This window comes from Silene latifolia, chromosome 6, assembly GCF_048544455.1.
Source record: "Silene latifolia isolate original U9 population chromosome 6, ASM4854445v1, whole genome shotgun sequence".
Lineage (NCBI taxonomy): Eukaryota > Viridiplantae > Streptophyta > Magnoliopsida > Caryophyllales > Caryophyllaceae > Silene > Silene latifolia.
Genome location: NC_133531.1, coordinates 78,206,262 through 78,278,350, shown reverse-complemented (window position 1 = coordinate 78,278,350; position 72,089 = coordinate 78,206,262). Strand labels below are relative to the sequence as shown.

The window sequence follows — 72,089 nt, the reverse complement described above, 5'->3', positions numbered from 1 at the left end:
TATTTTGGAGAAACTAATGATTATTGGCATCGGTTGACCACCAAAATCAAATGGGACCAATTATTGGAACCAAAGGCACAGAACCAAAATTCTGAAAGTATGCCAAACGATGACACGGTAAACTCAAGAGAGTCAAAACCATAGTACAATATGCGACAACCATGTTCACCATCAATCTAACCACTAAAGCAGGAGAATTTTGACTATTATGAACAAACGAAGAATTGTGGAAGAGAAGGTGCCAGAAAAAGACTGATGATTTGAGTAGTAGGAAAAAGTAGGGGAAAGGGGGCACATTCAATAAACTAAATAGAAGCAAAGCAAACATACTTTAATCACGACTGAAACAGAGTTACAGTGGCAATATACCCATTCTTCATAACCTGCACATAAGAGTTGAAGGAACTATTAAGCATCATAGGAATAAGCAAACACCGCCAAATTTATAATTTGAAGACACAGTAACCAACCTCGAAGGCAACATTTTGATAACCATACACAAAAGTAGATCCAAATGGGTTATTCGTAGAACCCTGAGTTTGAATAGCTGCGCGGCCACAATCCCCGAGGATGTCCTAAAGGTGACAAAACTCATAATTCAGAGCTCATAAAGTTGTAAGAGAGCTCAAACTACTCAACAACAAGAGGAAGAGTGTGCATCAAAAAACTACTAATGATAACATCCAACAATAGAGTGAGCCTCAGCAAATTGATTTTTTTTTACAGTAAGAGCAGAGACTAGAGAAAAAGCAAAAGAGAAACAATGACACGCTATTACTTATTAGTGTGATTAGATTCTCACCCCAAATAATGATTTCTAAATTGTATAAAGTAACAAAAAGAAGAAAAAACGTGCTCTTCCAAAACCAGGCATTTGTCTATTTGAAATGGAGCCATTCAAAGGATAAGATGTGATCCCTTCAAGGCTCCAATTACTTATTCAACTGTACACATTACCTTCACCTGTTCCCATTTGCTACTTGGAGTGATGCAGTTTTTCCCACTGCTTGCGTCCGGAAAGGATCCCTCAACTGCATACACCACAACATAGGCCATATTAAATGAACTTGTTTTTAAAAAAACACTTGAAAAAAAAATATATAGCAAGTCCAGTACTTACAGTCAGAAGAGTGAATGACAAAATTGCACTTTATGTAAGAGTTAAAATCAGGATGCCCAGGATAATTTGTATGCAAAACAAACTTCTTTATCTTATGTGTCTGAAATGTGACAACATATCCAAGAAGCGTAAGCCAAATTAGATTATATAATAACATAAGAGCAAATATGAGGTTGGCTTTTGTGAATACAAACCTGCCCATCAAATAATATATCCAAACCTCGAGTGAAGTAATTGTAGAAGTAATCTCCACAAAGGGTGGTTCGAGGACGTGGATCAGAGGCTGAGTGTATCACCATTTGGTCAACCTGTAAAAGCATCGTGTGCACTAAGTTCAAATCATTTGGAGATCACAAACAAAGTGAAGTTTAAAGCTCTAGCTTGCTTGTAATAGATCACTTGAAGCCAAAAAGGAAACAAATGGCAGAAATAAATTGTTCCATCTAAGTAAATAGATGGAACATGAGCAAGAATCTCTGAATATCCTAGAGGCTTATTTTCCATCATAGCAATAGTGATTTTTTATCTTCAAGTCTCTTGGATGGTAAATTGGTAAGTGAATCTTTCTCTCCCTTATGAAACACCTTTCTATACAAGAATGGAAAACGAAGACCATCTTACTTAGTACTAAATATATTCCAAAGACCAGATAACACGAGCTGATTAATACCTGCTTCTGATGTATCCCACACGGACGACCTAATTCAGTCCAAACATCCTGCAAATCACCACAAGATTAAACATTGTGAACACGTAGATATTCAGACAACACCACACAAGGACAGGATTAGATAGCTCCACACAGTCCAGTTAGATAAAAAAGGGGGTAAATTAAAATTTACTACATAGACCTTTTTCAAAATTAGTATCATTTACAATATTTTTCCAAATTTATTACTCCCTCCATTCAAATCCAAACACCACATTTTCTTGTTGAAGGTCAAAGTTTCCAAAAGCTAACCATAAATTGTTGAAAAAATAACAAATATTAAAATATGACACTTTATGTATTTACATTTGTTATAAAAAAGTCTTTCACAAAATAATATTTCAATAAAAAAAAATTAACATATGGATGGAGAAAATCATGGTCAAACTAGCATCTTGAAGACCACGTAAAAGCAAATGTGGTGTTTGGATTTGAATGGAGGAAGAAAGTATCTATTAAGGCATTTTTATGAAAATTTGCTACCAAAATACATTTATGGTGAAAATTATTTTCCGGCCAGTTTGCAACATAAACACTCATCAAGAGCATCACTATCACCAAAGAAGTCCTCATGCTAAAGGGATTGGGTAGCAAAATGGACAAAAAATATTTACTTCTTTCTCACCGAAATCTGTGTTTTGGTACCAATTTTGATCAAAATGCATAAAAAAGCGGTAATTTTGAAAACTATTTTAAACGGTAGTAAGTTTGAAAAATGTCTACATGAACAATAGTTAATTTTAATTTTTCCTAAAAAATCTTAAAAAGGTAAAAGTAGAGACCATGGAGAAATGAGTATTTTGAAGGCTAATCAAATAGCAACGTGCACTTCATTGAAAAGAGATCAATAGGACTAGAGGTATACCAAATTACCAACAATGGCCATCCAGGTAGCTAGTTAAGAAAAAGACTAAATAGCGCAAACAAAAGGTAGTGCAACAGCATAAAAGTAACTTGTAAACAGGGTGGAGGCGGGGCGGGGAAAATGAAAAAGGGTGAGAAAGAGCAGACCTGTGGCGAGGCACCAAAGGGTATATTCTGCCCACCAATTGAAAACCATAATTCTTCTCCCAACTGATACAAACATTAGACAAATCAGTTGGAGACTAACAGCCCATGCAAAGCCAAGTTTAAACTCAGGGTATCAGTCAGCTTCTCAAAATGACAATAAGATGTGGTCTGAAAAGTATTCGTTGTGTGGTTGAATGTCCAATGCCAAAATAACAGGTGGCACCAAAAAACAAATGCTAACAAAATATACACATAAGATAAAGTCAGAAACTAACCTTAACATGAACCTGTTCCATGTATAGGCTGCCAGCAGGTGGAGGAGGAACAGAAGCCTTGTCCATTAAGGGTCCAACGCCTACCTTCTTACCCAAAGAGCTATCGTATATGCACACACGACAGGTAACAGGAGTTGTACCATCCGGAAACTCCAGAGGCAATGCAGCTGAAAAAAGACAGTGAAATTTTAAAGACAAACTATAGTGGAAAAACCACTAGATATTCAAAGATGCCATACAGGAAGGTATACTACCTTCACCGTCATTACAGCAGTCTGTATACTGGGTGGGAATAGGAAAAGCAAACGATAGTCCCTGAATGTTCCACCACGAAGAAAATTTGAAAGATAAATCAAGGAATATTCTCCAGGAAAAAATACTAAATCAAGAAATATAAAGGGTTTGGGGAGCAAGAGACATCATAGCCAGTAAACCTACCGGATAAAACAGATAATAAACACTTCTATCTTTGTCGTAAGTTCCTGGATAAGTGGGACCAAAAAGCTGATATACAGCTATAAAAGTAGCAAGCGTTGTTGGACCCCTGAAGTAGAGAAGGATGTCAGTTGAAGAAATACTGTCGGTATGTCAGTAATGAAAACTGCTGTGAACTTACCCAATCAAAGATGTGGCATATCGCATCTGAAGCCTTTTGATATCATAAACTTCAATAAGGCGTAGCTTCTGTGAACAAAACATAGAAGTTCAAGTGAGCAACATACACTTACGTAATACTCAGAAAAAATAATGTCAGCAATGATACAAAATTAAGCCAGAATAAGTACATAACATAGATAAACAGATATATTCAATAGATCTAAGATATAACTAATAAAAATCAACCTGGGACCAGGGATCAAACCGCAGATGAAAGCCATGATCAGGAAAGCTAATCACAATGTCAAGCTTTAAGGGTTCCTGCAATTACAATGAACTCAGTGGGATAAGGATTACATATTACACATAAAACATAATTCGCCAAATGAATAACTCACTACAGATAAAAATTACCACAAACACTCATTTTTTAAAGCTCCGTGCTAAGTCTCCATGGCTATTACTCTATAACATTTTACGTTCTTGATTTAATATGACTACTTTAGAAACTAAACCAACTCTCCATCAGTTCCTACGGGGCGGGATTCCAATCTGAAATCTGGCCAAACAATAGCATACCTTCCCTAAATCAACCATCAACTCCCACAACTAACCTGCCACTGCTGCCAGAAACTCAATACCACTGCTGATCAATCAGAATGAACACCCTTTCCATTTTAGTTTGTCAATCAATAAACAACTCCCATTCTTTCCTCTTTTAGTTTGTCAATCAATGATCATTATAGTTTCCGGCCTCAAATCTTTCATCCACAATTTCTTTCCTATAGCCAAACTAAGAAGTTTAATAGCGGACATAGCAACAACTGATTTCAATTGCTAAAAATCAAATAACGTGTGGATACAATTACTACAGATTTAATTATTAACCACAACTCGCGGTTGAATCATCAACAAATAAAACCTCAAAAATAGAAACTACAATAACTAAAATTAGCAAAAACAAAATCGAAACAAACCTCGTCGAAATACTTGACATGAACTACATCATATATATTCGGTTGCTGCTCAATTTGCGCAAACGCTTCGCAAATCGGCATCCCTAATTTACAATCAAAGCAACAATCAAATTAATCAACAAAACCTAGAAAATCAATCAAGAAGAATTAAACAACAGAAAATCAAATTAAAATACCGATGGTGAAAGGACCAATGCCGAGACCAGGTCGAAGATCGAGTACAATAGCTCCCATGGCGGTGCCTTCGCAACGACGACGACCTCTTTGTTGTTGTTGTTGTTGCAACATTTTCTTGTTATGAATTTAATATTATTTTATTTTATTCAATTTTGTGGATAGGATAAAGAGAGAAATGAGGGATTTTATTCGTTTCTGTTGTTGGAGCTGATAAAATTTGATGATTATGATGATGATGAAGGTGATCGATGGTTGATTATTTTGTTTGTTGTACAACTGTTTACGCCATTGTTTGTCTCTCGCCCTTTTTTAACATTTTTTAATTTTTTTTTTAAATGTGAGGTACGACTAGGACTCTAGGAGTGTACTCCCTCCATTCAACTCCACTTTAAATTAGGAGTGTTATTTACAAAAATGATAAAACCCCACCTTTATGTTTTTTAATATTTTTAACCTCTTTTTTCTCTTTCCATGATATAGTTCATTGTTGCACCCAAAAGTTTGTAAATTTGGAAAGCCGCCCATGTTTCGCATGCCACGAAGCCACTTTTTTTTCTTATTTGCAAAAATGATTTAAAGAGGTTAATGTAAAATGAACACATGTTTTATTCAACTAGTCACACGCGGAGTCTCAAAGATCATGTCCGTTAATTTTAAAATATTAAGCTTGCCTATAACTTATAACTGTTTTTTTTATAACAGTCCATCTTGCTTCAGACCGCCTTATTTCAGACCGCAAAAAGACCTCTCACAAGTGTGAAGCACATGGGTGGTGGGACACCCCCATGTGTTTTCCCACTCACACCCTAAATGAGTTTTTTGTGAGAAGAAATGGTATCCGTCTGACAATTTCAGACGGATATGGCGGTCTGAAATAAGAATTTGTGTTTTTATAATACTCGTATTTGTTTACGTAACGATTACCTTAGTAGAAACTCTAAGGTAACAAGTGAGAATAATGGCTACTTGTTTTGTTTAGCAAAGACATTATTATTAGATAATTGACTATAGATGTTTGTTCGTTCGTTTTCTAATTAGCCGTATATATCTTATGTATAGCAATCCACACATTGCAAAATGCATCTTATGTGTCTAAACCCGATGATAATAAAACCTTTTTCTTGGTAAAGTTGTAAGATGTAAAAAGAAATTGAGGGTTCAGGGTAAACGAGGAGTGATCTAACTCACTTGAAACGAATTCCTTTTATCAAATGTCGTGCGCATATACTTAAAACCAACTTTAAATTCGGAGAACACTGTATGTCAAATGGGTTTGTTTGCTACACGAATTTACTTATTGAATTACAAACAGTTTAACCAATGTTCATTTTTTTAGAGAACAATTTCGTGAATATCTAAAACAAGTAAAGATGATTCCTTTCAAAAAAAAAAAAGTAAAAATGATCTGTTAAAGTGTGCGTACAAGCAGCAGTATATGGTAACATCTCAAAAATTCCACCAATAAAGCAATCTGGACTCCATCTTCAATGTCAACCCCATGTCCATCTTCACTGATCCAACCATGCTTCATGACAAACGGAGCAAGCTATCAATGAAATCGACCTTGCTTGAGCCATCCCAGCAACAGCGACCCAGCACCACAATCGAGCACCAACATCAAGCTGCCACGGCTAGAACACCCTTGCTCGTCCTTTGCTCACCTGTTACTGCGCCACTTTTGGACACCAAGCAACAACTCCGTGTTGAACCCAACACCAACATCATCACATTCACGAAGCCTTTACCCTGAAGCAGTCAATACATGTATGAAATTAACACTTCAATCGTTTTCTCATCAGTATAAGAGACATCGAGTTAAAGATATTAACTCTGCACATAAGTTTAGTGATGAGATATCCAAAAGGTCACCTAATCACATTGAAAAGCAAGGATGAAAAGATTGATATCCATAGAACTCGAATTCACGTTTCACTTAGGGGTTGCTACTTGACAAGCTTCACTAAGTTCCTAAAAATAAGACAAAGTACCAACACATTTCAATTAAGTATAAGTTGTCTAGATCACTTTTTTTTTTTTTTTCTTTTTTTTTTTGATTGTCAAAAAAAAAAGTATAAGTTGTCTAGATCACTTAACCAGCAAAACCAAAACTCAACCCATATACATACCACATTTATTATATTGACCAAATTCGAGCAACTATAGAGCAACTGCGACTTATAAAATTTAGAGCAAGTTTAGAGCAGCTATGGCTTAATAAATCTAACATGAACTACTTCATATTAGTGGTTATTGTAGGTTTCCAAGGAAAAGAAAAGACAATCAGACAACGCCAAACAGTGTTGAGTCTATAACCTAAGGATGCAATACTTCTTGTCCTAAACACTGATAACCTCTTCCCCGGCGTCCTCGCCCCCATTCTCACCCTCTCCTCCATCATTCTCATTCTCCTTCCCCTCCGCTGCCTTCTTTTTTTTCTTCTCCTCCCCTCTTCCTTCTCCTCCCATTCCCTCCTCCTCCTCCTCCCGTTCCCCCTATGCATCCTCCTTGTTCCTCCCCTTCCCCTCAATTACATTCCACTTTCATTGGACTAACATACTTTCTAAAAGACTCGGGAGTAAAAAAAATCCATTGATTATTTGTGTTAAGAAGTTCATCACGACTTATTAAACTACTGTCAAGGTCATCATAGCAATCACTCTGGACTATAATCCGTAAAAACTATAGGTTTCAAAAAATTCACGGAGTCCCCATCCGTAAAAACTATAGGTTTCAAAATTTTCAAAATCCGAAATTAGGCAAAATACACAACACAAATTCTTATACGTGTTTTCGGACTCCGTAAACAATTCATGAATTGACCTATTTTTGAATGACTATAACAGTTATATACTCACCAACATCAAGAGGCTCAAATACAACCATCTTATTAGATGAACCCATGGTCCCAGGCAACACAGACTGAGTTGAAATGCCAGGGATCTCATTGTCAACGCTAAACAATATCATTTTCCCAACTCCTGCAGTGACAAGAGAGTCCACATAAGAATGAATATGCAGCAATCTTACCCAAAACACCACTTCAATTTAATCCCCCCTTGGTAATTCTAGAAATAAGAGAACAGGCTAATAATTCAAGGAGATCATATGCAACTTTTAATGTGATATCTTTCTTAATCAGTAGTCAATTATCACCCAACCGAATCAAAAATTAATATGGCATTAAAAAGGAAATCAAACAGATCAAAGTAAAGGAGTATATCACTATATTTATTCCTATCTGAATTTGTAACACCCGCGAATTTTCCATTTTGACAATTAAAATTTATTTAACCGTTTAATTAATTTATTCACTACTACAAATACAGGCAACCACAACGGCCCTTTAACAACGATTATTCACGAAAATCACAATAGACGTTGTAGAATGTATGGCGCGAATTTTACTAAAATCAATTACAACGGGTATGGTTATAAAACCGTTGTTATTAGTTTTAACAACGGGTCAAACATGCACAACCGTTGTTAATAATTTGGCGCAAAATTGGCGCAAAGTTAGTGAAAAGTAATCACAACGGTTATTTTTGAAACCCGTTGTTAAAACATATTTGATAACGGGTGTTTTTTAAAACCGTTGTTAAAACTTATTTGACGACGGTTGTTGTTTTACAACCGTTGTCAATACCTTCCATACTATAAACCACACAAAAACAAGTCTGCTGTGACCCAAAAAACACAACCCTTAATACACAAACACAAACACAAACACAGCAGACAAACAAACATAAAACACACACTTTCTCTTTCTCTCTTTCTCTCTTTCTCATCGTCGCTTTATCTTCTCGCCGTCACATTGTTGATTTCATCGTCTCTTACGTTCGTATTTATCGGGTAAATCTCGCCAAATCACTTTGTTAGTTTCATCGTCATTATTTTCTTTTTCTATTTATTTCTTTTGCATGTATGTGTTTTTATCGACCATTATGTTATTTGAATCTAGTTAGTTAGTAAAACAATGAAGAAGCAAGATGAAGAAGCAAGATAAACATAATTAATATATATATATATATATATATATATATATATATTATATAAATACATAAATTAAAAAAATAAATACATAAATTAAAAAAAAATTACATATATAAAAATGCAATTCTTATATTTTCATAGAGGATCTTATTCCGCTCTATCGTATCCGTCCTCTCCTCCTTGGCTATTTGGAGGTTAGTTCGTGATTCTTTATATATCGTCATATAGCCGCAAATCTCTTTGCTCCGTCAAGCCATCTTCTTTGGCGTGCTTCGGTGCGGATCGAGCATCCGCAAGGTAGCTCCTGAAACTTTCCTCAATATGGAGGAACCGGCGGATGAAGTTGTTGTTCTCGATCATGGTAAGAGTCTTAAGGATGAAATCATTCATTTTGTTGGAGTTTTTGGAGTTTGTTTTGAAAGATTAAGTAGAGTTTGTTTTAGCGGTTAGGGTTTGGAGATGAATATATTGAGATAATGGAAATGTTAGTTGAGATAATGCAATGTATTTATACTAAGCAATGTGTGGGTTGAGTTGCTTTTTAATTAATATATATGTTAGGAAGTTGTGCCATAATCATCATCATATCTCTCAATAATGCTGCTTTAAATCTTATTACTAACCCTTCTCATTCCATATTATCCGTTCATATGTACAAAGGATGTCGGTAATAATGCATGCATCGGAATTCTAACGGGCCGTAATTATGCATGCATCTAGTAATATTTAATTTAATTTTTTTTTATTTTTTAAGAACAAACAACAACGGTTATTTACAAACAACCCGTTGTCTTTAGTTATAAAAACGGTTTTGTATATTAAAACCCGTTGTTATAACTTTCCCCCCAAAATTGAGTCACACTTTCCACAACGGGTTTTTATACTTAAAACCGTTGTTAATAGTTTTAACAACGGGTTGCTTAAGAAAACCAACCGTTGTTATAACCTTTTACAACGGACGCTTTAACAACGTCCGCTTTTTTATATAACAACGGTTTTTGACCGTTGTTATAGCCTGTATCTGTAGTAGTGATTCTATATTTTTAAATTATTTAATTTAATTAATTCATTTAAAACATAATTTTTATTAAGCTATAACTTTAAAGCTTAATTTATATAAAAATACGTATTTCAGTCGGGCAGTAATAATAGTGAGAATGATAATAATAATAATAATAATATCTCCGTCTTAAGTTATAGACACATTTCCGTCTAGCTATAGACCGTCACATTTCCACTTGTGAGACTAATCTTTCTCGACCTATCCTATATTGACAACACACTCACCTACCCTCTTACACTCTACCTTTATATATATTATTATAATTCATATATTATTATTATTATTATTATTATTATTATTATTATTATTATTATTATTATTATTATTATTATTATTATTATTATTATTATTATTATTATTATTATTATTATTATTATTATTATTATTATTATTAATTCCCTCAACCCCCACCAACCCGTCTTTCTCTTTTCTCTTTTTCTGGAAATCAGATGCAACAACAACAACATACAACGAACCTTCAACTCCATTTTCGCCGTCCTTCTTACTCCGACTCCGTCCCCCCCCCCCCCCTTCATTTCCTTTCTTTTTTTCGAATTCACCAGCTGCAACAACAACGACAGACGAACAGAGCCAAACCCCATTTTTCGCCGAGTTTGAAGACTCAGATCCCGCCTCCATTCTCAACCAAATTCGATAAACTTTACACCAAACTCTTCCTCTTTCCGTCCTCCTTCCTTCTATGTAAGAAAGAGACTGACTTTCTTCACGTTTCAGATCTGCCGCCCCTTTTCAGTTCGAAATTCCTCTTTAATTTTGTGTATTTTGTGTGTAGATGTTAACTCGGACAACTCGGAGTAGCTTTGAGTTGGAAGTGTGAAGAGCAAAGAGGTAACGGTGATAGGTTACTCGACAAATGTCGAGATTTTCGTCTTATGGGTCGTTTTGTATGCTCTTTTTCTGATAAAGATTGGTTTTTTACTAGTCTCATGTGTATGGTAAGCTTCCGTCTTATATTAGTGTCTGAAATGGGCTGTTTTGGGACGGTTTGGTCCTCTATTTTGGGCAATCGGAGTAAGGGTAGTGAGGACTGTTTGGGTGCCGTTTTGGAGCCGAGATAGACGGGTTTGAGCTGAAATGGGACTGCTGTGTTTTGGTTTTAAAATCGTGACAATGGATGTCCAACTGTAGCCTGTTGTATAGTCGGTACCATCTTTGGGATACGGTGTATTTTTTTTCAGCTGACATGTTAACGGCTTCTCTCGTGTTATTTGACCTTATTATGAGCTTCCTGTAGATAGGAAGTTAGTGAGGAGGTTAGGCTGTACAATTGAAATTTTCTATATTAGTTGAGAAAGGAGCATTGGTATAAGTGTTTTGATTTAGCCTTCCTCGAGTTCATTCATCTCAAAACCTTTCGCTGTAAGTTGTATATAGATTAGATCTTCTTCCTTGACGGTAACCTGATAAATGGCAGTTTTGTATGATTAGGGAAGGTAGTGTGACAGCGAGATTATCCGGTACGAGTAACTGAATGAGTTTGAAGTGAACTAGTTTGTTGCCCTTTTTGTTGGCGATACACATGAACAGTCAAACTTCATGCTAGATTTGGGTCAGTTGTGTTTCTGATTTGCTATCCTTGATCAAGTTGGGGTAAGGTCAATACAGCTTATAATTAGCTTGGTATCCCAGTAGTAACATCTCAAACCTTCAGGTCATTGTGGTTTAGTTACATGATCCCAGCTTGTTGGTAACTTATTGGGGAGTTTGAGACCATCTCTCTCTTGCTATATCTCATGTTTTAGCGAATTCATCTAATCTGGCTTGGAGTTTTTAACCAAAAGGTTTTGGAACTGTTTTGGTACCACCTGGTACGATTTTGTGTAGTGTATGGGTTGTCCTTGAGACGTTCTTGTAGGGCATTCGGGACTGTTTTTAGACGGTATTTGGAAGCCATTTTGGCTGATATTAGCGGTGTTGTTTTGTGTTTAAACTAATGAACCTTCGTCTCATGTATAAAAAAAAAATGCGTGCTTTTAATTACCTTGTCATTTCATGTTAGGGTCGTAATTTGGCTAGGTCATGCTCTATGTTTTAAATCTCGTCTCGTGTTTTATATCACGTGATTCGTTAAATATCCGTTCATTTTTATGTTCTTCTCACATGATTTATAATTATGAAATACATTTATTAATTATCTCCTTTGTCCATGAAATGACATGTTTCCATTTTAATATGAGACCAATTTAATTATTCATGGCTTATGAGTAGTAAATGGTTTATCTTACATTATAGACATTTATAATTGAATGCTTGCTTTGCTTATTATAAATGGTCTATTTCCGTTTGTTTACATTTTTATTCAAGTGACAAACATTGAAGTAATGGGTTACCTATTCATGTTCATGAATATAATTTGGCATGAAATGTCTCACTTGGATTATCAACGGTTCATTACATGTAGTAGTCTCTTTCCAAGTTGATTCGTATCGCTTGGTTGAGTCGTATTCTTGATAATGCCTTTATGCTATACCGTATTGCTTGACTTATCTTTACGCCTCTTTCGGACTGTCCTGCCGATTGTGGGTTTAGCTCATATCTTCCGCCTCTTTCGGACTGTCCTGCCGATTGTGGGTTCTCGATTTTCGATTTAGGGTTCGGGTCTTGGATGCGGACTGTCCTGCCGCATGTCGAATCGGGAACTGTGCTGTCCCGAGAGTCTAGCCAGATTTAGACTAGGACTGCGTCTTGGGAGTACCATTGTCGTCCTACTAGGGGAATTATATATTGATATATGAGTAGTAAAGGTCTTGCTTGGTTATAGATATTGGTATTTGTCTTTCTTGTGTTGTTTGTCTTGGTCCTATCGGATACTAGGGGTGAGCTATAAGCCCTCTAGTTGCGATATGATTGTCGGGATTGATGCTCCCATCCGTTCTTATGGTGAGATGCAAGCCATGAGTATGAATGTGACATTAGTGGCCACGTCCCGTGAATTGTTTGCTAAGTGGTTTTCCAAGTAATGGCTACAGTTTCTATTTTTGTAATTTGCATTGATTGATCCCTACTTAACCGCTTCACATAATTCAGATTCTAGTCTCATATCTATGTTGTGATTCCTTGAAATGTGTGTTTTTGCATAAATGACCGTATCCTTGTCTTTCATATTATTTAATTGTCTCACATTAATAGTTGAATCTTTATTATGCTAATGTTGGTCTATCTGGTTCCATCTCATTTAACTGCCATGTTTTACATATAAACTTGATATTCTTATCTTTTGTAAGTATCTGATACGACTTACTTGTTTTAGTTCTTTGTTATGTTCGTTTCGACATTTTGTGGCTGGGAGAACCTTGAGTTACTCCCCACTGACTGTGGCGTTCATGTTTACATGAATGACAGGGTATTAGTTGGTGCATCTATGGGGTGAAGACATGTGTGAGCTAGCGAGCACTTTGGCCTTGTAGTCGGATTATAAGGATTGCTTAGACTCACCTTTTATTGTATTGTCATTCGAGGGATATATTTTCCCTCACCTTGACTATCACGTTTGTATAATTTAAACTTTATTTCCGCATTCTTTATTTATGTTTTGGATTTTAACGAACCCGCGCTTTAAATTTTTAAAAGTTTCAAAAATATCCTAATTTCCGCTTGAATTTATAAGTTATATTTTCCGCTTTATCGCGGGGTGTCACAGAATTGACCAATTATACAGTGAGGCTATCTTAGTGTGCGAGATTAAAAATTAGTGTTATACTTGAAGGTAAGTTAATTTAAACTTCGCTAGTATGTTAATAATAATTCGACCACACAATGACAGTCTCACTCTAATTACCAACAGCAAAAGTTTATGTAGCAGAATGGGACAGCATCCCAGGAGCCTGAGACCTGCAAAGAACCATAATTTAATTATACACCCAATCTTATTACATTAAGCAAAGAGATTGAGGAAACACATTATAACAGACGTCGGTTAGATCAGTTGAGAAACTAATGAATCATGGTACTCATGATTTTTGTTTAAAACTCATCGTTATTGACTTGACTTGCTAACACCAAACTTATAGCTTTATTTAGAGGAAAGAAAAAGGTTTGGGTATCAATCAAATGACTTTAATACTACCAAATAAAGCAATGTGGGAAAGCATTACATAAATCCAAATAAAAGACTTCAATTCAGAGAACCAGCAATATATTGAGATTGGAAAAAGCATATAAAAAGAGAAATAAATAATTGAAATGAGTAAGAGGACAAAATTAACATGGTAAACTGAATTTGATATAGGGAAAAATGAGGAGACAAACATGCCTTGGGAAGATGGTAAAACAAAAGCAAGAAGAGGGCTTTTTACAAGGTCTTGCAGAGGTGACTTGGTAAATATAGTTTGGTCAAGTACCGGAGGGGAGATTAGTGTGGCACTATTATAACTAGTGTTTTTAGATGTCCATGCATTTTAAGAGACAACGACGGATTCCTACAAAACTGCTTAATGTATCAAACACTTTAAACATTAATGGATAAATTGTTAAGAAGATGGATGACTACCGTCACAGAACTAAGAACAAACTTGACATAAAAGATACACGTATAAATATGTGGGGTCCTCGACATATTAGAGCTCAACTTATTAACCCTAAAACTAAATGATGAATAAGGATTTAGGTCGGACTCGTAAGTGAAACGGTTTCTCTAAGACTCCCTGAGAAAAAAATATACACTTGACTTGGTTATCCGAGGACAGACGATCCAAACTTCCCACGGTCATCTTTAAGAGACAATCTCGATGGCAACAACGGCGTAGTGCCATTTGAGGCTACCATTTGTTCAAACAAGCTTTTTATAATTGAAATACCTTATGCATCAGATAGACATACAAAGCATGGCTAAAGTAGACTTCTAAAGAGAGTTATCCTCATAATTACAATCAAGAGATTTATACGTAAAGCCGATCTAACTGGAAACCATGTAAAATTGACTCAAAGAGGTTTCCACCACTTCAAGATCAGCAAGATTTCATGTTCCATTATTCCAAATTTTGCACGGGCAGTGGTTAAATTGAATCAAATCTTTCAGACTCGTTAACTTGGAAGAATTTACGATCATACTGTCTTCAAATCTAAGAAAATAAAAAGATTTATGATCTTGAAATTTATCAGAAGCGTCAGTTACTGGCGTTTCTCATAAAACAACCTTCATTAAAAATCAAAAATGACTCTGAAAAGAACCATTTAGTTGTGATATAATGAAAATCATATATAAGCATTAATGGTAATAGCTATTATCTCAATGATTACGTGATCAAATTTGTGTCGCTCCTCCCTACCTAACTTCAGGAGCAGTTTAACTAAATTTTTTACCTAAACTATTAAGCTTACACTATAAAAGGTTCAATATTGTACATAAACAATCAAGCTTGCACCATAAAAGTCATCAGTTCACATGAAATCACAAATTCCGCACAAATACTGAAACCTACAGGTATAATGACAAATATACTCTTGGATAACAGTAAAAATGCAGAAGCTAACACTCATCTATCATAAAAATCGCACATTTGTTATACAAATCGCATGACAGCTCCAGTTCTTTTTTCAAAAAATGCAACACCAACAATGACAAGAAATTTATCCTCATCAAATCTTTAAAACATAAACAAATGAGTGCGAATTTCTGATTTGTCTAGCACATCAAAATGAGAATGAAGTCCTCAATATGACACACTGTCAAAATTCTTAGTAACAATTAAATCCACGGGTAAAACAAAGCAATAATACTCTACACCCATTTTATGCTAGATGCAGAGAATTAAGACCTCGTCCAACATACAAGGCTGCATCCACTGTTATCATAATCCAAGTGCCATTCCACCACCATCCTAAAACTGAACCATTTGAATCCCTTAATGCACCACTACTATCAAACCCTAGATCTAATCTTGAAAGAGTATTATTGAGAATCCATTTTACTTTTCAAGAAAAATGGTACTATAGGTAACAAAAAGGGTACAAATCATGATTAAAGATAAAAAGGGTAAATTTAATATGTAAATAGGTGCGAAATTAAAGAGTCATCCTATGCCAAACCATATAAGGTTATGAAAAACAAATAAATGGGCACGAAAAGTTGGTTTTTCAATAACTTGGTGAGTGACAGTTTTGATCTTGAATAATGATTTGACTCCTTCAAATCAAACAGAAAATCTATTTCCCAAATAAATTACTCCTTTACAAATCAAAATCCCACTTAAATTACACCCATAAACATGTTTTTCACTTGATAGTATACTAACCAATTCCATACACTTAAACTGATTCTCAATTTCATTAGCTAAACTTGAATTACCCACCCAACTGTTGGAGTTTTGTCCTCCACAATAATGCATGATAATATTATTAAATCTCATTAAGGAATATGCATGGGATATTCATTGGCAATACTAGTCAGCTGATCAACGTATATCGGTAACGGTTGGCCAACTAGGGTTTGACGTTACTGTCGTGAGATGGCGGTGTTCACATGATCCCTTTCGGTCACACCTAAAGGAACGAGCCCCAACACGAAAGCTAATTAATTGTATGAGATACAGTTTAAATTAGTCCCTTGATAAAATGACTAAAAGGTTAGTCGATCAAATTGATTTAGAGAGATATCGAGTTGTGAACTCGAGGTGCAGAAATTATTATTTAATTATGCGATAATTGAATAAATAATTATTTGAGACGGGAATTAATGATTAAGCAGTTAATTATTAAATTAGTACTAATTGACTAATGTGATTAGTATTGGTACGTAAAGTATATGTGTGGCGGTACACGTATATTTACGGAGTGTTTTAGACGATATTAATCAGGAAGTATTTAAACATAATACGATGTTTAAATAAAATTTACACGTATTTGTGCGACAAATATTAGAACTAAAATGGACCCGTAAATGGGACAATTGGACCGTGTAAATGGAGTGTAGTGGATGATTATAATCATTTCACTTTGCTTGTTATTCTTCCATAATATTGTCATATGATCATGTGCATGTGATAAATATTGGACAAAAATTATAACAAGTTGACTCCCTCACTCCACCTCACTCCACCCGCCACTTTCCCCCTTTATACACTCCAATTGTTGTTCATTTTTACGCTACTTCACTTGTACACTTTTGCATGTGAAAAATAATTGGTCTATCTCTCTAAAAATCATAAGCATCATTTTTACTAAGATTGTTAGTAAAACAAAATAAATACTAAGAGTGTTAGTATTATTTACATAATATTCAAGGGTTATATGGTTAATTTATAGTTAAAATTAATCATATGAGTTGGAGGTTTGTTCTTGGGTGCAACTTAAAGGAGCTCTTCTAATTTGAAAATTGGATGATCTTGGCATTCTTAATAGCTCAAGAACAACCAAGATGGGTGATCTTGGTTGTGCCCAAATACTACCATTTCTCAATGTAAGGAAAATTGTTTTCCTCTTCTTTTATTCTAATATGCTTTTATATTGCATGCATGTTACATAGATCACCAAAATGATAAATTATGAGATAATTTAATTTTTATTAGAGAGTCTAATATGGATCTATAATCTTTCAAGTGGTATCAGAGCTTAGGCTTGTAATTTGCATGTTGATTTTAAGCATATTAATGAATTATGAGAAAATTTATAAAAACTCAAAAAATGTGTTATAAGAGGTTTTAGCACGAAATTTTTGGGGCATGCATACCTACTGATTGCAAAAGATTTGTGGTTAAGTTTGGTGATTTATGAAGTTATTTTGCTATTTTTAATGATTTTTGATAGAAAACCGAGTCAAAATGTCGTATTTTAGTTAAAAATTGACTAAAAATAGTTAAAAGTTGATTCGGGCCATGGAATTTTTATGGTATTTCATGCATGTTTTCTACTAATTGTATGCAAAAGGTTGAAGGTTGGTTCGAATTTTTTGCATGTTTATTGATTTTATGAGATAAAAGTCGATAAAAGTGAAATAATTTAATCATAATTTCGAAACAATTGATTCTGCCCTTGATAAAGTTATGTACATTTAAAAATATTATTTAAATGTTAAAAATGAAATTTAAAATGTGTTTTCACCTTGTTTTGATGTTTATTGGTTTTAGTGGTTAAAAACCGATAAATATCGATCTTTTTCTTCATAAATTTTATCCGGATTTTTGAGGTCTTCATGAGATTCATTTTTGCTTGATTGAAGCAAAGAGGAATGTGAAAGTGAGTGGGAGTTAAGAAGAATCAACCCTAGATGTATGCGATTGAACAAAGTTGAAAGAGACATCTACTCAATGGATAGGCTAGTTCCACTATCTTGGTATGAGATACCAAGGGGTTGTTTGGTTACCCATTAAATAACACAGGAATTCCAATTCATGTGAATTGCAAAATGGGTAACTTGTTTGGTCACCCCAATTCACATGAAATAGAATTACCTTGGAACTCTAATTCCTCCATAATGAAGGAGGTTGCTTACCTAGGTCCCCCTAGGTAAGTGGGAATGCCTACATGAATTGCATTTCCTTTATGCAACCAAACAACTTTTCCTAATTCACATGAATTCTAAAATCATGTGATTTATCACTTCCTAGGCAATGCAACTTCCTACATGCAACCAAACGACCCCTCAAGTATGGATCATTTCTTTGTAAAGAAGTTTACATGAATTGATAAAACGTAAGACGTCTAGCATAGGTCATTTTTTATCGAAATGGTGCTAGAGTAGCAATGATTTCGATGGGGACAAATGTACCTAAATTTGGTTTTAAAAGAATGTAATCATCTATGTTTATACATAGAAGGCATCACTTATGTGATTTAAAACAAAAGGTTATACCTACTCCTATGATAACTTGGTGGTTGGTTTAGACCACTCAAGTTAGAGGAATTTTACATTCTTCACGAAAACTAAATATTATACTATCTAGTAGATTTTAAAGTCTCTAATCTTGTGAACCCTATTGATCAAACCTCAAGTAAATTTGTTTCAAACGAGTAAACGAAAAGCACATTGAACAACCATTTGATTGTGAGTCTTATGGTATGTGTGCATGTATTATGTTTTTCTTTTGCAGAAAAGAAACACAATAGTGAGGTGATTGACCATATACATACAGATGCTTAAGGCCGATAGTTGGTTATATATATATACTTCGTTACTTTTACCGTAATGTTAAGTAGATATGAAAACCTCATATCTATTTAATAAGACATAAAAGTGATTTTTGAAACGTGGAATATTTTCAAAATGAAGTAGTAAACCAAAAGCACTTCAAGATCAAGATGTTGATCGGAAGTTTCAAAGTAATTACTTTGAATATTAAATGGGTAATATCAAGTAATGACCTTGATAATCACTAAGAAGATTGTGAACCAGTTCACATAATACCTTCTCCTTGGGACACCATAGAGTATGGTGTAGTCAAGTATATAAACCGAACTTTATGAAATATAGTTTGAGGTTTTTCCCAAATTTTGTAAGCTATTTTCTCACTAAAAGTTTAAAACCCGACTATAATAGCCTAAATGACTCCATATGAGATATGGATAGGGAGAGTCTCTAACTTGTCTTTTTATACATTTGGGATCATAAATGTTTATGTTCAGAACCAATTTGTGTATTTGTGAGGGTTATCCAAAATTGAACCACTTGGTTTTTACTCCTCCAAAACGAGAACACAGAGTTTGTGGCCCGTAATGCTGTCTTTCTAGAAAGAATTTTATTTTCTGGAAGACAGAGTGGGAGAAATTTTGAACTTACAGAAGTCCAAGACCCACAAACTGAGTACAATGCAAGAAGACGTTCTTTATTGAGGCTCAGTGGTGAGTACAATCCAAGAAGACGTTCTTTATTGTGGCTCAGTGATTATAAGGAGATAATTTTGCGATAATATTGCGTTACTTTAGTGACGAATCTTAAACCCTCATCAAAGGCTTTTCTATATTATGAACTCTATGTGATGGCGTGTCACCATGCAATTCGAATTGATCTCCTTGCACACGATGCGATAAGGAAGGAAACACGAGATGTTTTCGAGACTTGATTTAAGGTGAATACTTTGGTTGGTTACCTTTATCTTGTCGTAAAGGTTACATAAGATGTTTAAAATTTGGGCTTGTTATAGAGAGTTTGTGACAACCCAAATGCCTTTATCAATTCGTATGGTCTTAGCAATATAGCCTCTCATGAGGATGAGTTTAGGCAAAAGGATAACGAAACTTTCTCCTTGAATGTATCTTATGAAGGGAGAAGTTTTGTTGATATTGTCAATGCTAAGAAGCCTAGCATGTTTGAAAGATCCCTTTTGTGATCTATATACGTCAAAGAGTTGGAACTTTGGGTTCAATCGTGTAGTCTATCAAAATGGTATTACTCGAGTGTCGAGGTACCATGATGATACATGGAGTTTAGTGGGAGCTAAAGTGAGTTTCTTAGTCTAAAATATGTGCTTGACATATTAGTGACTAGAATTGTAGTTATGGTGATATTTCTTAGTCTAAAATATGTGATTGACATATTATTGACTAGAAATGTAGCTAAGGTGATTTTTCTTAGTCTAAAATATGTGTTTGACATATTAGTGACTAGAAATATTCTCGGGTGAATACTTGAGAGTAGCATGGCGCATATTAAATATCTGGATCTAATGAGATAGATCTATATGGATATTAGCATTATAGTCAAGAGACTTATGTGATAAGATTCTTGACTCGTTCAAGTTGTTGAACAATTAATATGATCTCTTGTGCTTCCGCTGCAGGATCTATTAAATATGCTAAAAGCTTCTTTCATCGGGACTTATCATGTTGAGAATATGAAAGTCATTACCAATCATTTTCTAGTGAGTGTCACTAGATGATTATCAAGAGCATCCTTGAGTACTTGAGAAGCACTGAGGATTTACTCTTGTTTGGAGGAATTTATGAATTTTGTATAAAAGGATTACACGGAAACATTCTAATGCTTATAAGATGTTATGGGCCTCGTTAAGGAATGGTTAGCATGTAAGAGTGCTATGTGCATAAATAATAATATGTATAAGAAGTTATACATATGTGTATAAGAAGTTATACATGTATAAAGCAAACATGTATGAGGAGTCATACATAAAAGATGTCATATGAAGGATGTGTATGTATAAGTGTTATACGTACAAATCATGAACGAAAGCTAAGTACATTACAACATCCGATGTTGTATAAGAGACAGTTGATATCCGGATTTTAATGGGACTAGAGTAGTTCTGTTAGCCGAATATCGTTTCCCAAGAGACTGTGAAAACAGTGGGAGTGTTTGACTGGCTTTAGAACCAGAGTCTAAAAACTTGTTTAGACATGTACTTAGAAAGGCTCTATGTGATGAAAAGATTGCATAGAACAAGGGAAAATAGCAATGGAAATTAGAGTGATGCAACTGTTGCTAATCCTCTAACCAAAGCCGTTGGCATAAGGTAGACATGATGGTTATGTTATCTCAATGTGATTGAGCAGTATACCTTAATTGCCAGAGATCGTTATGTAAATATTGGATAGAGTATTGATATTTACATAAGTGATGATCGCATTCATTGTTTGAGTCTCTTAAGAACTCAATTATTCAGTTTGACTGAAAACATGAATACCTTGTTTATCTGAATAAGTTGTGGAGATAATGTTGAACACTATTCAAGTGAACATTGTATTTTGTCCCTAGTCACTTAATGAGGTGACGTCTCGGAGTGACTAGATTGTAAGTCGATTGATGGTTGTTCAACACCATAAGGTCATACGTGATGACTAGTCGATTACATAGGCAGAGTGTGTGACACTTTGCCGGACAGTGACCATTTAGAGAGTCCCTAAGTTTTATTATAGACGCCTGGTCGTGGCAGGGATCTCTAAGATGTTCTAATGAGTCGATTCTTTTGATTGGAGACTATTATATGAGCAAGTGTAGTTTTCGAGTGACTTTGGTTTTTGTCCTAGGTCGTGCCGTGAAAGAAGGCCAAAAGGGCATTTACTAGGTCATGGTGATCTGTATTGTGCAATAGGATAGATAGCGCATACAGGAATTGTCCACCCACGTTGGGTAAACTATATCTCAAGGCCACTCGAGGAGTTAATGACTACAAATGCGTGGCCACGCTCGGAAGTAATCTGTGAGAGATTTTGATAGAGTCAAATAGTGTCGGCCTAATTAGGTAATTTTAGTTGAATTAACTTGTCATAAAGCCGGTTTTGAATGTTAATCGTGGTATTTTCCGGTGATTCCACTTTTGTTGTAATTTGGATCATGTGAACTTGTTGTTGGTATTTACATCTCAAGGTAATTCAAGTACTTCATATTGGTAAGTTGAGATGAATGGATCATTTTGTACAAACCGACTCACAAGTCAATGTTGGGAAATGTGTCCTCAACAATAGTGCGATCACATGTGTTCCGGGCGTAATTCCAGAGCAGTTATTTGTTACCACCCGTGCTTGTAGAATGACGTCGTTGATTGAATCCTCCTTTCGGTCTCCTGAAACAATGAACAAACTGAGGGCTCGGCTTTGCACCGAGCGAACTCACTCCGACGCTCAAGTCAGTAAACTTAAAGGGATAAGTTGTTGTTACTTGGCGAAGTATATTTTGTAGAGAGATAAGGAAGATATTACCAGATGAATAGTGATTCTTAGGTTAAATTGTGGATCCTTTCCTCAATGAGAGTTGAGGAGTATTTATAGACTTTCACCTTTTGTCACGTAGTGGCCAAGTGGCCAAGTGGTTAGCGGTGGAAAGACCGATCTACCCTCGGCCGAGGACCCATGGCAGGCCGGCGGGCCCCGTGACTCGCCGCCGAGGGGTCTTGGATATGAGTTCGCGGATATGTGCCCCGGCTAGTTGTCCTAGCCGAGGCACAAGAGACAAAGCCGACAGTCACAGGCTGCGTCGATTAAGTTTGTCTAAGTCGTTGACTTGTTGTGGATATCTTTGACCTTGCTCAATATGTTGACTCGGTCAGAGGGTGCAGAATATGCCCCATCAATTTGCCCCCAGCGTAGTCTATGCCGTGGTATGGGCTCCGATGTATGTTGAGCGTATATTCTGCGCAAGTAAAAATTTTCTTTCTCGGCCTCTTCTACCTCGGCTTGTTTCGCTTAGGCCGTACCATATCCCCCTCCACATGGATGTGTAAAGGGCATCCGATGTGGAAAAGAGAGTGACGTTGGCCGAGACCAGGGTTTAGAGTGCTTGGTTGTTTTTGATTGCCCCGGCCGTGCTGCTACCTAGCTTGGTTGATCATGTGGCGGGGAGAACAGATACTTAGGAATTTGTTGAGGAAGATGAATAGGCAGAGATATGAAGGGGCGTGTTGAAGACGCTGGTCACTGTTTGCATTGATTGACGTTCAACTGTTGCAACGATTGACATTCCGTGGTTGCATGTCCGACACGTGTCTGCTCGCCGATTGGTCGACGTTTCATGGGTCGTGCCCCCGATTGTCCTCCTTCATGGGCTTTTCCCTATAAATAGGGCAGTTAGTCCCTGAAATTGGCCACCAATTTCATTTTCTCAAAAATTTTCTTCTTTCTAGCCCTCTTTGACGAAACTTCTCTCTAGCTTTCAGAATCGTTACTCCGGCGTAGCACTTTTCTTCAAGGTAAACAAACAAATTTTTCTCAATCTCTTATTTTGTTAAGTAATTTTTGCTACCATGTCTTCTGCTGATGCCGGACCTAGTAACCGTGCGCCGGGGGGTTCCCCGTCGCGTCTTGATGAGGAGGAGATACTAGACGCCATCCCGATAAGGTCTGGGGGCCCTAGGTCTCCTTCTCCCGAAGTTGATCCGAAAGCTTTGGAGGGTTGGGAGGATGATGATGATGTTGATGATGACGATGATGATGCTGAAAGGGCTCGTCCTAATGAGGGGAGGCAGTACATCATGGATCACGGCGACGCCTGTAAGGTCTGCCCTGACCGAGCTTGGACCCATAAGTTCGCCAGTTGTTCCGGCGAAACACTTTTCGAGGGCCATTTCTACTTCGGCAGGGGGTACAAAATTGTTATCCCTGAGGAGGGTCAGGCCGTCTGTTGCCCTCCCCCGGGTTGCACCGGCGTATACATCCGGCACCTGGAGTACGGGCTCCGGTTTCCGCTGAATGAATACGTTATGGCCATCATTAGAGCCATGAATGTCGCCGTGGCCCAACTGCACCCGTTGGCTATTAGGACCATAGTCGGCTTTGTCTGGCTCTGTCTCTTCAAGGGGGAGGTCCCAACGGTTAATTTATTCCGTCGGCTTCACCACCTTCGGCCGTCGTTTCCTGGTCGTGTCGGATGGTACAGCGTGCAAATGGAGCCGGGTTACGTCTCCGTTGATAAGCTTTCCTCCTGCAAGGACTGGAAAGATCGGTGGGTGTACGTTGAGGTGTCGGATGACTATCCGCCGCCTTTGGTCCTTCAGACTAAGTTAATCTGCGGTGCGAGACTTAGGCGGAGCATGACAAATGGGTCACCCGGAATAAGCTTAAGATGGACGCCAGCAAGGTCCCTCTTAATGCGGATGAGAAGCTGGCGATGAGGCTTTTTGAGGCGGAGAAGAATGGGGTGCCGAAGAGATGGATTCCCCCGACACAGATCATTCTTCAAGATGAGCTGCTCTGCCATGTCGGCCTCATACCGGCCCTAGCACAGGGTGAGTGGGGTCGGTGTGAGGCCCATCTCTGCTCTCAATGTTTCTTTTTCTTGAACTTCGATTTATTTCTTCTACTTAACTCTTGCTTTGTTTCCTTTGCGAGACCACTTTGGACCGGACTGCGAGGATATCCTCCGGAGAATGGGGCTTGCCAAGGACAAGGACAAGACCGTTGCTGATTTGCATCCTAAGGCTCTAGCCCGTGATCGCAACGCCGCCGAATGATCTCATGGATCGGCAGGTGAAAGGCTTGAATGTGGAGGCGGCCCGGGCGAAGGTTGCTAGTAACATACCGCGCCGAACGCGAAAACAAATTCTTCGGCGGCGACGGCGCGACATCGCTTCCACCTCCCATCCCTTCAGTCCGAGAAGAGACGGTGGTGATCGTTGACATTACCAATGGGGGGACTCCGATGCGGAGGGATCTCCCCTTGTCCGTAAGAGGAAAGAGCCCGCCCGCCGCTATCGCTTCTCTGCCGCTGCAAGGAAATGCGTCTTCCGACCAAGAAGGCCAAGCATGGTACAGATCTATCCTGTGGCTCGAGACTTAGCTTCGGTTCATTAGGCGTTCCCGATGACAGGCTCTCCGGTATGTCCATGTATGTTGACACGGATGCTTTAATTGAATTTTTGTAGATCAACCACGCCGTCTACCGGTCACACTATTGAACGGCGTGCGAGAAGAAAACTGCACAGGCAAGTGGTCAAGATGCCACCGTTGTCACCTCCTTCCCGAAGCCTACCCCCCTCCAAATTAAGTCGGAGGGCCTAAGTTTGGCCAGGTTGTTGTCGAAGTGGGTTGATACAGCCGGTGCTCTTATTGTGGAGCAAGAGAAGGCCATTCTTTCTCGCCCCACGAGCTCGAGCGGCTCGAGCTCGAACTCGACGCCGCGAACAAAGAAGCCGAGAGGGCCAAGGCCGAGGCCGAGGAGGCGTCCGTCTTGAGAGAAAACTCGGGAGGACGCTGAAAAGGAAGTCCTTCTTTGAGAGAGCCAAGGCCGAGGCCGCGGGTGAAGCCGCTAAGTCGCCGGAGGGGCGTGACCACGTTCAGAAGCACGCCGACCTTTACCGTACGCAGAGGGACGAATGGAGGGGCATGTTTCAGGCCCAGGGGAAGGTGGTTCGGAATAAGGATGCTATCATCGCCCAAAGGGAGGAGGATATTGAGACGCTCCAAACCGTTATCCTCCCTAACATGTGCGCCCAATAACGGACCTGGCCGAAGAAGCCGCGGGGAAGTGATTGGGAGCTCTTCCCTCTTGATGGCTCCTTTACGGGACAAATTTGACGAGCTGTTTGATGACAAGCTCGAAGCTAAGGAGAAAGCCGCGGAGGAGAAGGCCAAGGAGGAGGTAAGGGTGAAGAAGGAGGAAGAGGTGGCCGCGGAGAAGGCACCCTTCTTGAGAAGACTAAGGCGGCCAAAGAGGAAGCCGAGAGGATGAAGGCAAAAAGGCCGCCGAGGCCGAGGTCCGCCAAGAAATCCGAGGCCGAGGCCGCTGAGAAAGCCGAGACGCCAAGACAGCTTCTTCGGGTCGCCCATCAAAGACGATGCTTTCTAACGCTGCGATGGCAAGCGAAGAACGAGCATAGGGGAGACGGGGTCGTCACCAGAGCTCACCCGCGTCTCGGATAGCTTCCCTGTCGGGGCCAATTATTAAGCCTTTCCTCCCTGCCATCTTTTGGCGCTTCAAATGATATGTGTAACCTTTTGCTTTTCTTTTCCTTGTATTTTGTACAACTTTGGTAGGTTGTGTTTTGGCTTATCCCTACGGGACTACGTCGTCCCGTATTCTCCTCACTTGTAACCTGTTATCATTTTTAATAAGAGTTTGCTTATTTTGCCTCCGGCTTGGCCGAGGTATTTTCTTGTCTTAAATGCCTGAGTTGTCTTCTTACGTTATTAATTGAGCGCTTCTTTTGTTTCTACCTCGGCCGGGCAGCGCTTTAGAATGCGTATCTCAACCGTGTTTAACGTTTTTTCTTGAACATGTTAGCATGTTGGTCGCTTCCTCTTTCACTCTCGGTCTAGCCGAGGCGTCGGAATTGCGCTTCCCAACCGCCGTTGTGAACATGTTAGCGTATCGACCGTTGTGTCCTCCTGCCAGGCCTTGGTTGGCCGAGGCGACTAGAGGTTCTGGCGCGACAAACAGAGTGTTAGCGTATCGACCATTGTGTCCCATGCCAGGCCTTCGGTGGGCCGAGGCGACTAGGGGTTACTGGCGCGACAACAGATGTTAGCGTATCGACCGTTGTGTCCCCGCCCGCCAGCCTTCGGTGGGCGAGGCGACTAGGGGTTACGGCGAGACAGCGTATGTTGGCGTATCGACCGTTGTGTCCCCTGCCAGGCCTACGGTGGGCCGAGGCGACTAGGGGTTACGGCGCGACAGCGTATGTTGGCGTATCGACCGTTGTGTCCCCTGCTAGGCCTTCGGTGGGCCGAGGCGACTAGGGGTTACGGCGCGACAGCGTATGTTGGTGTATCGACCGTTGTGTCCCCTGCCAGGCCTTCGGTGGGCCGAGGCGACTAGGGGTTACGACGCGACAGCGTTCGTATCCGTCAACTTCGCTTGTAGTGATTGCCGTGGCGTCTACTTCCTGGTAGTGACTGCCGTGACGTCTACTTCTTGATAGTGACTGCCGTGGCGTCTACCTCTTGGAGTGACTACCGTGGCGTCTACCTCTTGGGGTGACTGCCGTGGCGTCTACTTCTTGGGGTGACTGCCGTGGCGTCTACTTCTTTATAGTGACTATGGGGGGAAATGAACACTTTGATGGAAAACTTGGACGATTCTTCATTAGATATAAACATGCGTCGGGGTGCCCACAGTTGTCTTGGGCACCTCCGCCGCTATACAAAGTATTTCCTGAGATTGTCAGTGTTCCAATGGCTCATCAAAGGCACACCCTCCATGTCTGTCAGCCGGTATGTACCCGGCCTCATTTCTTCAACCACTTTGTAGGGACCTTCCCAGTTAGCCGTCAGTTGCATCCATGAGGTCGCCCTCCTGTTGTAAGGATGGGCTTTTCCCCTTCTCTGACTTCTTTGCCACTTTGAGGGATTGCATGTTGCACCCTCTGGAAGATATCTGAATGTTGACCACCTCGTCCTTCTCGTCCTTGGAGACGAGCTTATGCGCCTCCCCCCGGTCCGAGACATACATTAGTGTCAGGGCCCGGATGGACATTACTGCGTCGGCCTCGCTCAGAGTGACTCGGCCTATAAGAACGTTGTAGGCGGACGAGCCGTCAATGACCACGAACTCAGCTAGGATATTCTTAGCCGCATTCCCCTCGCCGAACATCACTGGCAGTCTGATTGACCCCAGGGGTACCAGGCCGACCCCGGAAAAACTGTACAACGGATTGGTGCAGGGGCTCAAATCTTCAACCTTCAGACCGAGGTTGAGAAAGCACTCCCTGAACATGATGTTCGTGTAGGCGCCTGTGTCAATCAGGCACCTCTTGACCAGGTGGTTGGATATGTCCAAGTGGACTACGAGTGGGTCGCTGTGAGGGGCGATGACTCCCTCGTAGTCCTTCCTTCCAATAGTCATATCGGGGATGTTGGAAGCGGGGATCGCTTTTTTTGGGCACAAAGTTGATGGCCTGATACGACTCGTTCGGTGCCGTTTGTGCCCATGAGCGGACCCACCGTTCTCGTTGCCCCGATGACAACATGGATTACTCTATCCGTTCAAGACGGATTTTTATTCGAGCCGTCGGCATCAGTCTTTTGGCCTTTGGCGACATATTTGCCGAGGCTCCCCTTCCGGATCGGCTCTTCAATGGCATTCTTCGATGCCGGCGATTGTCGGTAAGGTGACCGGTGTGGCCGTGGTACTCACGATCGGCTCGTGTCACCGTCCCCCTTCGGCTTGGGGCCTTTCCCACTTCGCCCTCGTTCTTGCTCGGGCAAAGACCTCGGCGGCGGATACGACCGAGGGGGTGTGATCTTTGTACCGCTTTTGGTAGTACGGTCCCGAACTCCCCGCGCCCGCCGAGTTCATTTCTGGCGGACTGTCGACCGTGACCTATTATTGTCACGGCGTCCTTCATCCGGGTTGTCCTCCCGGCGCTCTTTCTCTCTGAGTGCCCGGCCTCGCTGGGGCCTACCCAGGTTTTGTGATAGTCCTCTACTTTTATGGCTTGATCGGCCATCTTCCTGGCGGACTCCAGGTTCAGGCCTCCGCATTTGATGAGCTCATTCTTTAAGTCCCCTCTTGGGAGGCCTTTCATCAGTGCGAAGGCCGCCAACTCATTGTTCAGCTCACGAATCTGCTGAACCTTGGCGTCGAACCTCTTCACATAACTTCGGAGAGACTCGCCTCCCTCCTGCCTGATAGTCAGGAGGTCCGATGTCTCGACGGCCCTCCTCTTATTGCAAGAATACTGGGCTAAAAATGTGTCCCTTAGGTCGGCTTAACAGTATATCGACCCATCGGGTAGCCCCTTGTACCAACTTTGTGCCATCCCATGCAGGGTTGTTGGGAAGACTCGGCACCAAACCTCATCAGGTTGCTCCCAAACCGACATGTAAGACTCGAAAGCCTCGGTGTGGTCGGTTGGGTCGCCTTCTCCTTTGTATGATATGGGTGGCAACTTTAGCTTAGTTGGCACCGGGGTCTCTAGGACGTAGGCGCTGAGGGGCTGTCTGACCACGTGTCGAACGACACGCGGCGATCGGCTCCTCGCATCCCTAGCCCGGCTCCTCTCCCCGTGGCGGGAAGGGTTTCTTCTCCGACTCTGGTGAGTCGGGCTTCTTCTCCGACTCGGTGAGTCGGACTTCTTTCACTCCTCAGGGCGTGCCTCGTCGGTCTTTGCGGCGGCGCCGTCCTCCCGCGAGTGCGGGAAGGACTCGGTCTACCACTAGCACTGGGCTCCCCGTCTTGACATGGTCGGCTTCCCCTAGTGCTCCGTCCGGGTTTCTCGAGTCACATTTTGGGCCCTGGTCTCTGGATGGTTCCGCCGCTCTTGTCGGTGTGACAATGTGAGCCGGCGTACTACCAATTAGGTCCGGGAGTAGCTTGATTTTTTTGCATCAACCACATGTCCCATGATGGTGACCGGTCGTGCGGCGTGGCGTATCTGTATTATTGGCATCCCGTACTCCGGTTGAATTACCCGGCGGTGGAGGGTCGCGTAACTCCCACTGTGGACGGTATCATCTTGGTAGAATTCGGTTTCGTCAGTCACGAATACCTCTTGTTGTTTCGAGATCTTCTTAGCTTTTTGGGTGGGTTTTTGTTTTGGTGTTTTTTTTTTTTTTTTTTTTGTTTGGAACGAATGTGACTAGCTTCTAGTATCGTTTCCCCACAGACGGCGCCAATTGTTCCGGGTGTAATTCCAGAGCAGTTATTTGTTACCACCCGTGCTTGTAGAATGACGTCTTTGATTGAATCCTCCTTTCGGTCTCCTGAAACAATGAACAAACTGAGGGCTCGACTTTGCACCGAGCGAACTCACTCCGACGCTCAAGTCAGTAAACTTAAAGGGATAAGTTGTTGTTACTTGGCGAAGTGTATTTTGTAGAGAGATAAGGAAGATATTACCAGATGAATAGTGATTCTTAGGTTAAATTGTGGATCCTTTCCTCAATGAGAGTTGAGGAGTATTTATAGACTTTCACCTTTTGTCACGTAGTGGCCAAGTGGCCAAGTGGCTAGCAGGTGGAAAGACTGATCTACCCTCGGCCGAGGGACCCATGGCAGGCCGGCGGGCCCTGTTGACTCGCCGCCGAGGGGTCTTGGATATGAGTTCGCGGATATGTGCCCCGGCTGGCTAGTTGTCCTAGCCGAGGCACAAGAGACAGCCGACGAAGTCGCGCTGCTGCGTCGGTTAGGCTATCTAAGTCGTTGACTTGTTGTGGATATCTTTGACCTTGCTCAATATGTTGACTCGGTCAGAGGGTGCAGAATATGCCCCATCAACATGATTTAAATATCATTATTAAAATCTCATTTTAAAGAATACAATTGAGAAGTAATTTTTACTGTCAACTGGTCAACATATATCGGTAATGATTGGCTGACTAGAGTTTGACATTACTGTCGTGCGACGGTGGTGATCGATTGACCCTAGGTCATACCTATAGGGCAACACTCTTAATTGATCATTTAATTAATCGTATAATGTTACGAGTTAATTAAATTACTTGAAAAATTGACGGATGATTTTGGAAGTAAAATTTACGTATCACATTGAAATGTGATTAAATGAGATACGGTCTGAGTAATCGAATTGTATCATTACTCGGATGAAATTATTGTTTAAAGAAACAATTGAAATTGAATGAATTATTATAAATACAATCTGTTGTGATTTATAAATGGTAAAATATTTTGGTACAAGTAATTGTGAATTACTAAGTCGATTTTTGTATGTGACGTATTTTTAATAATACGTTGATTTTTAATATGTTAAAAATGCACAACAAATTTATGTAACATATGACATGTGACATAAGTCAAAATTGACAAAAATAATATGGATCCCATATTATGAGTGTACCGAAATTAAGAGGGAATTAGGCTAGAAATTGTGTTGTTTAAATAAGTGGAAAACACAATCATTTATATTATAGGCTAGCCATGCAACCCTAGTTTGCATTGTGAAGGCAAACAAGAGCATGCATTCGGTCTTTTTCTTCCCCCTTTCTTCCCTCCTACCCGGTTTCACCATAGAAAAGGCAAAAGGATTTTTGTCTTATTTTTGATATACACTACATGCATGAGTGTGTAAAATTATTCATTCATTCCAACTTATCAAAAATAAAGATTTTAGAAAGAGAAAATCACCTTCCATTCTCCTCTCTCTCAACCGGTTTTGAGAGCAAAACCCAAATATTTTGGGTCATTTTTCTACAAGAATTAATATTATCTAGTACCTATAATATTAATTTTAATTAAGAGTACGCCTTGGGTATAATTCCTTGGGAGAGATCCTACACTTGGGTCTTTGTTCATCCAAAAGGAAAGCTCAAGAACAAAAGAGAAGGAGATCTCTTTTGTGCCCATAAGAACCGAAATTACAATGTAAGGATGATTTCTTCTTTATTTTGCTAATTAGTTTGCATGCATAAGACCTTTATTAATTTTACGACAAATTAATTTATAACATATATATGAATATGTAAGTATATAGATCTACTTTTCCTTCAATCGGTATCATGAGCCATGGTTGTTTGCATGCAAATCGGTTAAAAGTTTTTCCGAGTTATAAAGATTAACATATAAAACTTGTAAAATTTGTGTTATTATGATATATCACGAAATTAATTCATGCATGTTAAAATTTCTGGTCCTAAAATGTTTTAGGATATTTTTGGTTAAATTTACGGATTTTTATTGTTCATATTATACAATAATGACATTTAAATGTGATTTTATGATTAAAAATGTCATTTTCGGTCTAAAATTAGCTATACTTCGAATTTTCCAGTGATTTTTGGATATGTTGTCACATATATTATTTTGAGATAACCTGTAAATTTTCATAATTTTTGGACTTGTTATACTCGAAAAATGGATTTTTCATTATTAAATTCGGATTTAGGTGAAAAATAGGTTAATATGAGTTAAATTTCGAATTTGGTCATAGAAATTTAATATGTTGTCACATGCAATTTTACAAGATGTGTGTAAAATAATGGGCTATAGTGAAGTCTTTTTGCATGATTTATGGATTTTTGAAGAAAAATAGCATAAATAGTGACATTATTAGTGAAAAATTAATAAAACATAATCTATGACTAAGGGAAAACGTCAAATGTTGCATTTTATTATCTTTTTCAGATCTAAAATTGAAAAGTTGATGAATAAAATTTTTCTCATGTTTTTATGATTATTTTATTAAAAACCGATAAACGCAACATTGTTTTTCCTAAAAATTTCAAATTTTTGACCTAAGGTTTTGAACATTATGAGTGTCATGGTATTTTTCCAGAATGTTCATGAGTTTAAATTTCAAATTTTGAATTTATTTGAAATTTTGTGATTTATTTGAAGTTTATAGCTTATTTTTGTAATTTTTAGTCCATTAATGAACAATTTTATAAATATGAGTTAATTATGGTCAAATTATTAGTGAAGACTAAATTTTGAGTCCTAAGAGGTTAGGGTAATTAACTTAAGCATAAATATGAATTTATGTAATTTTTGTGATTATAAAATGTTGAAATCACGCAAATCCGTAAAAACCGAGTAATATACGATATTGGCTAATTAAAGGCGATTTAGCATAAAATTGAGCATGCTCATACATATTATAATGCTGCATTTTCTTTATGATTGTCATAATTTTAATTTATGTAATTTTGAATTATGTAATTTTACTTAGTATGGCCTTAGATTTTAATTGGTATTTCCCGAAATGTATGGGAATATCGATTCGGTTGTAATTTTATTGTGATCTCGTATCACCGTTTTGTAATTTAATAGATTTATTTTATTTTAGTTACAAATGTATAATAGGAAATTATGTAATTTATTATGTGATTTTATTCATTCCGGAGTTCCCAAAGACGGATTTCTTCAAGAATGGCGATACATAAAGACGGTGTTACCTCGAGATGCGTGTCACAACCGAAGTTCAAGGGACCAATGGAGTTGGTTTCCGAATATGTAATAGTTAAATAGTTTTTCTATTTTAGGAAAGGCCATACTAGGATTTATTTATTTTTATGCTTGCATTTTATTTTATGTCGCATGCATCGCTAAATCGCCATAACTAAAACATGCATCTTCTTTTATCGAGTTTATCGACCGTGTCAATTAAAATTATCGTAGTTCACCGCTTTAGTTCACTTAAAACGTGATAGATAATAAATTGACATGACCTCTCGCTAAAACAATTAATTGAGACATAGCCTTACCAAATAGTAGAAACCATGAAAACCTATTTCGCGAGGGAGTACACTCGGCTACCCCGGGGTACAAACCTTGTTACGTAGGGGAAGTGGGTGATAAATGTCTATCCACCGAATTCATGTTGATGAGGGTTTCATCGGCTACCCCGTGCCTAAGTTAATGTGGGTTTGGATAATGGACACATTTATTCGAAATTTGGATTGAACTCAACAAAAGTTATTGATGAGGGTTTCATCGGCTACCCCGTGCCCTTGTTGATGTGTTTTGGGCTATAGATAAACATTAGAGTAATTTTATCGACCAAGAGTTCTAAAAGTAGAATCGATTAAAAGTTAATCCACCGAGTTATATTGATAAAGGTTTCATCGGCTACCCCGTGCCTAAGTTGATATGAATTTGGGTCTTGGAATCATTTATTATAGTTGGGTAGAGGTCACTATATAAATGTTCATATCTTGTTAATATTTTAAAAGTATGATTTAAAAAGGACAAATGTTAATATTTCCTTTTCCTCCACATTTGTAGTTCTTTACAATGAATCCAACAAATGCTACCGCACCGATAACTATTGAGTCTTACCACAATGTTTTTGACGACATTTGCTCCAACAATGATTTCGACACCACTAGAGAACTTCATTTTGGGATAGGTTCGGATGGAAACCTTAACTTCATCACTTCTTCTAAACCACCTACTACTACTAGACCTCGTGTGAGTCCGTCTCAGGAAGACTACCTCATACAATCTATAAGGTCTTTGTCTCTGGAAGATAAAGATGCCAAAGCTAGTGGGAGCTCAAGCAATCAAGTTCTTGCTTCAAAGGGCAAAAGGTTCAAAAAGAAGGGAAAGAAAATCAAAAACTTCAAGCAAGTTAATGATGAGTGCCATTATTGCTACGACATGGGACATTGGCTCAGGAATTGTCCCGTATATTTGCGAAATATAAGGGAAGGAATCATCGTTCCAAAAGGTAAAATTCCTAAAGAAATTTATGTTATTGATATAAATTATACTTCCACTACGACATGGGTACTAGATACCGGTTGTGGTTCTCACCTTTGTAATCATTTACAGGGTTTAAGAGATGTGGAGAGGCTTAGCAAGGGAGATGTGGATCTACGCCTTGGAAATGGAGCTCGGGTAGCGGCCGAATCCAAAGGAACTTATGTTTTAGCTTTGCCTAATGGATTTGAGTTGTATTTACATAATTGTTTTTATGTGCCTACACTCTCTAAAAACATTATTTCAATCGCTATGCTAGACATGGATGGTTTTTGTTTTGTCATTAAGAACAATCGTTGTACTATTTCTAGGAACGACTTGGTTATAGGCCAAGCTTCCTCTATCAATGGCATTTACATTTTAGAGACCTCAAATCCAACTAATGATATCTATAACATTCAATCAAAGAAACTCAAATCAAGTGACCCAAGTGAAGCGTTCATTTGGCATTGTCGATTAGGTCACATAAACGAGAATCGCATCAAAAGATTAATTTCAACTAATGTGATTACACCATTTGATTATCAATCATATGGTACATGCGAATATTGCCTACTTGGTAAAATGACTCGTAATCCTTTTAGTGGTAAAGGGACACGAGCTAGTGAGCTATTGGGACTCATACACACCGATGTATGTGGACCAATGAGTATCACCGCTCGTGGTAATTATGACTACTTTATAACCTTCACCGATGACTTGAGTAGATATGGGTATATCTATTTAATGAAACATAAGAGTGAAGCATTTGAGAAATTCAAGGAATTTCAAAATGAAGTAGAGAACCAATTGAACAAAAGGATTAAGGCACTACGATCCGATCGTGGTGGTGAATACCTTAGCCTTGAATTTGATTCACACTTGAAAAGTCGTGGTATCATATCACAACTTACTCCACCCGGAACACCACAACTTAATGGTGTAGTCGAGAGGAGAAATCGAACCCTACTTGATATGGTTCGATCCATGATGAGTCAAACCGAGTTACCGAACTCGTTTTGGGGATTTGCAATCCAAACTGCGATTCTATCTTTAAATAATAGTCCCACTAAAGCCACCAAAAAGACTCCATTTGAAACATGGAAAGGAAGAGTTCCTAATCTATCCTACATGAAAATTTGGGGATGTGATGCTTACGTCAAGACTAAACCCAACAATAAGCTTGCCCCAAGATCCGAAAAATGCATCTTTGTAGGTTATCCCTTGACCTCTCGAGGTTACTACTTCTACAAACCGAGGTAGAGACGCAAGAAGATGTTCCTTCGTCGTCTAACGCGGTTGTCCCTCCCCCACTTAGAAGAACGAGTCGAGTAATTCGCCATCCCGATCGATATGTGGGACTTATCGAGGAAGATGGAACACTCGATGTGTTGCTTATGGAAAGTGACGAGCCCGCCACCTACAAGGCCGCAATCTCTAGTCCAAATTCCTCCTTATGGCTTGAAGCCATGAAGTCCGAAATGGATTCTATGCATGAAAACCAAGTTTGGGACCTGGTAGATTTGCCTAAAGGGGCAAGACCCCTTCAATGCAAATGGATATTCAAAGTCAAGAATGGCATAGAAGGACATGACGATGTCTACAAAGCTAGGCTAGTGGCAAAAGGATTTACCCAAGTCCAAGGTCTCCATTATGATGAGACCTTCGCCCCCGTAGCCATGCTAAGATCCATACGGATTTTGTTAGCGATCGCCGCATTTCATGATTATGAAATATGGCAAATGGATGTCAAAACCGCTTTTCTAAATGGGCATTTAGAAGAGGAGGTGTACATGATACAACCCGAAGGTTTTGTTGATTCTAAAAATCCTAACAAAGTGTGCAAGCTTAAGAGATCCATTTATGGTCTTAAGTAAGCATCTAGAAGTTGGAATCATCGATTCAATCATGTTATAAAGGAAAATGGTTTCACTCGAAGTGTTGAGGAACCATGTTTATACATGAAATTTAGTGGGAGCAATGTTGTGTTCCTAATCTTGTATGTCGATGACATACTACTCATTGGAAATGATATTCCAATGTTGTCTTCTGTTAAGAAGTGGTTAGGTAACCACTTCCAAATGAAGGATTTAGGAGAGGCACAACGCATATTAGGTATCCGGATCCATAGAGATAGATCCAAGAGGATATTGGCACTAAGTCAAGAGTCTTATGTTGATAAGATTCTTCGACGGTTCAGCATGGACAAATCCAAAAGGGGTTTGGTACCTATGGTAACCGGGACGATATTGAGCAAGACTCAATCTCCCTCCGAACCCCATGATGTTGAACGCATGAAGTTGATCCCTTATGCTTCCGCTGTTGGATCAATCATGTATGCCATGATATGCACACGTCCTGATGTCTTGTATGCCTTGAGCATGACGAGTAGATATCAAGGAAATCCAGGTGAGAGTCACTGGATTGCTGTCAAGAACATCCTTAAGTACTTGAGAAGAACTAAGGATTCTATCCTAGTGTTTGGAGGAGACACTGAGTTGCGTGTTAATGGATACACGGACTCAAGTTTTCAAACAGAGATAGAGATGACTTGAAATCACAAGTCGGTTTCGTTTTCATACTCAATGGTGGTGCCGTAGTGGAGAAGCTTCAAGGAAGTCAGAATCATGATTCTACAACGGAGGTGAGTACATCGCAAAGATCGAAGGCTGCTAAGGAAGTCATTTGGATCGAGCAATTCACGGAAGGTCTAAAAGTAGTACCTACCGCCAATGATCTCATCACTCTCTATTGTGATAATAGTGGGACGATCTTCCAAGCTAAAGAGCCAAGTCTAGTAATAGATCTAGACATGTACTTAGAAAATATCATGTAATAAGAGATTTCATTGAAGGAAAGGAAATTGCGATTTGTAAGGTTGGGACGGATGACAACATAGCCGATCCGCTCACCAAGCCTTTATCGCAGGCTAAGCATGATGGACATGTTACGTCCATGGGACTTAAACGTGTACCAAGTTTTTGTTAGATTTTGAAATGAAATAAAAGTGTTGTTTTTGTTCATGTTCATAATCACATTTGTCTTTTATCTTTAGTTCATACATTGTTACATCCAAACGGGTTGTAGTGACAATTGAACCCCGTTAAAGTGAACACGGATTAACATAGTATTTGCCCATAGTCACTTGTATGAGGTGACGTCTCGAAGTGACTAGAGTGTGATGCGATTGATGGCAAGTTCAAGTGCCATAGAGTCATGTGAGATGACTAGTCGATCACATAGGCGGATTGTTAGGAACATTTTGTCGGGCCTTATGACCGCTTATAGAGTTCGCAATTTATATAGCCCGGTCGTGGCGGCATACTACTATAGTATTCAAATGAGTCGATTCTTTTGACTAAAGACTATTCGGCTAAGATGGCACAGTTTCAGATTAACTTTGATTTGTGTTACTACGACTTTCGTAAATGGGGTCGAATGGGCATATTTTGGGTTATGATGGCTGTGGCTAGTCGAAGGGAATGAGTGCGATAGGAATTGTCCACCCCTAGTCGTGGTTATAACAATATCTCGGGGCCACTAGAGGAGTAATGAACTGAAATGCGTGGCCACGCTGGAAAGTATCTATGATAGATAAGTCCTGGTCAAATCGCTTATTCTCCGGATCGAGGAAACCACTCTCGATATGATCACTTGCAAGTACGACCTGAAAGACACCTTGCATTGAGTGGGAGATAGTAATAGGACAAGAGAATTGGTGACGCACACTTGTCGATGACAAGTGGGAGATTGTTGGGAAATGTGTCCTCAACAATAGTGCGATCACATGATTTAAATATCATTATTAAAATCTCATTTTAAAGAATACAATTGAGAAGTAATTTTTACTGTCAACTGGTCAACATATATCGGTAATGATTGGCTGACTAGAGTTTGACATTACTGTCGTGCGACGGTGGTGATCAGTTGACCCCCTAGGTCATACCTATAGGGCAACACTCTTAATTGATCATTTAATTAATCGTATAATGTTACGAGTTAATTAAATTACTTGAAAAATTGACGGATGATTTTGGAAGTAAAATTTACGTATCACATTGAAATGTGATTAAATGAGATATGGTCTGAGTAATCGAATTGTATCATTACTCGGATGAAATTATTGTTTAAAGAAACAATTGAAATTGAATGAATTATTATAAATACAATCTGTTGTGATTTATAAATGGTAAAATATTTTGGTACAAGTAATTGTGAATTACTAAGTCGATTTTTGTATGTGACGTATTTTTAATAATACGTTGATTTTTAATATGTTAAAAATGCACAACAAATTTATGTAACATATGACATGTGACATAAGTCAAAATTGACAAAAATAATATGGATCCCATATTATGAGTGTACCGAAATTAAGAGGGAATTAGGCTAGAAATTGTGTTGTTTAAATAAGTGGAAAACACAATCATTTATATTATAGCAGCCATGCAACCCTAGTTTGCATTGTGAAGGCAAACAAGAGCATGCATTGGGTCTTTTTCTTCCCCCTTTCTTCCCTCCTACCCGGTTTCACCATAGAAAAGGCAAAAGGATTTTTGTCTTATTTTTGATATACACTACATGCATGAGTGTGTAAAATTATTCATTCATTCCAACTTATCAAAAATAAAGATTTTAGAAAGAGAAAATCACCTTCCATTCTCCTCTCTCTCAACCGGTTTTGAGAGCAAAACCCAAATATTTTGGGTCATTTTTCTACAAGAATTAATATTATCTAGTACCTATAATATTAATTTTAATTAAGAGTAAGCCTTGGGTATAATTCCTTGGGAGAGATCCTACACTTGGGTCTTTGTTCATCCAAAAGGAAAGCTCAAGAACAAAAGAGAAGGAGATCTATTTTGTGCCCATAAGAACCGAAATTACAATGTAAGGATGATTTCTTCTTTATTTTGCTAATTAGTTTGCATGCATAAGACCTTTATTAATTTTATGACAAATTAATTTATAACATATATATGAATATGTAAGTATATAGATCTACTTTTCCTTCAGTCAAACCCGAGCCACGGTCAACCAAGGTGAAGAAGGAGAGCAAAAGGTAAGCCAAAGGAATAAGTTCAAAGTCAAGAAAAGTAAGCTAATGGAAGATTTGATGCCTTGGCATAGACAAACAAGAGCCAAAATGAAGAATTGAAAACTCGGTTTCACAAGGGTCAACTTCAAATGGATATATCTCGAGTTCTAGAGCTCGTATTGACGCAAGGCCAGTTGGAGGTGAAAGCTTGTGATCTTAGCTTTCCAACGGTAGGTCACACGCCTCGTTTGTCCAAGAAATGAGGGAGATATGACCTTTGCAAGATGCTGCTGTCAGTTTGAAGCGCAGCCTGCGCAATTGTGCGCAGCCCATCAATATCATTCAGGCCAGGTCAGATCAGCATAGCAGGCTAGGCACGACAACAAGCTACAGGGATGAATCAGACGGACAGGACATCATACTGAAAATACTGACTAGGGTACAACTCAGGTCAGGCCTTATTATAAGTCAGCACAACAGTACAGCAGACACTATCAGGGTACAACAGACATAGTCAGGCTTGCATACAAAGCAGCTTAGCCTGACAGGCTTTGGTACAGGCCAGGAGAGGTATGCAGGGATGAAGGGGGCGACAAACATACAATATGGAGAAGATATTTAACAAGCATTGAATGCTAAGCAATTTGGCACATGTTAAAATAACCTGGTCCAAGTTAGATCCTATTTTAGAGGAAGACTTGGCACAAGATGTCCTTACTTAAAGCAACCACTAAACAACTAGTCAGGAGATGGGAAGAAGTCAACTACAATAGAGGAAATAACCCTATAAGAGAGGAGCTACTTCCTACTTATAAGCAACTACTTCTTCTACCAATTTTACTATAAATACAAAGCAACAAAAACTAAACTCGTCTCACTCCATCACCATCCAACACCTCCACTACATCAAGTATTACATAACTACTTAGCTTTACACAATTGTTCAACGGTTACATATAAATTACTAGTGAAATCCTCTCCTGACTTGGTGCCCGTGGTTTTTCCTAGAGGCGGCAAACAATGACACGACACTAAAACACGACACGAACCCGACACGAAGTTAATGGGTTTGGGTTGAGCCTTAATGACCCATTTATGTAAGTGGGTCAACACGAACACGACACGAGATTTAATTGGGTCGGGTTTGGGTTGAGCTCTCTAAACACGAACCCGACACGAATGACCTATTTACTAAATTAATCATAATTTTTCTTGATTTTCCATCGCATAAATATACTTACACTTTCCAAATATAGACAAAACACGAAAACACGACACGAACCCGACACGAAATTAACGGGTTAGGGTTGAGGCTTGATGACCCATTTATGTAAGTGGGTCGACACGAACACGACACGAAATTTAATTGGGTCGGGTTTGGGTTAAAGGGTTCGTGACCCGTCTACATGTGACACGAACACGAACTCGTCACGACCCGATCTGTTTGCCAGGTCTAGTTTTTCCCTTGTTCCCAGGGTTTTTCACGTATAAATCATTGTGTCATGTCTCCTTTTATTATTCTTTACTTTTAATGTGTCTCTTTTACTTTATGATCTACCCTGTAAAGGTACAATTACGACATCACCATAGTAGGATGATACTAGTTAAACTCACCATAATCAACCCTGGCCGGAATACCATGGAATAGCCTGACCGGATTCCAGGTTGCGTAGAAATCGGTCAAAACAATTGGCGCCCACCATGGGGCTCAAACCCACGACCACAAGGTTAAGAGCCTTGAGAAAAATTGATACAAAATTTTCATAACTCTACACCTCGAACAAAGAAAGGAAATTCAACCTTTAACATCAAAATACAAGTCTGGTTGGACAACTTAGCCTTGATCGGAACAGGCTTAAAAGTCAGCCCTGAATAGTAGCAGTGCAGCACAGACCAGTCTTATCATGACAGGGAATGCTTACCAACAAAAAGTAATGCAGTAGCCCAGGAACGAATCATAAGGGTTGTTCTAGCAGAATTTCATGCAGGGGAGAAAGTTCTACCAGGAATTATTGTGCAGGGCTACTATGATAGGCTGTCCTTCATTCCCCCTTCTAGCTGATGCCTGGTCGTCGTTTGTTAGGCCTGGCTATAATGTGCCAACCAGATATTTCTAAGCTGCACAAAGTCTGGTCAGGATAGGATTTTCATCCTGGCCCAGCAAGGGTATTCAAATATTCCTGCACAGATATGTCCCTATCCTTTCTATAACATTTAAATAAATACATCATCGCAGTATTGATTCCAAAACAACCATAAATCAAATATTTTTTGAAGATAATTGCACTATTGAATTGATTTTTGTGTAGAACCTCGTATAATCGAGTTACGAGATGAAAGCAAAGGTAAGAAGCTTCTCACAAGCCGTTACCTTTGTTCGGAGGGAAAAGAACGGAAAGGAAGACCAAAAAAGAAGAGGAAATTATTTTACTATGCATGGGTAATCAAATATGTTCGAATTTTATTGTAACTTTGCATTCCGTAAGTCTTAATCATACTAATGGACACACTATATGATAGTTCATGTATGGTTAATAATTCGAAATTAACTACTCTGTAAATCATTATATCTTAGCTATCCTATTAATAATATATTCATTTAAAATTTTAAAAACAGAGCCGTAAATTTCATGGTTTAAACCTAGTTCCTTTTAAATTATGACATGAGTTTGAATTTGACAGCAAAATTTGATCAAATTCGATTTTCATTAGCAAATTACACCTACAAAAATCGACTGTTATATACGAAAATCTTATTTAAAATATCGGCAATTAAAGGTAATTAATTTCCGGCAGTATCCAACTTAAGTTGGATTACCGGGTGACACTAGAGTAGTTACTTGTAGACTTAAATCTCTGTCCAATAATAAAAAATAATGTCCACTTTGGTCTGTGCCTGAGCCTTCCAACCTTGAAAACGACCCAAAAGCAACGCGTACCAATCTCTCTCTTCTCAAAGACCCTTTCCCACCCCCCCCCCCCCCCCCTCTTCCCCCTCCCCATGTGCTGTCTTCTTTCCTTATTCTCATGGCGGCCTTCAAATCCCCCCAATAATCCACCATTAATGCCCTGATTGCTTGATTTTCTAGGGTTTCACACTATCACACACATATTAGCATATATGATATTTATAGGACTAGTCTACTCAACTCAATTTTGATTGTTCTTCGATTTCATTTTAATGGCGGAAGCTCCGGTTAACAGGTTGGTAGTTCAAGCTTTAGCTTCCGTCAATGGCGATATACGAGGACCACCACGAGGATGCGTTGCCGTTGTTGCTACTGTTGATGCTCGTGTTGATGCTGCTCCTGCTGCTGCATGCTTGTCTTCTCCAGTTTCGGGTATTGATCGGGTTGAAGATGTTATCCGATTACCCGATTCTCAGCTTGTAGAAGCTCCGGAGGTAGTTCAAGTTGTTAAACGGAAACGAGGACGACCTCCGAGGAATCCACCATCGGCTGCCGCGGCTGTGGCGGCGGTTGCTTCGTCTGCGGTGGCTGCTGCTGCTGCTGCGGCTGTGGCATCGACGAGTAAGAGGAGTAAGAAGGAGGATGAGGATGTTTGCTTTATTTGTTTTGATGGTGGCTCGCTTGTTGTTTGTGACCGCCGGTAAATGTTTAGGGTTTTCGATTTGTTTCGTTTCTCATTTCGTCCAATTTTGTTTGTTAGTTATCGATTTGTTCTTCTTGTTGTGGTTGATTGGATAGGGATTGTCCGAAGGCGTATCATCCGGCTTGTGTTAAGCGAGACGAGGCGTTCTTTAAACCCAATATACATTGGGATTGTGGTATGCTTCTTTTGCTCAATGATTGTGTGTTTTAGTTGAATTATGTGTGTGCATTTTGAATTGTTTGTCGCCTGTAACAGGAATTGCATTGGTTAATTAATTTATGCGCATAGATTAGCTTAGGAGTTTTTGGATTTGGACGCTGTAGAATACTGGTTCTTTAGTAGAGTAATTACGTCTAAAGAGATTATGTACGTTGGATACATGTTTTGATGCGAGGAAGGCGTTTAATACCATATGGGCTAGTGGCTACTTAGAAATGCAGTGGTTTTCAGTCAGCGAACTTGATACTTTCCACTAAATTTTAAGAAGTCTTGCTGTTTTGATTGAGTGGGGAAGGCTGTGCTTGTTGGGTTGAATTCTGAGATATAATGTTGTTGGTGCTTAGTATTAATGCTACTGCTCCAACAGTTGTTTAGTACATCCATTGCCTCAGCTGTTATAGGCTGTCACCTGTTATAGGCCCGGAGATATTAGATAGCAGATGTTCAGTTTGAAAGAAACTCCTTCATTCGCGTGCTGATGCCGATAAAAGACTTGATCCGTTGACGAGGAAAGTGTTTGTGTTCTGTTGGATAGCGTTGTGTTTCTGTTATCGTTCTATTTCCCTTGAATACTAGATGGTAGGTATTAAAGTACCAAGTGTGGAAGGAAAGTAGAATAAATTCTTCCGTAAAGGAACCTTGGGAAAGGGAAGATTCTGTTTCTAGTAATGCATTTCAGTTTAGTCTTTTTTCAGTTGTTCACTATGATCCCTGAGATGCACTTCCCTTAAGTTTCCGTTGGGAAAGGCAGTGATGGTGTTTCCATTCAGAGAATATACCTCGAACGGCAAGAACTCTCTAAACCGCAGAAATTTCCATTATCGACCAGGGGGATCTTATGCGCTAAGTCACTGGAACTCCTGGGGCTTCATTATGTGGAATTCTTATTCTGTCGGTTGGCTAGAACCACAGGAAAAAAACGCAATACAAATGATAAACTGACTAACTGGCTGTTTATAAGAAATGAAGCCTTAAATAAATATTCACAGACTCGCTCAATGAATCTGCATTCTCTTCGTGCTTTGGTAGAATGTAGATAATGGTACTCATACTTCTGTTAGGTTTCAGGATGTTTTAATCCATGAAAAATACTGGAGAAAAGTTGCTTAAATGCTCGATATCTCAAAACCCTAGCTGTTGGTAATACACTAATACCAGAATGGAAAGTTGAAAGTAAGTGAGCATGTGTTAAATGACGTGGCCAGCAGCTTTGTGTGTTATTAATAAGGAGTGCCATTTGGGTTATCGATGGGTGATGTAAAGGATAAAAGTGGTTTGGACCGAGACACTTTATGGGGATGACTTTGATGGTTGTGATCCAAAGAAGGGCTTCGGGATTCGTTGTGTTAAATTGAAGTGTATTAGTATTTTTTGTTGTCAATGTAACAAACAATTTGGAGAAGAATATTTTTAGAGGAAGATTTTTGTGATTATTATTGGATAATGAATACTCAGAACTACAAAGACTTATATAGGAAAGATACTGCAACAACTGATTCCTACTTTTCCTGCTTCCTCTAACTGACTCCACTAAAGACTCCTCTACCCACAATTGCACATCATGTCCTATAAACCAGGACCATGACCAAATCAACAGAAAAACAAGATAACAAATTTCCTAAGACTTAGCAACATAATTGACTAACTTCAGTGGATGTGTTGGATCATATTTCAACACCACCCCTTGATTCAAACATCCTGACTCCGATCCTCTCCATGAAGAATTGATGCTTTGCCTGAGACAGACCCTTAGTAAATAAGTCAGCATTCTGCAAGTTTGTTCCACAAAACTTCAGCTCCACACTGCCATCACTCACTAACTTCCTGATAAAGTGATATTGAACCTCTATGTGCTTAGTCCTGGCATGAAATGCAGGATTTTTTGCCATTGCTATGCTTGACTTGTTATCACACCATAACTCTGTTGCACCCTTCTCGCTTATACCCCGGATCGCTCGAAGTTTCCTTAACCAAACAACTGCGCTTAGTCGCCGCTCCCGCAGCCCACATACTCGGCCGAGGATGACAAGGCCACAGTCTCCTGCTTCTTTGAGCTCCATGTCACTGCACCAGAACCAAAACTGAACACTGAACCAGATGTGCTCTTTCTATCATCAATACTACCAGCATAATCACTATCAGTGTACCCAATGAGCTTAAATTCTTCTGACTTGGAATACCAGATTCCATACTCTGATGTCCCTGCCACATACTTCAAAATTCTCTTTGCAGCACCCAGATGTTGCTTGCTTGGTTTGTGCAAATACCTTGACACAACACCGACACGATGGAAGATATGTCCGGCCTAGTGTGTGTTAGATAGTTCAATCCACCAACTAGACTTCTATACACTTCTCATCAAAGACTAGGAGTTCCATCATCTCTTTGAGTTTGTCATTTGTATTCATTGGAGTAATAGCAAAGATCACACCCATCCATATTGAATTTCTTCAGTAGATCTTGAGTATATTTTCTTTGATTAAGAAATATACCATTACTCCTCTGCTTAACCTCTAAACCAAGAAAGTATTGTAACAGACCCAAGTCTGTCATCTCAAATTCACTCATCATTGCCCTTTTGAAATTTTCCAGTAGTTTTTGAGATGAACTGAAGTAGATAATATCATCTACATACAGACAAACTACTAGAAACCCATGACCTTCTTGCTTCTTGATGTATAGAGTAGGCTCATTCTCACTTCTCTTAAATCCATCTTTTTCAAAGAAATGATCTATTCTGCTATACCAGGCCCTTGGAGCCTGTTTCAATCCATACAATGCCTTCTTCAGTTTGTATACTTTTTGCTCTTCATTCTTTTTGACAAATCCTTGAGGTCGCTCCACATAGACTTCTTCTTGCAACTCACCATTCAAAAATGCGATTTAACATCAAACCGAAATACGGAAGACCGAATTGTGCGGCCAATGCAAGTATAACTCTCACTGTCTCAAATCTTGCAACAGGTGAGAATGTCTCACCATAGTCAATTCCCTCAATCTGTGCATACCCCTTTGCAACTAGCCGTGCCTTATGCTTCACGTATGGACCCATCTCAGTATTGTACTTGGTCCCGAAAACCCATTTCGCACCAATAACATTCTTCTGAGTGGGAAGATCAACTAATTCCCAAGTCTCATTCTTCTGAATGCACTTGATTTCTTCCTGCATTGCAGACTGCCACTCGGTCTTACTATGCGCTTCAGCAAAGGTTGATGGTTCTGTGACTAATAATGCAAAACCACAGGTGTTATAGATATCTACCAGGGATCTTGCACCTCTTGGACCAAGATATCTTCTTGAATCGAGTATTCAGGTGATGAACTTCCATGACCTGGTGGAGTAGTCGGAGGAGTGTTCTCAACGTTTTCTTCCCGAACTTTTTCATCGAAATTTTCAAATGTGAAAACTCTATGAATTTCCTTATCTTCGAGACTTCTTTTCCCGGTCCCACTTACTTTCTTCATCAAACACCACATTTACTCGCTAATAATGACCTTGGCATTGACTGGATCATAAAGTCTATATGCTTTTGATTGAGTTGCATAACCAATAAAAATGCACTTAGTAGATTTTTCATCTAACTTGGTTCTCAAATTAAGCGAGAATATGCAACACAACCAAAAACTTTTAAATGACCGACAAGAGGCCTTACCCCTCTCCATATTTCATATGGAGTCTTATTTGCCACACTCTTGTAGGAGAAATGTTTAACAAATACACTCACACAAATCGCTTCACACCAAAAATCATTAGGCAACCCTTTGAACCATAACATACTCCCCGGCCATTTCCACTACAGATTCTATTTTTCCTCTCTCGCCACCCCATTCTGCCGAGGTGAATAGGGTCTTTGTCCGCGTTCTCTCTTGATCCCATGATTCTCACAAAATTCATTAAACTCTTGTGAGACAAACTCTCCTCCTCTATCTCGTCCTCGAATTTTTATTCTTTTTCCACTCTGATTTTCAACCATTGCCTTAAATTTTTTGAAATTCCCAAATGATTCACTCTTGGTTCGTTGAAATAAACCCAACTCATCCTCGCTATGATCATCTCAGTGATCGATAAAAATACTTACTCCCACCTAATGACTCAAGTATTCATTGGCCCACACAAGTCAACATGTAACAGATTCAGACACTCCTTTGCTCTCCATAAACTCTCATTTGGGAACGATCCTCTACACTGTTTTCCTTGAGTGCAACTCTCACAAAATGACAGATCACCTAACCTAGGTAATCCATCTACTAAATTCTTATTAACTAAGAACTTTAGACTCTGCATATTTAAATGCCCGTACCTCAAATGCCACAACCTTGTAGTGTCATCACCTTTCACAGTCAAGGCTTTGCCTACCTTTTTTGCTAAATCCAAGGAAAACATCCTATTTCTACCCATGAGAGCCTCAGCAATGACCTCATTGGTTTTCTTATCCTTAACTACACAAGACCTATTGTCAAAGGTAAGGGACAGGCCTGAGTCCAGCAATTGACCCACACTTAACAGATTGTAGGCCAAAAGTGGTACATACTGAACATCACACAGAAGTTTAGTATTACCTGACTCGTTTTGACAGCAACAGTACAATGCCTTCCACATTTAGTTGTTTATCATCTCCCAACCTTACTTTACTCTTCTTTGACTCATCCAAATTTTTGAACAATGCTTTGGTACTTGACATGTGATTTGAGCAACCACTGTCAATGTACCACACACCTTGCTCCTTGTCTTGTGTTTCTGATCTTGTAAGAAAGAGTTTTTCTTCCTTTCCTGCAACAACATTAGCTTGCGATCGTTGACACTCGCTTCCATATCTCTTTCCTTTTGCCAACAATTGGCCTCTTTATGGCCAGGCTTTGTACGATAGTAGCATTTCGGGAACTCCTTGTTCCCGACTCTTCTTCTTTTGGCTCTCACTTTGTTTGGCGGAGATCTACCACGTCCCCCGCCTCTCGGAACCTCCTCTTCCTCTACCTCTGCCATGTTTGGTTGACCTTTCCTTGGAAGAATCATCCTTTACTTGCGTGCCTTCTCCTCCACTTGCTCGTAGCTTCTTTTGATCCTTTCTTCATGTGAAAGAAGTGACCCCACTAACTCATCAAAGGTATACTCTTCAAGATCCTTTGATTCTTCTATGGCGACCACAATATAATCAAACTTTTTGTGAGACTTCTCAAGATTTTCCCCACAACTTGTTCATCCGTCATCCGCTCTCCATATGCCTTTATCTTTGTACCACCCCAGGACACTCTGACAAATAGTCTTGTATGGACTCTTTGTCACCCATGAGAGATGTCTCAAACTCTCGTCTCAAAGACTGTAGCCTAACCTTGACTACCTTTTTGTCACCTACATACCCTTTCTTGAGGATATCCCAGGCTTCCTTTGAGGTGGTTGCTGATGCAATTTTTGAGAAGATATCTCCATCCAAGGCTTGCTGAATAATGAACAAGGCCTTGGAGTCTTTCTTTCTCTTCTCCTTTAACTGAGCATCAGGGTCGTCTGTCTTTGAATCAACAAACCCATGCTCAACAAACTCCCACAGTTCTTGAGATTTGAAAAGTGTTTTCATTTTCAATTCCCAAAACTGAAACTTGACACCCGTAAAGTAAAGATAGGCACTGAGAGACTAGTGGAACTCGATCCATTAGTAGACATGATGAAACAATTCCAGAAAACGAACCTAAGACCTGATACCAAATGTTGTCAATGTAACAAACAATTTGGAGAAGAATATTTTTAGAGGAAGATTTTTGTGATTATTATTGGATAATGAATACTCAGAACTACAAAGACTTATATAGGAAAGATACTGCAACAACTGATTCCTACTTTTCCTGCTTCCTCTAACTGACTCCACTAAAGACTCCTCTACCCACAATTGCACATCATGTCCTATAAACCAGGACCATGACCAAATCAACAGAAAAACAAGATAACAAATTTCCTAAGACTTAGCAACATAATTGACTAACTTCAGTGGATGTGTTGGATCATATTTCAACATTTTTAAAGAAGGGAAAAGGATGTGATTACTGATGGAAACGTGGTTTCATTTCGGATGGAACCAAATATTTGTCTCTCTTTTGACTTCTAGTGTAATGGAAAATAAAAATGGCTCTTAGCATTGTTGGATCTTGTTTTTTTTTACAAGGACCAGATGTTCTTTCATGCTAATATCGGATAAATAAAACACCATCTCCTTGTAATAATTAACAATGAGATAAAAGTATCTATATGATATTTAGTACTCGCTCCATCCCGGTCATTTGTTTACCTATTCTATGTATGGGCGTCTCATTTATTTGTTTACCTTTCTATAGTGGGAATATATTTGAAGGGTTGATCATCCACATAACCTATTGTGCTCTTGTCACTCAATAACAACGCCCACAAATGGTCCCCTCCCTTCTCCTTGGTCTTTGTGCCAAAACCAAAGGTAAACAAATGACCCGGACGGAGGGAGTAACATTTATAGATACTATAAGGTTTCTTAGAGGCCAGAGAAAGAAGATACTATTTGTGAAATAGAGACATACAAGTATACAACTCATCGTATCTAGAAAGTTTAGTAGTTGTCTTTCAGAGTTCTTATCCTTATGTCAGATAATTACATAAATTTTGTTTTAACCTAAAAGTTCATGTGTTTGATCTGTCAGTGGACTCACCTGTGATGAGGAATTCAACTTCGTTTATATTCTGGGTTATCTTTGCAAGCTGCCTGTCTAGTGTGCTGCTCACAAATTTCCGCTTGCTAAGTTTCTCATGTTCTATGCATTTCAGGCTGGCATTTATGCAACAACTGTCAGAGAAATGCTATTTTTATGTGCTATACATGCCCTTACTCTTTATGTAAGGGATGTGTTAAGCAGGCTGATATATTTCGCGTGAGAGGGAACAAAGGATTCTGTAGAACATGCATGACGACTATAATGCTAATTGAAAAGATACCCCAGGAAAACATGGAATTGGTATGGCTGAGATACTCTCATGTCTTGTGTTTTAATATTATTGATTCCTTGAGCCAAGCCCCTTAAGCACCTGTCTGATTGTTCCTGTCCCATCCACTTCATTTCAGAACCATACACTCACGATTATTTATTTTGTATTGCTTGGCGGAGAACTTATGTCCGAGGTGGCATTGCTACCTACATGACCATATAGGCATATAGATAAAACACTACTTCGGCACATTCACTGGGTTTGTAGTTTTGTACCATATTGAATTGATGCAAATATTAAAGAAAGTAAGTTATACGCGTATTTTGACTCTTATCCCCTACCGCCGGCGTTTTCTGTCCCCTCACCACCGAGCAGGCAAGCACCTCAGCCCTCCCCCACCTCTAACGGAATTTATGAGACCAGTACCCACCCATGAAACAGCCACCAACTCACCGGAAAAATCCCCACCCTCCCAAAAGCCACTCTCAATGACCGGAAAACTCAACCCCCACCCACGAAAACCCTAGACCGTGAGGGGTTTCGTGGATGGGGGTCTTGGAGGATGATTCCAAGGTTGGGTTTGTTTGGGTGGTTGGGGCTGGGTTAGGGTCGACTGGAGGGTGGCTTACGTGGCGGTGGTCGACATAGAGGATGACGTGGTGGGGGTAGAGTGACGCCGTGGAGGTTGAAGCAGCTATATTGGGGGAATTTCATATGTGGGGTCGTAGTGGTGGTGGAGTGTTGGGTACTTGGGTTGATGTAAGTGGACTTGAGAGGCTGAGGGAGTCAAGGGAGGGTGAGTAATATCTATTGGGGTTGAGGGTGTATGGGTAATTTGGTAGGTTTATTTTTATCAAATAAGGAAATGGTACAAATCTAGTGAATAAGCCGAAAAAGGAAAGTGGTACTTTCCTAAAGAATCGGCGGGACTATATTATTGTGTGGTTTATGGCTTGTTTATCTGTCTCACATGTTTTATTTAATAATTATGATGGCCTTTGATGTTGGTTTCTCCTACATATGGAAGGAGGTAAATAATTGTGATTGTCAACTCTTCCATGGTCTTATGGGGCAGAGCACATTTTTCAATGGTTTCGTGCTGTCATCAGTGGTTTTATCATGCAGGTCCAGGTGGATTTTGACGACAGGGCTAATTGGGAGTATCTTTTTAAAATGTATTGGTTATACTTAAAAGAGAAAGAAACTATTACTGTGGATGAGCTAACTCGGGCTTCTAATCCCTGTAAAAGCTCTGGGCTTGAAAATAAGGATAGCTTTCAGCAGAAAACCGATGAGTCTTGTCTAAATAACACCTCTGAGTTGAGCAACAACAGTGCGAATTTGGAAGCAAATGCTTCAAAGCGAAGAAAGATAAGAATACAGCAGCCATCCCTCTATATGGATTCACAAAAGACTGTCAAAACAGAGAGCAATAAGGAATGTGGTTTGCTCGGAGAACCTGATTGGGCATCTAAAGAGTTATTGGAGTTTGTTGCACACATGAAAAATGGTGATACATCAGTTGTACCCCAGTTTGATGTGCAGGCTCTTCTTCTGGATTACATAAGGAAAAATAATCTTCGTGATCCTCGCCGAAAATGCCAAATTATTTGTGATAAGAGGTTGGAGAATTTGTTTGGTAAAGATCGAGTCGGGCATTTTGAGATGTTAAAGCTTCTTGAGTATCATTTTAAAGAAGAATCTCGCACCAACGGTGTGATCCATGGTGCAGCTATGGACCCTTTCTCTGGGCTGGCAGAGGAGGGGATTGAAATTCAAATTCCAAGTAGGGAGACCAGGGGTCAAAGTCGTAGAAAAGGAGATGATAAAGGCAGAAAAGTTAACCTGGATGGTTATGCAGCAATCAATGGTCACAACATTAACTTGATTTACCTGAAGAGGAGTTTGTTGGAAACCCTAACTGTGCATGCGGAAAATTTTCATGACAAAGTTGTTGGCTCCGTTGTTCGAATAAAAATCTCTAGTAGTGATCAAAAGCAAGATATGCACCGGTTGGTCCGTATTATAGGTATCAGTATGTGTTTGTTGCTGATTAGATTTCCTAAATTACGACTTACCTAGTTTTGTGTTAACCTTTTTTGTTAATATATGTTTGGATATCTTTTTCAGGTACTAGTAAAACAACTGAACCATATGAAATTGGTGGTAAGATGGAGAATTTTATGCTCAAAATATTAAATCTGAACAAGATTGAAGATGTTTCCATAGATGCAATTTCAGACCAAGAATTTTCTGAGGTGGTTGATCATCTGTACTTTTTGAAGTCTTTTAGGTTCAGTTATTTTATGTTTTTAATTTTTATTAATATTCATGTACTTCGCCTTATCCAATTGTTTTATAAGTAATTCATTGATGCTCTTGTTATTCTGCAAGTGATGGAATTTGTGGTTGTACGATTTCAAATGAGACAGGAAGGGGATCTAATGGGCCATCATGTATACAAGAAGCTCAGTCTTTTAGTAGATTCCTTATAAGCGGTTTTTTGACCATCAAGCTGGTTCTAATGTAGACAGTTTTTTTGGTCCCAAATTGCTGTTTCCTTTGGTTTATGCCAACCTGTTATATGGCAGTATTGTTTTGTTGAATTAGGTCTTTTTTTTTCTTTCTTTTAAGAAATTTAGGACGTGAGCTCGTTGTCTATGCTGACTAATTATTGCAATATTTCTCGGTCATTTGCTGAATTGGTGTTTCTTTGACATTGTAGGATGAGTGCAGGCGGTTACGCCAAAGTATAAAACTGGGGCTTGTTGAGAGGTTGACTGTGGTAAGTGTTTTGGTAATAGGTTTCTTGTTTACCACAGCGAATGATCTCAAACTTGTAACTTGTACTTTTTTTAAGGGGGAAATTCAGAAAAAAGCAATGGCACTACAAGCAGCGAGGATTGATCATGTAAGTTGTAGGTTAATTTTATCTGAAAAATTGATTTGGCGCTTGTTTGTTTTGAGTAACTTTATTACTGGAAATGTTCAAAAAATAAATAGCCTCATACTATTTGCAATTAAACATGGTATTTCTTGTTTCTTGTAGTGGCTTGAAACAGAGATTCTGAAGCTAAATCTTCTTCGTGATCGTGCTAATGAGATGGGGCATCGGAAGGAATATCCTTTGTGCAATTAAGTATTTTAATTTGAATCTTTTTCTATTTGGCTGTTCCTGGTTCACTGAATCATAATATAATGCGTTCAAAATACACCAGCGTAGAGATGGCAAAGATGACCCGCCCCGAAAATAACCTGTTCTTTTCAACCCGAACCCGAAAATGACCTGACTGTATAAGAACCCACTCATTTAGGTTTTAGAGTCAAGAACCGTCCGACTTGTGATCCAACCCGTTAATAAGTAAATTATTGAAAATTTGTATTTAAAATAAATAAAACTAATATAAAATGATAAAAATGTAAGCTTTCAAATTTGAAATAAAATATGCTTATATTTGTTTTAAAGCATAGTTTTACCACATGATTAATTACTCAAATGATAACCATGTAAATATAGTCACTGCTTATCACGTACGTGGAAAAAATGATCAATCCAATACTTTATATAGCGTTGCGATGTTGAATATATTAAACAGAAAATGTTTATTTTTACTAATATCGTATATTAAATTAGATAACTATAAAATTATGAATAACTATATGCTTATAATTAAAATTAAAGTGAATAAACACATGTACAAAGGCGTTAATCTGACCCGTTTATGAGCCTAATCTGACCCAAAATCCATTTAAACCCGACTCGCTCGAAACCGAAATAGATCAGACCCTTATTTTACCCGAACCCGAAATGATCGAACCCGTAACCCCCCTTTCCCGTTGACAGGTCTACACCAGAGTTATTATTCTTGTGCAAGCTATAGGGAAGTTTGCTCATATAGGAAAATAATGTTTCATGCATTTCTAACTTACAAGCTGTAAAAAAGTCCGTAATTGTCTCTCTAGTTTACCTTTTTCTTAATTTTTCAAGTCTGCTAGAGTGATTTAGTTGTTCATTTGGATAACCCATAAATGGGCTGATTATTCAGTGAATATTACTTCTCATGTACATAACTTTCTAGAGACTACTTGGGTACATTAGTATGGAGGGGTTCTTGTAAGGCTGTGTTATGAATATTAACTTCTTAATGAGAAGACTAATCAGCTCAATCGAGAAAAGATATATATGATGTATTTTCTTGACCATATGAACGCTTAGAGAATATGTAGAGAAAATAGAGCTTCTAAAAACTCCTGAAGAGCGCCAGCGTAGGATTCATGAAGTTCCGGAAGTGCATGCTGATCCGAGAATGGATCCTAGTTATGGGTCGGATGATGATTCTGGAGATAGTGACATGAAGGGGCGAGGTATGTTTCAGGCTGGTGATAAAAAAAATATTTTCTTCAGTATGTTATTCGTTCACCTATTAATTACAAACAAGTAAACAACTACCTATCATAATTTCTTTTTACTAATTACTAGGAGTACCTATTATGACATGTTTGCATACGAATAAGTACCTTTTCACTGAATCAGCAGATATGACCTGGATTTTTGAATTTGTCGGTGGAAAGTTATTTCTATTCATGTTCATGAAGTATGTAATTCAGTTCTTATTCTATCCATATACTCTTTTCCTACCCCTTTAAACTCGTGCATTCCCTTTTTCTGTTATAATCACCTCCTATGTTCACCTTTTTTATTTTATCTATTGCTATTGTTATCCATTATTATCCCTGCATCACTTACTTTTTCCTTCCCATTTCTGCAAGTATTTCCTAACCATCTTTTATAACTCATACCCCCCATATTGACGGCTTTATGTCGTAGGCATGCCCTCTAGATGTTCTCTCGTTACCAAAGCTTACTTCTCTCGTAATATATCAACTCTAATTTAGTTGACTAGGGTTAGAGTTTGAACGAAATTAGAGGTGTTTATTATCAAATTGCAGCAAATCGTTACCTAAAGGGAAGGAGAAGTTCTTCTTACAAATGCACATTATTATAAGCTAATTACAAAGATAAGCAAGAAAAAATTACCTAGAAGCAAGAAAGAGTCAGTCGAGTTAGATGGAAGAGGGAAGGTTAGAGGAGAGAGGGGAAGGGAAGAGTGTGACTGAAGTGATACTCTTTAGAATGAGGGTGGGAGTAATACGTGAGGGTACAATGGTTTATCCACATTGGCCGGAAAAGGTGAGCATGTATCTATTCGTGTACACAAACATGTCACAATGGGCACTTCCTTTGAAAATTCATGTTTCCTTGGACACAAGAGTTAAGAAGCTCAAAGACGTGAGAGAAAATGTAAGCAAGAAAAAAGGTGAGGTCAGAACTCACAATGACCACAACTAAGAGACTAAAAAGGAAAGTTTCCAAAGTATGAACCATAGATGGTGTCGACCTAAAAAAAATGGCTAGTATGAAGTTTAAGAAGTGGACAGAGGAAGTAGTAATTTGGAGAAAAAATTATAATAGGTAATAGTTGTTTGACAGAACTAGGTTGTACATTTTCTTTCAGGAAAAAAACTTGGTTGTAAACAGGTAGTTATTTGTAATTTTTCTTCATTTACCTCAACTTTCATTTCTGATAATGTGAATTGTTTTCAGATGTTGCCTGGACACCAAAATACTCGAAATCACGTGTGAAGAGTATGGAATCAAAATCTCCCTTAAGATTAGGGGATATGTCAAAAGAAGACCGGACTAGGACATCCAAAGCTGCAGCTGTGAATGGGGCGTGTAAAAGAAAAAACTCGACTAAATCTCATGTCAATGGTGTTTTAGGATCTCCCAAGTCCACTCAGAAAACTGAAAGAGCTGATGCTCCACTGAGAGTCTTGAAAATCGAAAGTCGAACAGAAACTAGTACATCTGGTGAGAATGGAGTCACAATAAATGGTTCCAATTCTAAGATTAGTTCTGAGCCGCAAGTGACACACTCCCGAGGGGTGTTACTTGTTTCCGATATTAGTGAACTTGAGAAGATCTGGTACTATCGGGATCCAGCAGACAAAATCCAAGGACCATTCTGCCTGCTGCAGTTACGGAAGTGGAATTCGAGCGGGTATTTCCCTAGTGATTTAAGGGTGTGGAAGACCAATGAAACTTATGATCGATCAATACTTCTGAATGATGTATTATTGAAACAGCAATCCAGCGAGCCTCATTCCCAGCAACATTCATGTTTGCAGTCTCATGATGGAGGTAAATTTGATGATGAAAAAGTTAATTCTATTGGGACAATGAGCAGCAACTCTGTCGCTCCTAGGACTAGTGAACAAGCAAATGAAGAGTGCAGCGAGACAAACTCGACTGACGTAGCTTCTTTTCGCGGGGCTAATGAACATTCAACAAACGGTTTCAGCTATCAGCCTGATTCTGATGGTCAAGGTGGTGCAGGTCAAACTTCTGTCGAAAATTTGAAAGCTCAGCTGATCGAGAGCTTATTTAACATCGAGGAACCAAGTGCTGATGCTGCTATCAATACGTCCCCTGATATGATGCATCTTGACCTTGAATCTGATCCCTTGCATTTATCATGTGCTATGTCAATGTCTGATACAATTGATGCCAAAATTCAAGCTGTGAAAAGTCAATCTTCTAGTCCAGATGCTGGTAGGTCAGATTCTGGAACTAGTTTGCCCATGGCTTCTGAACTTCCAGGTTCAATGTCAAACTCTAATTGCGAGATGAAGAATCTGCACGTGGTCCCTGAACTTCATGAAAAGTCAGAGGTGTGTAAAGTTTCTGTTGTGCCTACTCTTTCGTCGAAAGAAAACAAGGATTTAGATGGACATGATGCTGACCAAAAGGAATGTGCTGGTTATGGCCAAGAGCAAGATTCAAGAGTAAGTAGTACAGTTACCAGTAGTGCTACTGTTCCTGTGTTGCCAATTGCTGTTGATAAGGAGGACACTGAAGCCTTGAGATCATATGTTACTGATAATAGACATTCTATTGCTGCAAATATTCTTCAGCAAGAAAATAAATATTATACAGCTTCTGATATTCCCGAGCAAGCATCAGGTGCTAGCTGGAGTACAATCTCGGGTGGAGTTATGGTTTCTGATCTACCTAGTACCTCACTCATGACCCAAGCTGATGGATCAAAGAATCCAATTATTGAAAACAAAGGTACTCCAACTTCAAGCATTCCTGTGCAAGATTCAGGAATCAGGTGGACTAATATCCTTGATGACGTGCATCTCCCTGATGTTGCTGGTGAATGGGGCATGTACTCCACTGTGCATGCCAAACCTAGTGTTGTGGAATTCAACCCTGGTCTAGCCTCTGGCTCATCAACCAGGCTAGCAGAAGTTCCCATTGGCCATGCTGCTGTCACGTCAGAGAGTTGCCAGCTGACTCTGAACTGTGATATATCAAATTGGCAGCCCATTGAGTTGAGCACATTAGGGGATGAATCAGTTTCCGATTTGTTGTCGGAAGTAGAGGCCATGGAGTCTTTGAGAAGCATGTCGTCCCCGACTTCATGGATGAACTGTGGAGATGACTCAATTGGTTCTCCTGGAGATGATTGTTTTAGTCCTCTTGGAGGTTTGACTCCACATCTTGATCCTGTTAAAAATGATGCTTTAAGCTCCTCTACTGATTTACAGTTTCACGAGTCCTTCCATATTGATGATTGTGGAATTCCTAGGATCTCTTCCATTTTCTCGACACTCGCTCCCGAGGCAGACCCACAACCTAAGTCGGTTATAGCTTCCAGCAATTTTGTTTCTCAAGCTCCTTTTTCATCGTTGCCACCTCCACCTCCCCCACTTCCGCCGTCTGTGTTATCGCCATCACCTCTTTCACTCTCATGCTCACTACCTCCACCTTCACCTCCACCTCCGCCTCCACCTCAAGCAGTGCCACCACCACCTCCACCTCCGCCTCAAGCAGTGCCACCACCACCTCAAGCAGTGTCACCAGCCACAAAATCACCTTCACTAGCATCGCCACCACCACCCCCCATACCAGAAGCTGAGAAACCCCTTTCATCACCACAACCACTATTTGCTGAAAAACCACCTTCTCCAGCACCAGCAGCCACAAATTTACATTCTTCACCACCAGTAGCCACAAAGTCACCTTCGCCACCCCTACAACAAGCTGATAAACCATTTCCACATCCACAGAGTCCACCACTTCATAGGAAGCCACTTTCACCAGCACTCCAACCATCATCAGCTACTGCCAAACTAGCAACAGCCGAAAAGCTATCATTGCCACCACCACGAGTTTCCACCTTGAGTGTAGACTACCCCTCAAGTCCCCAAGAGGAAGGGGAGGTGGTCCCCCCCAGCGTTTCAGTACATCAGCAAGAAGTGGGTTTCCATGATCAACAATCACCACAATCCACAACCACCAATTATTTACGCAAACAAGGCCCTGAAACTAGAAAAAGCAAGCGGGATTTGCCAGGACAACCAATAGGTAAATTATCTAGCACAGGTTCCATTTTAGGCAGTCCTTACACGCAGTGGAACAATCCCAATCCTGGACAGGTGATGCCAGCTGTAGGTGCTAACCCTAACCCACATTGGAACCCTTCAGTGGTGGGCCCGGGTACCAGAGCGAGCCAGACGTCCCCAAGATATACTAGTCGTAATGGTGGTAGACATGCGGTTCCGAAGGACAGTAAGAGTCACCATCATCACGGTGTAGATTCAGGTTTTGGTAAAAGTAGGCCAATTTCTTATAACAGGCAATCCTCTTTTGGGGTCGGGGGAGTACCTTCAAGGCCTCCCCTGAGAGGGCAGCGTGTTTGTAAATTTCATGAGAGTGGGTACTGTAAGAGGGGTGCGTCCTGTAAGTACTTGCATCCTTAATTTACAGAGATCCCTCATCCTTTGTATCAATTACTATAATTTTATGTAGATTGTAATTGTTGTATAACACCATTTGTTCCATAAACTCAAGTCGTCGAGGCAAAGGAAAATATAAGCCCTAATAGTGTATGGGTTTCCGGCCTTCTGGGTTTGGGTGTATTACTTGAAAGGTGGTGGACTTTAGTTCGGAATTTATTCTTGTTGATGCTTAATTTTTTGGTATACAGGTATTGATAAATTGATTGGGTCGATATTGATAAACTGAAGTATGGGCGACAATGTTCTTTTGCAGTTTGTTGTTTACATGTCAGGTTTGGTTTTGGTGGTATGTTGAAATTAAATCAAAGTCAACATTTTAGGCTCTTTTTTACAAGACATCTCAGGTAATTTATCTAACCAAGGTACTTAATTTAACCAAAATTGTACTCATTTTTTTTCGTAGTTGCTCATTTATGGACGGATTTTACTTTCATGGACTTTTTTTCATTATTTTTCCATAGTATGCCCTTTGCCTACCAACAAAAAAAAAAATCTCTCTAATTCTCTCATCACAAAATTAATCAAATCCACAAAATGAATCGAATCCGTCAAATTAAACAATTACGGATGCTAATTCTCGTATTAGATCAAGTAATAATTCTAATTCTTAATTTTATTAATTATATTATACAAATTAAGAATTGATTTACACTAATAAATTAGGGTTTGTTTAAACCGTCGCCGGCGTTGGGGTGAGGGATGGCGGACGTTGGGCAGAGGCACGACATCCGTCGGCTGTTGTGGCGGTGACGCTGTCGTCTTCAGCAATGAACTTTCCCTTGTTATGGTTGTTTTTCGAGTCCTTGCTCTTCGACAATGCTTAGTTCACAAAACTTACATACCCATCGGATTATCCGTCGTCATTTTTGACTGATTCAAGCAGTAACTAGGAATTGGGTGCATGTGATTGGTAATCAACATTATTGCTTAGCTATATATTTTATAATTTTGATCTGTTAAACATACTGACTAACCAAACTACTTGGTACTCTCTATCGATTATCCGCAGAAATGAAATACAGTAAGGGTGGGAGTTACTCATGAATAAAGAAAGACGGTTAAAAAATAATACTTGGAAAATTGAATATAGAAAGAGAAAATTGAAAATTTGGGAATTGAAATAAATGGGGTAAAATGGTCATTTTCGTCCATAAAAGAGTAAAACTCGTCCATGAATGAGCACCACCCTTTTTTTTTTTTTTGTGTGTGTGACTAGTAATTTATTTCACCAAATAAGCTACCTTAAATGAAATGCCGAACTAAGGTACTTGGTCCAATTTTATTTCCCCTTTTTACCATTTCAGTCTACAATATTAAATAATTATTGTATTCTTTTGCGTTATTTCACCAAAAATCAACTACTTTTTCAGTTAGTTTGCCAAACAGTTTTTAAATAATTAGTCACCTTATTACTAGTTCCTAATTTTCAGCTACTTTTTTGTTTTGTTTTCAGCTACCCTTTCAAGTTTCAGCTACTTTTAATTTTACTAAACAGAACTAAATTAGGATATTTTGCCAAAATGACAATAAGAGCAAACAAAATAACCATTTTACAAAATTGTTCTCCAATATAGCCATTTTCACTAAACTACTTTCCTAATTAACCAAAATCAAACCTAAAGCTATGAAAAATCTTCTAGGGTTTTTTTGTCAAAAACTACCTGTTATTTAGGGTCATTTGAAAACAACTACCTTTCATTTTATTTTTGGCTTTCAACTACCTTTCATTTCTTCATTTTGCGAAAGACTACCAAAAATCCACTTCCGGCGAAAAAAAGTCAACTTTCCGGCGTTGACTTGCCCTTTTCTCCCTTTTTCACACAAATAACCCATATTTCTCCTTTTGTTCACCCAAAAAAATCCGAAAAAGCTCCTCTCCATGCCCAACACCTTATCAAAAGTTTGTTCAAAACAATACCAACGCATAACCATCTCAATCTCCATCTCCATCTCCATCTCCGTCGTCACCTTTACTACTACTTTCACCTTCACCCTTAAATTTCAACAACCTTATAGACTACTCATGATTCATCAATATACTGTCCATCTAAGTCATATTAAACTACCTTCTTTCTCTCTTCATGGTAAGATGGTGAGTATACGAAAACTAATGAGATAGTAGCACACAAGTGATCCTAAGAGTGAATCCATGATTATTTTCGAATAGTTAACACTAGGAGTTAATTTTCCCAACAAGGCCATAATAGATATTATTGTTGAAGAATTATTTACCATGTTAAGATTAATATCAATGATGATTTTATTTCGGTGATTAGGAGTTTGATTCGAGTAAGAGATAAACAAATTGAGGTGATTAATGTTGGGTTTAATCAATCTTTATCATCGATTATTAGGGTTATAAAGTAAAGAGTTAGATTCAACATGAAATGGTAAGTCAACGCCGGAAAGTTGACTTTTTTTCGCCGGAAGTGGATTTTTGGTAGTCTTTCGCAAAATGAAGAAATGAAAGGTAGTTGAAAGCCAAAAATAAAAAGAAAAGTAGTTGTTCACAAATGACCCTAAATAAAAGGTAGTTTCTGACAAAAAACCCAATCTTCTATTATAACTTCACCATTATCCATACTCCATAGCACAAGTCCCCTTATTCTACGGATTTGTTTCAATATGGAACATTTATTCATAAATCAATAATATGACAATGTGAATTTATGATTTCAATTGAATTACTAGAGCGACAATTACTTTGAACCTTTTGCTGACTCCCAATTAGTATATCAATCCCAAAATGTACGGCCATTATTAAACATACGGAAATTTCTCATGATACTCTCGAACTTTGGCAGATACATAATGTTTGGGCCCAATTTTCGTATAAGTGGGCTAAGGCAGCAGGAATCAGGTGGAGCCAGGAAGGGTAGCTGTTAGGTCACGGCCTCACGAGTAGCTGATTAATGGAAAGCGGAAGGAAGACGCGTGGAATAGGTGACACCTAATGGATGCCTTAGAAAGCAAGCCAGTTAACCCTAATAGAGTTAATCACTATAAAAGCAAGGAAGACATGAAGAAAAGATCATTCAACACAAGAAACTTCAATTTATAGCTAGCAATTAGCCGCCTACACCCTTTGTACATGTGATTACTTTACTTGATTGCTAGTGAAAAGATTGGTGGGATTCCGCTTCCCCCGCGGTTGTTTCCCTCTTAGGGTTTTCCGCATCACCAAAACCTTCCGTGTCACTTCTTAGGGTTGTATTTCGTTTACGTAGCTTGCACACAATCAATACAACATACATAACCCTATTACGTCATATTACCATCAACAAGATTATAGCATAAAACTACTTTAACCCACCCTCGATATAAAAGCGGTAAATCTACCAAAATAGTTTGGCGCCCACCGTGGGGACATAGTGGTCGTTATCCTTAATCGTCTCTACAAGCACCATGTCAAGAAACAAACAAGGAAGCTCAGGCCCACCGACCAGACTTGAGATAAGTCAGCCGCCTGTGTCGTCGAGTCCGATAACCACGTCATCAGCCAGAACGCAGATCCAAGCATCATGGCCCCCTCTTAAGGCAACCCCCCCTCCTAAAGATTAATCAGCCGCCTTTTGTGAAAGTGCCTATAATAACAACTACCCACTCAAAGGTGGAGAAAGGAGTAGGGTTGATACGTGCATATTCTATACACTTTATTTGCAGTTTTGGCACGTATTTCCATGCGTATTCGTTAGCTTAAAGCTACTATTTCTCCCGAAACGGTTTACTTTGCAATTTCTATGAATTATTGTAGGAACGAGTGGAAGTGAGCTAAATCAAGCTTAAATCGTCCTCTGGAGGCAACTTCAGGGAAGCTTGGAAGAAGGGAGTTCGGACTCGTTCACCTCGGGATGCGTGCATTGGAGTGAAGAGACTGATTTGAAGAAAGAAGGAAGTTACTGCATAGCTCAGTTGGTCGATCGACCAACCTCTTAAGTCGATCGACCGTGGACGTTCAGCAGGAGTTACTGCATTGCACTGGCTGGTCGATCGACCATGCCCCTTAGTCGATCGACCAGGCCGCGAGGCTGAGATTGATTTTACGTGTTAGACTTTTAAAAGCCGAATTTTAATTAACTTTTTGGGCATCGTTTATCAGTAGAACGCAAGAATAATTTTAGGTTATGCTTTTTATTATTCAAGAACAAAAGTTTAGATCTAGTTTGGAGACAAGAAAGGGAGACGACAGATTCCAATTTCAATTACTTTGTTCATCAATTAATTAGTAAGCTTTAATGCAATTTCCTTCTTCTTTTATTTCCTGTCAATTCAATTCTTGTTGTTATTAGTTTTTATTCAAGAAATCCAGTTTTAATCTTTTGTCTTAAGTTCAATTTCAATTATGTCAATCTTATTCTTTGCCTTCAATTTTGCAATTGTTATAGTTTTAATTATGCATAGCTAATTTTATTGATTGGGAACGAGGTGAGCCATGGCATAAATTAGGGTTGTTTTTCTAGTATGAATTCTTCCGTATCGATCTTATTACCTTTTGATAAACCCGTCTTGCTAGATTGAAAGATTAGTAGGTTAGGTTTTCATTGGGTTTGGAATTTTCTTTGAGCGAAAGCTTTGAGAAATTCTTGGGAATTAGAAGACCGTAAGGTTAATTTTGAGCATTGATCGAAAGACTTGCTCATGTTCCCCGAGACCGTATTACAAGACCTTTGTTACCTTTTTGACCTGACCTTAGCCATGGTGAACCGAAGTTCCTGATCTCTCTTTTATCTTATTTGCGAATTTTCTTATTTTGTCAATTAGTTTTAGAATCAAACAATTTCAAAACCCCCCACTTAATTGTTACTTTTATAGACTGAAAATAGCAAACAAAATTGATCTTGTCTCTCTGTGGTTCGACCCTTACTATCACTAGCTATAGTTTTAGTTTGGATTTATAAATTTAATTTTGATACAAAACGACGGTATCAAATTTTGGCGCCGTTGCCGGGGAGACGGTGTAATTCTGTTTGCTTTATTTTTAGTTTATTTTTCTTGTCTCAAGGAACTTTGGTTCCTTGAGGCCGTTGCTTATTCTTGCTTCTAGTTATGCTTTTGCACAGTTAGAAGACAGGTTTTTGAGAGGAAGACTTGAGTACTCTCAGTTTTGCGAACATGACTACAATATATGACAATCTTCAGCCACAAGAGCAGCATGTTCCAAAGGGATACGTTTTGCCCACCCCCACTACTGGTAAATTCGAATTTCGTTCCTCCTATATCGATTTAGTGCTGGTCTACCGGACGAGGATCCTTTGAAGCATATGGAAATTTTCACAGACTACTGCTGTTCCATACCTATACCGGCTGGGGTGACCCAAGATGAAGTAAAGGGGTTGATGTTCTTATACTCCTTGAAGGATTCTGCGCGAGATTGGTACCGCTACCTTGATAGGGTAGCAGCTGGAGTCACAGATTGGACATCTTTAGCACTAGCCTTTTATAAAAAATACTTCCCACTCGCAAAGACTGATGCCTTGAGGAGTAAAATTTCAAATTTCCAGCAAGGACCTGATGAAGAATTTTGTGAAGCATGGGGACGTTTCAAGAGCTTGGTTCGGTCTATCCCTCACCACGGTTTCCAGCAGTGGTACCTTTGCAACTTATTCTACAACTCCTTATATGATGACTACAAGGTTATTCTAAACGCAGCTGCGAATGGTAGGTTCCAAAATAATACCGGTCATAATAAAGGTTGGAACACTATTGAGGAGATGGCGGTCCATAGAGCCGAGTTTGGAAGTTCGCGTGGAAACTCGCGAAAGCAAAGTAATGAAATGAGTGCCGTTGTGACACTCATAACTTCTATTACAGCCCGTCTCGAGAAGCTCGAGACTTCTGAAGCTTCCAAGGAAAGAGTTGAAATTCCTGTTCATAACTCAGATGAGACCGAGGAATTGAGAGAAATGGTCCGAGCTCTTTTGGTTCAAGTCACGAAAATAGAAGCAGCTGGGATTGAATCTACAAAGAATTTTGTGAAGCAGTTGGAGAATTTAGAGGCTAAGCAAGTCGCCAATTCTTCAAGCAAATGTGAAGGGCCAATTGAAACCATTAATGCCATTAATCTCCGAAGTGGCCTTTCTTATGATGGTCCTGATAAGCCAAGAGAAGACTCGGGAAAGGATGAAAAGCAAAATTTAATTTCTGGTGCGAAAACGAACTTTATTGCCAGTACAAGCGGTCGATCGACCAACAACAGCAGTCGATCGACCGGGATGTCAGATGAAAAAGTTTCTGATCAGAAACTAATTGAGCCCAGCACAAGTGGTCGATCGACCACCACTACCAGTCGATCGACCGAAGTTTTTGACGAAGCAGTTTCTGACCAGAAACTGTTCATGCCCAGCCAGATTAGTCGATCGACCGAGGCCAACGGTCGATCGACTGGGTCTCCAGTGCAGGACACAAATCCGTCAACTAATCTGCATGATTCTACACTTATTGATGATTTGACGGAGGTTTTAAACTTACGGAAGCCGAAGATTACTGATCCTACGGCCAGTGTTGCAGTCCCGTATCCGAAGCGTTTAAAGAATACTAAGCTGGAGCGCAAGTTTGGTAAGTTTTTGGAGATGGTCAAGAATCTCGAGGTAACCATTCCTTTCACTGATCTAATTACCCAGGTACCCTCTTACGCTAAATTTATGAAAGACATTTTGAATCGTAAGAGAAATTTTCATGATGATGGTAATGTTGCTTATGTGGAAGAATGCAATGCTCTTTCGCAAATTAATATACCACCTAAATTAAAGGACCCGGGTAGCTTTTCAATTCCCTGCGCTATAGGTAACCACGAAATTGGAAATGCCCTTTGCGATTTAGGGGCCAGTGTCAGTGTCATGCCATATTCCGTTTGCGAAAGGCTAAATATTGGTAGACTTAAGGTGACCGATATTACCCTTCATATGGCAAATAGATCGACTCAGAGACCTTTAGGAGTCTTAGAGGATGTACCCGTTCGAGTGGGTAAGTTCTTTATTCCTGTCGATTTCGTTGTTTTGGACATTGCAGAGGACAGTCAGATACCTATTATTTTAGGTAGACCATTTTTACATACAAATGAGTCGTAATAGATGTCAAATGCGGAATCATTACCTTAGAGGTAGGGGATGACACCATTGAGTTCAGTCTTGCTCGTAAGGCTACTGAACCTGCTGATGATGATACGTGTTATTCCATTGATATTGTTGACAAGGCTGTTAATTGTAACTGGAGGGAATCCTTAGCCAAGGATCCCTTAGCTATTCTAACCCGTGTAGATGAGTGTGCAGGTAGTACAACGGAGAATGCTGAGGAGCCAGATGCTTTGGTAGCCTCAATGGAGAGCTACGAGCTCACAGAGGAAGAAGATGAGATGCTCTTAAGCCTGGCCAACGAGAATTTGGCAAACACTTGCTATACCATTGAAGCTGATTCTGCCTATGCTGTAGAGGTAAAGGTGCCAGAGCGTAAGCCACTTCCTCCTAATCTTAAGTATGTTTTTCTAGATGATACGGAGCAGTACCCAGCTATTGTTAGTGCTAAGCTTAATGATGACCAACTTTCTACTCTGATGTGTGTGCTTAAGAAAAACAGGAAGGCTCTAGGTTACTCTTTGGATGATATTAAGGGCATCAGCCCTGATATTTGTATGCACATGATAGAGCTGGAGGAAGGCCACAAGCCTTACAGACAGGGTCAACGCAAGTTGAACCCGAAGATACAGGAAGTTGTTATGGCTGAGGTGATGAAACTACTCGATGCAGATATTATTTATACAGTTGGCAACTCCAAGTGGGTTAGCCCAATTCAGGTAGTTCCGAAGAAAGGAGGGACTATCGTGGTTAAAAATGAGAAAAATGAATTAATACCAACACGAGTTGTGACAGGGTGGCGGATGTGCATTGATTATAGACAGTTGAATGCCGCCACCAAGAAAGACCACTTCCCCCTCCCTTTTGTTGACCAAATGACTGAAAGACTTGCCTCTAACAAATTTTTCTGTTTTCTAGACGGATATTCAGGGTTCTTTCAGATCCCTATTCATCCGGATGATCAGAGTAAGACCACTTTTACCTGTCCACAGGGTGTTTTTGCATACCGCACGCCTTTCGGATTGTGTAACGCCCCACTACCTTTCGGAGGTGCATGATGGGGATTTTTTCTGATTATATAGAGAACATTATGGAGGTATTTATGGATGATTTCTCAGTTTATGGTAATGACTTTGATCGTTGTTTAGCTAATCTTGATAAAGTCATGCAGCGTTGTATTGATGTTAATCTTATTTTAAACTGGGAAAAATGTCAGTTCATGGTCAATGAGGGAGTTGTGTTAGGGCATCTGATTTCTGATAAGGGTATACATGGTGATAAGGAAAAAGTGCAGGTGATTGAGCAATTGCCTCCTCCCGTGAATGTTAAAGGAGTGAGGAGTTTCCTTGGTCACGCTGGTTTTTATCGGCGTTTCATTAAGGATTTTTCAAAAATTGCTAAACCACTTACACAATTGCTCTTTAAGGATGTCATCTTTGAGTTTACCGATGAGTGCCTTTTAGCTTTTAACAGGTTGAAGGAGGCTCTAGTTTCGCACCAATCATTCAAATTACCGATTGGGACCTCCCATTTGAGATTATGTGTGATGCCGCGATTATGCGATTGGTGCAGTTTTGGGACAGCGGACGAATAAAGCTTTGAATGCCATATATTATGCGAGCCTAACTCTGGATGAGGCTCAAGTCAATTATTATACCACTGAGAAGGAGTTTCTAGCTGTAGTTTTTGCCTTAGATAAATTTCGGTCTTATTTGTTAGGTTCTAAGGTTGTTGTTTATACTGACCATGCAAATACAAAACTCTCTTTCTTAAGAAGGATGCGAAGCCGAGACTTTTGAGGTGGATACTCCTTTTGAAGGAGTTTGATCTGGAGATCAAGGATAAGAAAGGAGCAGAGAATGTGGTGGCTGACCACTTATCTCGTCTGCAGCTGACAGAAAGGGAGGATTCGTTACCTATTAATGATTCTTTTCCTGATGAGAGTCTGTTAGCTATTACTACTTCAGGGTCTTATCCACCTCCGTGGTTTACTGATTATGCTAATTTTGCTGTGACAGGTAAGATACCACCCGAGCTTTCATGGCAGCAGAAGAAGCGATTCGCTTATGATGCTAGACAATACTTTTGGGATGATCCTTATGTTTTCAAGGAATGCGCAGACGGTCTTGTTCGGAGATGTGTGCCTCAATGGGAGGTGAAAGATATCCTAGAAGCTTGCCACTCTTCTGCCTATGGTGGTCACCATGGTCCGTCCCGGACTGTGGCTAAGGTACTCCAATCTGGTTTCTATTGGCAAACTTTGCATGCAGATAGTCGCAATTTTGTTGCTGAGTGCGATGCTTGTCAAAGATCGGGGAATATTTCAAGGAGACATGAGATGCCACAGGTAGGCATTCTAGAGGTTGAGATTTTCGATGTCTGGGGCATTGATTATCAAGGACCCTTTCCGAGCAGTCAAGGTAATAAATATATCCTCGTAGCTGTAGATTATGTTTCCAAATGGGTAGAAGCTATCGCTACTCCCCATTGCGATGCAAAGGCCGTGATTAAGCTATTTAAAAAGATTATTTTCCCTCGTTTTGGTGTCCCTAGGGTTGTAATTAGCGATGGTGGAATGCATTTTAAGGAGAAACAACTTAGTGCTTTATTGACTAAATTCGGTGTCCAACATCGTAGGGGTTTGGGGTATCATCCTCAAACTAGTGGTCAGGTTGAGATTTCTAACAGAGAATTGAAAGAAGTTTTAGCTAAAGTTGTTTCTAAATCACGGAAAGATTGGAGTCTTAAGTTAGATGATGTCTTATGGGCTTATAGAACCGCGTTTAAAACGCCAATTGGGATGTCACCATTCCGATTGATTTATGGTAAGACATGTCATTTACCTGTTGAGTTGGAGCGTAAGTCTTGGTGGGCTATTTGTGATCTGAATTTGGATCCTAACCTCTCTCGTGAGAAACGTATGACACATCTAAATGAGCTGGAGGAATTTAGGCTGCTGGCCTATGATATTGCTAGGATCTACAAAGAGAAAACGAAGCGCTGACACGACAAGAGAATCATTAAGCGCGAGTTCCATATTGGCGATAAGGTACTTCTTTTTAATGCTCGTATCCGTTTATTTCCTGGTAAGCTGAAATCCAGGTGGACTGGCCCCTATACGGTCACAGCAGTTACAAAATTCGGATCAGTTGAATTGGAGACCTCTGCTGGAGAAAGGTTCAAAGTTAATGGCCAATATGTGAAACATTATCACGGTGCAGACGATTTCGTTGGGCAGGTCGAAGTACTATACTTTGACCCAATTTTAGAAGCTGCACACTGAGGTAAAACGGTCGTGCGGGACCTCTTAAACCAGCGCTAGCCGGGAGGCAACCCGGCTTGTACATTTTTTGTAATTAAGAATTTTACTTTTTTATTTCATTTGATTTGCATTAGGACCTTTAGCTTATTTTCTTTTAATTAGCAATTTCTTGGTTGGGAGAATGTGCGCCTTTGAGAATTTTTGCAGGTGATTATTTTATGCAAAGTGCGTAGGGTGATTTACTGAATGTTTGTGAGAGAAAGACGGGAAAATTATGTTGGCAAAGCAATTTTAACGTAAAAAAGGATTTGTTGCCAGTACCTGCAGTCGATCGACTAAGTTCATCAGTCGATCAACTGAGAAACAAAGGGGCAGAAGCTGTTTCACAGGGATATTGGTCGATCGACAGGGTAGGGTAGTCGATCGACCACTACGCGATGACCAGAAGAGCTGTATGGGAGAAGCCTGGTCGATCGACTGAGCCTGATAGTCGATCGACCCCTGCGCGAGATCAGAACGTAAGATTAATAAGGGAAGTTTTACCTCTTTATTCATTCATTGTTTCTTTCTATTTCAATAAAAAAAATAGAAACCCTTGTTCTTCTCCCTTCTTGCGATTTCTCTTGCAATCCCCCTTTATTCTCGAATTTTCTTGCTTAAATCTTCAAGTTCTCGTCAAAGGTATGTCTCTAATCCCTTCTTACTCCCTTATATTCGATCCAAGCTGAATTTTTATGCCCAAATTCCGAGCATTGTTACCTTGGGTCGGAAAAATCGATTTGGGGAAAATCGATTTAGGGTTGATTGCTTGTCGAATTTAGGCTTTAATTACACTTTGCTATCCTTATCCCTTAATTTTCGAGACATCTTAGCAACTAGGAAGTGCCTAATCCCGTTTTCCCCAATTTTTCGAAACCCTAATTTCGTTTCAAATTCTGAATTTTGTTTAGGGTTTTATCAATTGACATTGTTAAAGGTTATGGGAAGCTAGTTGTTAATTTTGTAGGAAGTAATAATGACGAAAGGGAAGCAGAAGATGTTCGAAGGTCAGTCCAGTCAGGGAGCTGCCAAACGGCCGCGAGGTCCCTCGTTGATGATCGAGGATACTACGGATAGTCTACCTGACTATCCGCAGGTTACTTTCTCTACCTCTACTCAGCGAGCTAAATTCGCTCTCTTTGTCGCAAAAATGAAAGTTCAGGCCACTCGTTTTCTTCATCGGCCTACTTTAGAGAAATTAGGTTGTTTTGAGTCTGTTGTGTCTCTGCTAAATGGGACAGGAATGTCGGGGCTTGTGGACATGGCTGAGTTCACTTACTACACTTTGACCCTCGAGTTTTTCTCGTCTTATGTTTTTGACCAGGCTTCTTTCGAAGCCAACAGGAGTAGCCCTTGCATTTCTTTTCGGCTATTCAATGTCACCTACTCCCTGACATTAGTCGACTTTGCTGGTTATTTGGGTCTTTATTTCGAGGGTAACACCTCGGAAACTTCTGATGTTCACCGGGTCATGTGGTCGTGTATCTCTGATTGAAACGGCCCTAAGAGGATGGGCACTTCCGTCCACTTACCCCATTTTCGCTATTTTTTACGGCTGATGGGTAATACCATTTTCGGCCGCAAGGAGTCAAATAATGTGAATACCATTGAACTGTCTATCTTGGCGGGCTATCTGAACATTGAAAGTCGGGTAGCCCGTATCTATAACATAGCTTATTTGACTGCCGCTCACTTTCACACTATCAGTGAAGGCGCTTTGGCCACTATTGCTTGTGGTGGGTTGGTGACGCGTATCGCCAACCGTCTAGTTCTTCTTTTCCCTCGAGAGGAGGCCCCTATTGACCCTGACCTACGCTTCATGGATCTTGCCTACGCGAGGTCTGTGAAGTGGGTCGATAGTCGGAGTCGGTGGAAGATTGATTCTTTCATCTGCGACCCCATCCCTGTCCTTGGCCTCCCTCCTATCCTGCCCCTTACAACTGTTTCGGGGGCAGCTCGCCCGCCCTTACCTAGCTACAGGCTCCCTATTGGGGCGGGCACCGCTACCGCTAGCACCTTGAGGCGAGCTCGTGCCTCCTCTTCACAGGCACCCTCCTTCTCCACTCCTGCTCCCACCGGTTTCCCGGCCACTTTCCGTCCCCCTACACCTATGGTTATCCCTGCGGTCATGGACCAAAGGGCGATGTCACGTGTGTTGGGTGACTTGTGCAGGAGCTTTGATCAGCACAGATTAGACACGGCTCTGGCCCTGTACCCAGTTTACGAGGAGTACGCTCGGTCGGGGATGCTCCCACGAGGTCCCTGGACTCACCCGTCCTTGTTTGTCCCACCGGTAGGCGGCTACCCTCCGCCTGCTACGAGGTATACTCCCACCACGACTACTGCCGCTGCTGCTGAGGCGGAAGAGGAGGATGACTCAGGGTCAGATGAGGATAGTGGTTCCGAGTATGACGGTGGAGATTAGATGCTTGTGACCTCCTCTTTTTTGGCTGGTTTGGGGAGGTCTTCTTTTGTGAGTTCCGGTCCCTCTTTGTTGGTTTACTTTTACCTTTTTGTTGCTTATATTCTTCCCCATTTTGTTGTTACTGCTGGTGATTTGCTGCTGAGCACAATGAGGGCATTGTGCGTTTTGGTTTGGGGAGGGTATTTGCATATGTCTATTGCATCTGCATTTGTTTTTTAT

At 39.6% G+C, this 72,089-nt stretch overlaps 2 protein-coding genes, 1 long non-coding RNA gene and 1 other non-coding gene across 4 annotated transcripts in view; 1 reads left to right on the top strand and 3 right to left on the bottom strand.

Annotated features, from left to right (window-relative positions):
- LOC141586900 (PHAF1 protein At3g51130) overlaps window positions 1-5,215 on the bottom strand; it is a 7,298-nt gene extending 2,083 nt beyond the window's left edge. The window contains exons 1-14 of the mRNA XM_074408296.1: window positions 4,866-5,215; window positions 4,690-4,772; window positions 3,959-4,033; window positions 3,732-3,799; window positions 3,554-3,659; window positions 3,370-3,430; window positions 3,116-3,282; window positions 2,841-2,903; window positions 1,791-1,838; window positions 1,315-1,428; window positions 1,121-1,220; window positions 958-1,031; window positions 471-575; window positions 331-383 (exon numbers count right to left, since the gene is read on the bottom strand). Coding sequence (XP_074264397.1) covers window positions 336-383; window positions 471-575; window positions 958-1,031; window positions 1,121-1,220; window positions 1,315-1,428; window positions 1,791-1,838; window positions 2,841-2,903; window positions 3,116-3,282; window positions 3,370-3,430; window positions 3,554-3,659; window positions 3,732-3,799; window positions 3,959-4,033; window positions 4,690-4,772; window positions 4,866-4,977 — 1,224 coding nt within the window. The 5' untranslated portion in view covers window positions 4,978-5,215 and the 3' untranslated portion in view covers window positions 331-335. The remainder of the gene's footprint in view (window positions 1-330; window positions 384-470; window positions 576-957; window positions 1,032-1,120; window positions 1,221-1,314; window positions 1,429-1,790; window positions 1,839-2,840; window positions 2,904-3,115; window positions 3,283-3,369; window positions 3,431-3,553; window positions 3,660-3,731; window positions 3,800-3,958; window positions 4,034-4,689; window positions 4,773-4,865) is intronic.
- A 912-nt stretch (window positions 5,216-6,127) lies between these two features.
- LOC141658802 (uncharacterized) lies at window positions 6,128-14,064 on the bottom strand. The gene is made up of 3 exons (XR_012549438.1): window positions 13,719-14,064; window positions 7,722-7,844; window positions 6,128-6,612 (listed from the first exon to the last, which is right to left on the bottom strand). It is a non-coding gene; the product is annotated as an uncharacterized LOC141658802 (long non-coding RNA).
- Window positions 14,065-42,270: 28,206 nt separating this feature from the next.
- On the top strand, window positions 42,271-59,227 carry LOC141586899 (uncharacterized). The gene is made up of 10 exons (XM_074408295.1): window positions 42,271-43,041; window positions 43,140-43,219; window positions 50,048-50,235; window positions 51,332-52,235; window positions 52,337-52,464; window positions 52,932-52,991; window positions 53,067-53,117; window positions 53,256-53,326; window positions 54,417-54,571; window positions 55,812-59,227. Exons 1-10 carry the CDS (start codon window positions 42,614-42,616, stop codon window positions 59,033-59,035), a joined length of 5,289 nt encoding a protein of 1,762 aa, XP_074264396.1. The 5' UTR covers window positions 42,271-42,613; the 3' UTR covers window positions 59,036-59,227.
- Window positions 59,228-64,543: 5,316 nt separating this feature from the next.
- Window positions 64,544-64,652, bottom strand: LOC141589528 (small nucleolar RNA R71). The gene has a single exon (XR_012520462.1). It is a non-coding gene; the product is annotated as a small nucleolar RNA R71 (small nucleolar RNA).
- Between the last annotated feature and the right edge of the window lie 7,437 nt (window positions 64,653-72,089).

Coding starts and splice junctions, on each gene's coding strand:
- LOC141586899 (XM_074408295.1), top strand. CDS start 42,614: ATGGCGGAAGCTCCGGTTAACAGGTTGGTAGTTCAAGCTTTAGCTTCC. Junction 50,236..51,331: donor CCCAGGAAAACATGGAATTG/GTATGGCTGAGA, acceptor TTTATCATGCAG/GTCCAGGTGGATTTTGACGA. Junction 52,236..52,336: donor CCGGTTGGTCCGTATTATAG/GTATCAGTATGT, acceptor TATCTTTTTCAG/GTACTAGTAAAACAACTGAA.